At 38.2% G+C, this 72,089-nt stretch overlaps 2 protein-coding genes across 8 annotated transcripts in view; one reads left to right on the plus strand and one right to left on the minus strand.

Moving 5' to 3' along the window:
• Window positions 1-2,471: 2,471 nt before the first annotated feature.
• klf7a (Kruppel like factor 7a) lies at window positions 2,472-38,231 on the plus strand. Its single transcript, XM_056738377.1, has 4 exons — window positions 2,472-2,872; window positions 24,608-25,220; window positions 30,433-30,556; window positions 33,889-38,231. The coding sequence occupies exons 1-4, from the start codon at window positions 2,684-2,686 to the stop codon at window positions 33,938-33,940; spliced, it is 978 nt and encodes a 325-aa protein (XP_056594355.1). The 5' UTR covers window positions 2,472-2,683; the 3' UTR covers window positions 33,941-38,231.
• Window positions 38,232-51,879: 13,648 nt separating this feature from the next.
• Window positions 51,880-72,089, minus strand: part of hecw2b (HECT, C2 and WW domain containing E3 ubiquitin protein ligase 2b) — a 40,861-nt gene continuing 20,651 nt past the window's right edge. For 6 of the 7 annotated variants that reach the window (XM_056771814.1, XM_056771780.1, XM_056771822.1 and 3 more), the window contains 27 exons: window positions 71,528-71,622; window positions 68,930-69,005; window positions 68,107-68,276; window positions 67,537-67,679; window positions 67,192-67,292; window positions 66,443-67,119; window positions 66,065-66,347; window positions 65,883-65,984; window positions 65,577-65,727; window positions 64,764-64,864; window positions 62,819-62,943; window positions 62,415-62,600; window positions 61,046-61,180; window positions 60,326-60,425; window positions 60,066-60,162; window positions 59,894-59,977; window positions 59,112-59,221; window positions 58,493-58,613; window positions 58,305-58,418; window positions 57,281-57,433; window positions 57,086-57,184; window positions 56,794-56,923; window positions 56,493-56,639; window positions 55,550-55,664; window positions 55,255-55,340; window positions 55,067-55,179; window positions 51,880-54,788 (listed from right to left, as the gene is read on the minus strand). In XM_056771814.1, coding sequence (XP_056627792.1) covers window positions 54,677-54,788; window positions 55,067-55,179; window positions 55,255-55,340; window positions 55,550-55,664; window positions 56,493-56,639; window positions 56,794-56,923; window positions 57,086-57,184; window positions 57,281-57,433; window positions 58,305-58,418; window positions 58,493-58,613; window positions 59,112-59,221; window positions 59,894-59,977; window positions 60,066-60,162; window positions 60,326-60,425; window positions 61,046-61,180; window positions 62,415-62,600; window positions 62,819-62,943; window positions 64,764-64,864; window positions 65,577-65,727; window positions 65,883-65,984; window positions 66,065-66,347; window positions 66,443-67,119; window positions 67,192-67,292; window positions 67,537-67,679; window positions 68,107-68,276; window positions 68,930-69,005; window positions 71,528-71,622 — 3,926 coding nt within the window. In that variant the 3' untranslated portion in view covers window positions 51,880-54,676. The remainder of the gene's footprint in view (window positions 54,789-55,066; window positions 55,180-55,254; window positions 55,341-55,549; window positions 55,665-56,492; window positions 56,640-56,793; window positions 56,924-57,085; window positions 57,185-57,280; window positions 57,434-58,304; window positions 58,419-58,492; window positions 58,614-59,111; window positions 59,222-59,893; window positions 59,978-60,065; window positions 60,163-60,325; window positions 60,426-61,045; window positions 61,181-62,414; window positions 62,601-62,818; window positions 62,944-64,763; window positions 64,865-65,576; window positions 65,728-65,882; window positions 65,985-66,064; window positions 66,348-66,442; window positions 67,120-67,191; window positions 67,293-67,536; window positions 67,680-68,106; window positions 68,277-68,929; window positions 69,006-71,527; window positions 71,623-72,089) is intronic. The other variant, XM_056771829.1, reaches the window with a different exon arrangement.

Below are 72,089 nucleotides of genomic sequence, written 5' to 3' on the forward strand. Positions count from 1 at the left end.
AAATATATATAAAGGGGTAGTTTTCCCGGACAGGGATTACCTTAAACCAGGACTAGGCCTTAGTTACATTAGGATGTACACGTCATTTTTAAAAACACAATTTACTAAGAAACATTACTGGTGTACATCTTGAGAATAAACAGTCACAAGGATATATTTTATATATATAACTTTTAAGTTAGTCTGGGACTAGATTTAAGTTCTGTCCGGGAATCCGCCCCCTTATGTCTAAAATATGGTTACAATCTGGAAACTTTTGACGGCCAAATCAAAGTGTTGTACAATGTTGAAGCTTCAAATGTTCTTCTTGTCGAAGCATCTCCAAGATCAAAACTCTATCGAAACTCTATACACAATTTTGCAATATTTTATAAAAACACTGGTCCAGATGCACTTCCACTTGAAGTTTTTTAACACTACAGAGTTAAGAACAAAATACAACAGAAATTTAGAAATGAATCAAAATATCAAACAAAAAGCTTTTTAATTTAAGTATATATGTGAAATAAAGATTAATTAAAAAAACTGAATCAGGAGGGACCAGTGTTTACATCTCCAAAAAGGGTCTTTACAAAAAAATAAATGCTTCTTTGAAAAACCTAATATACTACAAAAAAGCAATGCAGCACATTGTCCTTAGGACATGTTCTTAAAGGTCACATTTTAGCAATACTTTCTCACGTGCTTAAAACTCCAGACCTCACTTCTGATGAAGCGATCCCCCCATCCTCAAGTCCATTGCTTTAATAGTAGGAAAGAAATCCAAGCCTCTCAGATAATCTTGGTTGAAATCTGCTGGAGGAGAGCCGGCACACATCTATTCCGTCTCCAGAGTGTTTTTAAGGTCACTCTTAGGCAGCTTCACCACCGAATTCATGAATTCATTCATACCTCATTCCCTGCATCCACAGCGCAGGTACCAGATGAAAAAAATAACATGCTCACCAGGAGCCAAAGCATCAGCTGGTGAACAACATGAATAATTCAAATCAAACGAGCCATTACAACTACAGCCCGTTCCGCAATTTTGCCACTGTCTCTTCTTTCCAACCGAAGCGGACAGATTTGGTCAAGATTTTCCTTTCGGAGCCTCGCGCAGTTTATGGGTTCCACTTATCAAATTACATGCATGACACTAGGTCAGTGATGTTGTGAGGTGCTCAAACTACAATTTTGTCTGATTTCCATGTAAATAACACAGGAGGTAAACGTCACATAGCAAATTGAAAGTCAGGAGTTCACAAAGATAGACAGATAAGTAGTCAGACAGACGGGTAGATAAGTGGACAGACAGACTGACAGAATTCCAAGTAGAGAGACAGACAGACAGGCAGGCAGATAAGCAGATAGACAGATACATGGACAAACAGTAAAAATAGACAAACATGTACATATAGATAAAAAGACAGACAGACAAGTAGACGTAGACAGACAGACATGTATATGAGTATACATACAGAATACCAGGTAAGGAGACAGACAAACAGGTAGAAAAGCAGGTAGACAGACAGGTAGATGAGATACAGACAGACAGGCAAACAGAAAGATAGACCAGATCACTATGCAGACATACAGACAGACAGGTAGATGAGTATACAGACAAGCAGACAGGTATCAGAGTATACATACAGAATACCAGGTAAGGAGACAGACAAACAGGTAGATAAGCAGACAGACAGACAGACAGGTAGATGAGATACAGACAGACAGGCAGACAGAAAGATAGACCAAATCACTATGCAGACATACAGACAGACAGGTAGATGAGTATACAGACAGAATACCAGGTAAAGAGACAGACAAACAGGTAGATATGCAGACAGACAGGCATGCAGATAAGCAGACAGACAAATAAGTACATATACAGGTACATACAGAGAAACATACAGACGGATAGATAGACAAGACGGACAGACAAGTCAGAAAGATAGACAGGTAAATGAGTATAAAGACAGACAGGCAAGTGAGCAGTCAGACAGGTAAGCAGACAGACAGACAAATAGGCACAGGTGTGATATATACTGTAGAATAGATAAACAGACAGACAGGAAGACATGTAGATAAATTGACAAACAGAAAAACAGATTATTTATAGATGAATTATATTCAGACAGGAATAGAAACTTTGGTGTTCTGCATTCTAAATGTTTATTTTCGCTTTTTGTGTGACAAGTGTTATAAAAGTAGATACTCTATCACTTAAGTTCACTGAACAGACCTCATAGCACTCCGCTGGTCCTCTCTGATGAAAGCTTTCGGTTCAAATGAGCCCCAAATGCTGCTCTTCATTTTATATAGCCTTCTAAAAATAGCTGGGTTGTTCGTTGTGAGTGACACTTCCTAAGAACCAACCAACGGACGCCGTTTACATCGAACTCCTCCCGCTACTCGCATTTAGCCCCGCCCTCTAGAAACGGCACCAAAGTTCTCGGCCCATTTTTCCTTATATGGTTACGCACAAAGTTGATTGACAGACAAACACGCCTCCTCGATTCGCGAGCATCCGCAGACGCCGCTTGGGCTCCACACACTGACTGACACAGTAACCTGTGAGCGCCCGATGCTGCTGCTCACATTTTAAACAATTTACGTGGAAAACCAAAACAGACCCGGACGGATGGATCTTTCACGGAAGACATTTTAAGAGAGTTAACCGAGACGATTCGCATCGCGACCGATCTGAATGTTTCAGTCGCACGAGCAGAAGCGAACGCGGATTCCTCGCGCAGAGAATCAAAGTCACACGAACGCGCCGTATAGCTGCGAAAACATGGATGTTCTGGCCAATTACAGTATTTTTCAAGAACTTCAACTCGTTCACGACACCGGGTACTTCTCGGCGATGCCTTCGCTGGAGGAAAACTGGCAGCAGGTGAACAGCTTTTCTGCCATTTATTTAAACTTTTTGTATCGTACGTTTTCCGCCTGTCAGTGAGCTCGTGCGCGCGCAACTTCCAAAGACGCGCATCAAAAGATGTTTATTGCATTTTCCCTTACTTGCAACTCAATTTGCGTGACGCTTGAATCACTACGGCTTCTTTGCATTAAATATTGTATTGCATTAAATACTCTTATGTTTCCATGTCTCACACCCTGTAACTTCTTTCCAACAAGCGCACTGCAGACTGACAAGCTGGCAAATTAAGATCTGAATAATACAACCAGAGACTGTTTGAATTATAGATCTACATCTGTCCTATCGATGTTTTTTTCAGTTCCTTCGGCATAGCACAGACTCTCGACTCTACTGCATTATATATAAACGCACGCGCTTGATTGAGTTATAATGTGTCTGGAAGTTAAACGCGCGTGACAGGAGTGTACAGCATGCGTGTGCATGGAACTGTGTAGAGCTTTGTGTTTATTATAATAAACACATTTTGGAGAGAATGGCACTTTTTCATGCACGACGAAAACGATGGCATGAGGCGCGGAGAGAAAGCACATTGACATCCACATGGCCAACGGTGTGTGCACCGGCGTGCCTTCATAACCATCTGAGATTTATGAAATCCATTTAGGGAACAGAATTGGTTTGCAGCGTGCACATGTGAGTAATGCCTGTAGTACGGGACTGCGTCGAGAACGCATTGACGACAGCATGCTTTGCGCAGAGTTGCGCTCTCCGCAGTGCTGAAGGGGAAAAGCATGGTCCGATAGTGCCGGTGCATTGCTTTTCAACGTGTTTGCAACGTGCATTGATTTTTTGATTGTTCTGCCATTTTTCTTACGCTATGGGATGTGAGTGCATTCGTATTCGTGCAATGCATTCTTTTGAGTCGTGCAAAATGCTTGCATAGACTAGTGGGTGCATTAGCAGCATGTACTTTTGGCAATTTGGTCATCTAGGGGCCTGTGTTTTTTTAGTGAAAAAATTGCAGGGACTGACATGTCCTGCAGTGTGACAATCTATACTTTATCCAAAAAAGACATCGCCTTGATATAATACACAACCAAACATAAAAAACAATGGTGGAGAGATATTGCGACTAGTTAATTGAACTACGCATACTGATACATTTCTGCCTTAAGTACTTTATGTGAAAAAATGAATGGATATATTATTTGTCATCAACCCATAGGACCTTTGTACATTAAGGGATCCAGGGTTTGGCCTTGCTATTGACTTGCAAGAACTGTATGAATTAGAAATGCTCAAAGACTGACATTTGACCTCAATATATCTCATGTGCCTTAGGTGCTCTATAGTGCTAAGTGAGCCTAAAGGCCAGACTGGAGAATGTTGCTGAATTGCTCACAAACCGCGTAATCCCCAGTAAATGGAGAGAAATAGGCCAGAAAAGAAGAGACTGTCTACTAGGCTTGGATAGGCCCACTTAAGATCTGTTATTTTCTATATCTCATCAGGTATCTGGCTGTGCTCAGAATCCACTGCAGGTTATTGCTTGTGATTGTCTTGATTTTCAGTGAGAAAAGTGCAGTCAACATATTGACACGCTGCACTAATAGGTTTGGGCTTGTTCAACATATTCGATACTTGATCTTACATGACCATTTCAAAATAATTTAAATGTGAGATATCCACCTATATCAGACCAGGAAGTATCAAACTGTTAAGAAGAGATTGTATAGCCATAAGATACAATACAGAACATGAGTTCTATGCCTGAAGCCTTTCCATCAACCATTTTAAGCCCTAGAGCTGACAGAGGATATCAAAAAAAATCTCACCTTGAAAAGACAGTCAGTGTGATTCCCCCAGTCATGTGGAGAAGGGTGACTGCAATATTGGAACAGAATGGCATCCGCTCCCAACTAAACCGTATGACCATTCTGGAACACGTGGGATACAGTAACATCAGACTTTTCTGGAGTGCTTTTTTCTCATAGTATCTATTTTGGGACTTTGGGGAACTTGAAATGTCTTTTGTTCTCTTTGCTTTCAGCGTCTTATATTTTTAGACTATGAAATGCTTGGTATTAAAATCTTGCTTGCAGCTGCAATAACATGCTGTGGCGAGGGATGGGAAAAATAATGTGTTTATGGGATGTTTTAATGCAATAATAAGTAGTAGGAGTGGGTGATATGACCAATACCTTACATAAGAGCAAAGCTAATTGTATAAATGGTTTCATAAGACGCACGTGCCGGGCCCGAAGTTAACTTCCGGTCTGTGTTTGTTTATCGGTCTAACTAGTGGCTGACAGGTAATAACTTAATTTAATAATTTCTTCGATTTATTATAATATTAATTTATATCAATATTTTATTGAATAATAATTGTTTTTAATATAAAGTTTGTTGAATTTTATTGTTTGTTAATTTTATTAAACAAACAATATGTTATACAGGAAGTGTGACTTTGTGTAGCCAAGAACGGTTCTTCTACTAATAACGTAAAATAATACAGGCTAGACATACGTTAAACTTGCTAGCTAATGGAAGAGTTAGCTATGAATTTATATTTTTATAGACTTTATATCATAAACTTATATAATAGAATTAAAAATCACACATCATACTGTCATCCCCCGAGGCTTAACAAGTAGCTCTTTCTTTATAAGACATGAGAAAAATGGTTAATGGTTTCAAGTAAAAAATAGTACTTTTCCCAACAGCATGAGATTTCAATCACTTTACGATGCTAGTTAATGGTCCTTCCCAGCTGTTCCTGCATGATTTGTCATACAGCAGGCAAGAAATGACTAATAGGCATTAGAATTATGACTGACAAGAGCAAACAGAAAACACCATATATTGCTCCAAGCAGTCTCTACTAGATTTAATTGATGTGCTAATACTTCAACAACAGGCGATGTGAAGTTTGACTCCCTTATTATGATTCTGAGATTCCCACATCAGGATGCGGTTGTGAAAATGTTTTTGTACTTTGTGTCTTAGCGAGCTCAGATCCACCACAGACGTTTTTCTCTAACAGCCTCAGGCCAGGGCATACTCTGTAACAGATACTGTAATGACTCTCCGAAGAGCCTAATGCACTGTGCTAAGACAGCACATTGTGTGTTTCACAGTGTCAACTACTTACAGGAATGCTTCTCTAAAGTCATTACGCTGCTTTCTTCACTAAATGCCCCGAGGAAAAGTTGGGAGTAACGTCTAAGAATAAACCAGACTAAGTTTCATACCTCACGTCTAGCCAAACCTCGACAGCTGCATTTGGAAAAACAACGTCTCATTTCCGCACCTAATGATTCACTGCTTCCTTATCACAATTCCTTTTTTTAACCTGGGTCACAACGATGGGCCAAGCTGCAGAACGGCTCCTGCGGTTGCATGCTTATGAGGATTGACAGGCGGCAGGGTGCAAAAGTGCCAAGCGTGCATATTCTGTGCTGCAGTCTCTCGCATCCAAGCCGGTGACATGCTGAAACTCCGCCTGCCCAAAGCTGGAAATGATATTTAGGAAGAAAACCATCAAGTCTTTTCAAATCGCTTCCTTGCTCATAACTGTCTTGGGAACATATCCAAAAACTATCTTCAAGCCATGCTCGGGCCAGTGCAGGCAGGGGCTTCGAGGTCTCGCATATCCACCTCCTTGTTTTGGCCATGGAGTCCAGCGTATTTCCATTACTGTAGGCGATGACTGCTGAAATGTGTGTTATGTAATTCTCCAAGCGCCACAGCTGCCTTCTAAAGAGAGCAAGTCGACCGCCGGGAGAGTCAAACCCAAGCCTCTCTTGAAGGCACATCACCGTGAAATCTAAAAGAGGCTTCTGGATCGCACGGCTCCGTGGCCCAAGTCTTCATGCTGGGAGACAGACCATACGGATCATTTAGTAGAACACACAGATACAGTTTATCTCCTAAGAATAATTTATGGACTTACCAGCTTTGTGTGCAACATCTCGGCTGGCCTCGAGACGTAAATAAGACACGCTGTCCTCTGGCTGACTTTATAGCGATACTGAAATATTATACAAAAGAGACTCTTTAGAGCCCATTAAAAAACCAGCTCAGATCCTTCTAACGTTGAGACATTATCCATATTGCGATTGCTAGTGCATTGCGTCTTAACCAATTATTGCAAACCAAATTTGTCCATTCGCACCCTTTCCAGACTCCATTCACACTCTATGCTTCATTGCACATCCCGAGATTGAGCTCTCTACATCATCAGATGTGCTGGCTCGTATTAACAGCATCACAGTCCTCATTTATCATCCAAACCAGCGACAGATTTTTGGATAACGCACCGTGTAATGGAGCTGAAATTATCTGGTTGCCTGAGATAACATCAGAGCGCTGATCCCGTTGCTACCGACAACCATCAGTAATTGAAAAAGATGCTCTCAATCTCACAAGTCGATTTGGGGAGTTATTAGAATATAGTTGTCACGCAGAATGCATTGCTGATGTTCGAAGACAAGTACAGCCCGTTTCCCAGAAGTGAAACATTTTTCAAATATGCAGAGACATCATTAGTGCCTACACCGAAATATCTCGCTGCACCTTCTGACAGGTTCACTTCCGCAAGTGGACTTCGAGTGTGAAAGCAGAGCGCTCGGCAGCGTTTCGTCAGTAGCTAAGACACTCGTCTTGGCTCCTGCAAAGCAGACATATGGCGCTTTCTCAAGATTACTTAAGAACGTTGTTGCAGTGGCTCTTGCATGACGCACGCAGCAGCTACTGATGTCATAAATAGCATTCGGTAGGCGTCATCGCAGGCTTTTTACGTCAATTTTGTTTTAGCTTTTGGAACCAGCATTTCGATACAAACACAGATAATAGTGTAAAGGAAAAGATGGCACGACAAATTCAAGAAATGACTAAGGTGGATCCAACCAAAACATGGCAACCGTATTCATTAAAAAAATTAATATATATTGCATTACTAAAAAAATATGTAATTGTGTCGCATCAATACTTTCAAAGTTACACAATGGATTGCGTTTTTGTTGGTGAAGTTTGCATGCATTGACATTTACAACAAGTATACAAATTTACAAGCAATATTTTTAAGTTTTTAAAACATTAATCTCAAGGTGCTTCTAAAGACGACTAGATACATACTTCAACAGAGCTACAGTAAATATACCCCCCTATCTCCCAATATGAGTTTATTTTCTGTAAATAAACAAATTAAAAAGTTCTTATTTGATAATAGAAGTAACACGCTACTTTTCAAAACTATGTTATGGCTTCCGACTACCCAATGCTGGTGATAAACCCAGGCCAGACCTTCCACATTACCTGCGCCATTCGTGACAAAACGTCAAATATTTTCACTCACACTCACAAAAACTTGTTCTCCGGTTCAGTTGTCACATGTGACTCTTATCTCGCCAATAACAACAGTCCTGCCACTGCAGAGCTTGTGCGAGAGTGTCAGGGTCACCCTTTAACAATACTCAAACTGACCCCCAGCAATCCAATTAGACTCCTGCACTACAGCAGTGAGTAGGCAACCCACTCTAGGCGCTCAGATCATTAATCTGACTGGGGCCAGATGATTGCCCGTGATGGCTGCCACATTGAAGGGTGATGAAAAGGTTAGCATCTGATGAAAGAGGAGACGGAAGATGCTGCGCTCATTTGTCGAAGGCCTCCAGAGTAAGTGTCAGCACCCAGAGCTGCGGAGCAAAGTGAAGCATCTTTATGTATGAGTCCTGAATCTAGCGCAGACGGGAGACACAGCTTTGGCACTCCAGTCTTTGATTAACAGGCCGAGTAGAACCTTGTGTTTTTTTCCTCACGCTGTCGCACACAGCTTGACAGCGATTTTCCCTCCATTTAAGGCGGAATTTAAAACTTCTACAAAGCGGCGCAGGGTACGGAATGACCGGGCCCGCCGCTAACGTGGAAAAGACATGCAAATGTTCTCACCGCTTTGTGGGAAGTTTTAGAAAGATGATTTGATTGAAGTTGACATGAATTCAAACCCGACCTTTTTACCTCTTATACATTTTATACACTTATACTATTATCCTAGTGCTTTCTTGAGAAAATCATTCTTGCACAAAAAATGAAAAAAAAAATTCTAATAAGAATGCCAAAAAACAGCTTAAAATCAAAACAGTCTCTTTTTTTAAATAGTGGTGCGTTGCTAGGCAACCACTTTTTCACCGCAATTCAATGCACTTTGTTTTGGTGTCATTCCGTTCATCGTTCATTGTAAGCATTGAAGTTTAAAGCCAGCGTCGCCTTCGATACCTCAAAAGAAAGCCTTCCAACAGACCTTGAGAGATACAATGAAGGACAATATTCTCTCTGTAAACAGCCCGTCACTTTTCTTCTCTTTTTTCATCCCAAGCCATCAATCACCGGCAGCAACGATTCGGCCTCAAAATGGGTTGTGAAATTTAAAGCGACAAGAGGCGTTGTTTATCAAGGTTTATGCAAGCTTCAATCAATCACCTTATATCGCTGCGCTGACGAGTCCGCCACTATACTGTAGTTAAGAGAATTCATCTATAGTCTACACTAGAATTGATCAATAGTCCACACAAAACCAACATTTCAAGACTACAGAATGACGTAAAACAGGAAAGATGCTAACTTGCTAATGCTTATTTTCTTTATTCATTTTCGGAAAGCGTGTTTGAAAGATTAGCGCAGCCTATAGCATAGCACACGTTTCTGCATGCGTGTGAAGTGTCAGTTGAGGGATTTCTGCGCGAAACAACGCTGAGCTAAGCACTTCTGCTGCCCCAGCGTCTGTTGCGGATGTGTATGTGTGGACTTACTCAACCATGGCATACATGCAAAGCCAGCTGTATTTCCATATGCTCCAAGTTACCGTTGTCTGAGTTCCACATGACCTGGCTGGCCTCCAGTACAGGCCAGCAATGTAACACCTGGATACAGCAATACCCAGTCTCACCAGCCCATCCCTCATGCTGAAGCAGGCAAACGCTGCGTTTCTCTCTCACCGGTCTGCAGTTGCTGCTCACTGGAGGAAGTGCCGTGCAAATTTGGGTCTCTGTCAGTCAAGCTGAATTTCAGTGTTTTGCATTCTAATTATACGCCTACAAGAATAACTTCAGATAAAATGAAATAAGGCTTTTGTTATTATATCAAACTAGACTTTTGGTTTTACAACATTGAGGTTTTTTTTTATGACTATGTTGTTCTAAGGTGGAGTGTAGATTTTCTATGCGGTTGCTATGGTATTCTAGGGGGCTAGGTGATTGCTCGCTTTCCCAAGTCAAAACAACATATCCTCAGGTGTTTTGGACATTCTGGTCCATTTTAATGCCTTGGGTTTTATTGCCCACCACTTTAAAAACGTATTTCCAATCACATAGTAAACAAATATCACACCTCTCCCAAACAAAGCACTTCATTTGAGATTTCGAACATAGATGGCACAAAGAACACCATGCAAAGTGAAAAATACTTAGAGTTAGCAGTTTGTTGAAATCTGTAAGCCTGTAATAAGCAAAAGTTGCATTTTAAGTCTATTCATATAGAATCTTTCCAAATGTCAATTCACAACCAATCTACAACCAATTACAAACCCATGTGTATCAATCTTTATAAGTAGTATTCATTGGCATTCACTGGGAATGTGTTCATTGTATTTTTATACTTTGTTCACTAATTCATCTTTAGTCAAGGCAATTCAAACTTCCCACCCGTTCCTGCGGCATACGGAGGTTTGTCTTTGTTGTAGCATGGGAAAGCTATTTGGGTCGGAAGTTATTTTGGGACGCTTTGCTAGAAATACCTGTGGGGGTGTGTAATAGTCAAAATGAGACCATCTTTTTGTTCGAAACCGGTGTACTCATTTACATATGTTTAGAACCAACTTTGTTGTTTTTCAGGTCGCATTTGTTCCAGTGTGTGAGCACGTATGCATCTAAATGTCAAAATGTGCCCAATTTCTGTGTACTTACCCTCTTCCCGCTGTTTTAATTTATCATCTATTTCAGATTTAGCCAATTATAAGTCATTTGATTCACAGATATGCGGCGGCAAACTCAAGCAGGTGTGAAAAGATCATCCTCCCACGCTCAAATCCCTAGGTTTCGCTTTCAGTCTTGGCACAGATTCATATGATCACTCCCCCGAGGTCGAAACGTCCCACGTGCCTCGAGAACAATAGGAAAGATATGTCATCCAAACACATGACTCACTATCCCCCATTGGTTGGCATGTTAATTGCAAAACAGGGTTAAACGTGCCTAAAAGACTCCTTTGGTGGGGCGATTTGAAAGCGATGGCAAATCTAGACTCCATCTTACATTCTTAATGGTCGGCCCTTGACTTTTCTGCTTTACAATGCGCACTTAAAGACAATGAACATCCCGTCTGGGGTGATTCAAAATGGCCACAGTAAGTAGGCTGCGCGCTTGTCTTAATGGACTGAACTCGATGAACTTGCCTCAGAAGGGAAGGTGGGGGCCGTCGCGCATCCCTGAGATGGAGGGAACGTGGAAGAGGCAGCTCAAGGTGCACACGCTCAATGGATTTGTGTGTGCACGTATATAAAAGCATGCGACTGCTCTGTAAGATAGAACAGGTTTAGCGCTGGCAAAATTCCCACAGTGTGCCGTAATGTGATAGATCAGAATAATGTTATACTGAGGAAAGAAAAATAAGACGGACGTGTTGCCTTGGCAGTGCAATGGTTGGGGATTTGATTCCCTGGGAACACACATACTGATAAAATCTTTGCCTTTAATCCTGTTGGATAAAAGCATTTGCAAAATGCATAGGCACACTAGATGTTTTAATAAAAACATTGTGTGTTTAAGATGTATTTCTTTGCTTTAATGTTTAAGTTGCATTTATAAAAAAACATTGCAGAACATTCTTAGTCATTAACAGTACAAACCAGGAGAGATTTTTTTATTAACTAGAGTCTTACAACAGACTGTATGAGCCACAAAGAGATCTGATCCGAGTCAGTCTGGGATTATATGAAGAGTCAGACGAAACCGAGACATTAAAGAAACGTGGCAACATCTCCGAGATGCTTCGAACAAGCTACCCGTAAACTACAATACTGTAATTTGTTATTAAAACAGCTTGTCATTGGTACACTTGCACAGTTTTGAAGGTTTGCTTTGTGCAGGTAAGTTGTTTCAAGCATCTTGGGTATGTTGACAGTTCTGAGCATTTAGACTTTTAGTCTTTCATGTAATCCCAGATTGACTTGATGATGATCAGATATTTGTGTGGGTCATACCGTCTGTTATAGGACTCCTGGTTCGTATAAAAATATAAAACCTTGAATTATTACAGTTCGTCAAAGAAGTATATAGATATTATATATAGACACATTAAAGAAAAATATATTGGAAAAAAACGACTTATCAGTGCATATTGTGAACCACTTATCTGACTATTAAGCTACATTTTCATAAAAAAAAATATAAACACATCCAAATAAACCAAGCAAACTTCAGTTTTAGACATAACCGTTTCATTCTACTCGAGTTAATGATAGTTTTAGGACCTGCATGCAACCGAAGAGGTACAAACTCTGTATTTCGGTAAAAAACTGAACCAATCTAAAGGGTGCACCGGTGCATCAGAGGAGCTCTGTGAATCTCCCTGCGCCAGGCCCGTTGCGCTTTGTCGAATGTGCGCTGCATAACAACATAGTGGCCCGCTGTAATGGGATGATCACTGTAAAATACCCAACCTGAACCCTTTGATCCTGGCCTTTGTTATGCAAATCAAAAAGAGTTGATAGGGCACCAGGGACAATTTTCATGATGGAACTACGGTTCCTGTTGACGAAGGGGGTTCTTATTTAAAATTTGGACTACATAGTTTATCAGGAAGGTATTGTGTAGATAATGTGCTTGAGCATAACCTGTTAATTTATATCCTATAATTTTGTCAGGGGGGCAGAAAAGAACAGGGAACAATTATTGGATCCCAATTGCTAATGGCCAATGCCAGAAAGGTCACAAGCCAAAAGAATGCGGTTATAAGCAAATAAAAGGGATATTTCACCCAAAAATATATAGTTTTATGTTCATTTTTTCACCGTCATGTTGTTTAAAACATTTTTTAACTGAGAAACACTGTGGTTTCGTGTCCATACATGTCAATGGGGGCCATTTCTGTTTGGTAACCAACATTCTTAAAAATATTTTTTTGTGTTCTGCAGAAGAAAGTCACACAGGTTTGGACTATAATATAAAGTTACGATTAATCGCGATTAATCACACCCAAAATAAAAGTTTGTGTTTACCTAATACATCTGTGTCTGTGTACTGTGCATATTAATTTTCTATTTAAAAACATACACGTATACATATTAAGAAATTATTTACATGTATTTATTTATATTTACCTATTATTTAATATATATATATATATATATATATATATATATATATATAATGTTATTCATTGTATATGTTATTTTTTCTTGTATGCATGTATGTGTATGTTCTTATACAAAATTAATATGCACATTACACAGACATAATATTATGCAAACACAAACTTTTATTCTGGATACGATTAATCACGAATAATCGCCTAACAGCCCTAGAAATATTAAATGCCACATCAATTAATTTCGCTGTAGCCTGGTGTGTTCCTCAGATTGTCCATATTTTTCCATGTGTTAAATTTTTGTTTTGTATTATGGTTCTCATTATAAGGATTAGGCCCACTGCCTCGTGCCACAACAGGTCGTCCCATCCTCAGGGCATGCCCCCCTATCCTTTTGTATGTTAACAAGCTGTTAACCCTCAGTTAAATATGAGCAACACCCCCTCATCTCCCCCGCCATCAATGGACTCACGCTGGGACCTAATGCTCTCTAAGTTCTTTAATGAAAATTGGTGGATCTTGATAAGATTAAGCATAATTTCCAGACTACGACCAGTAAACCAACCCAGAGACTCATAAACAACCAAATCCTGTTAAAGCTAGATAGTGGATCCTGTACTGAGCTGGCACTGCCAGCCGGCTCTTACAACCCATCCTTAATTTTCATTCAAGAATCATCATTGCCCGTTTAATTTGTTTGAATCAATGGAAAATCTATTGGATTGACATTTACGAGAATCACAGTTTGTACTTCTGTTTAAACAAATGTTTTTCTGTTCAATTCTGATTTGCCCTTCACACAGTTTTTGTGGATTAATACTCCGTGCTGATAGCGAAGCGCCCACTCCCTTTTAGCTTTCTCTCAAATGGTTGGGAGGGAAAATGTCAACATGAATTCATATTCAAATGAACTCCCTCTGAAAATTAAAGTGACAATAGCCTTGACGCATGCAGCGAGCTCTGGCGAGACGCCGGGCCATGGAGTGCACAAAGCCCCGTTGCACGCCTGACATAGTTTTGCTGATGAAGTGTCTGACTGGGGCTCGGTACCCATTCATTGACCTCTAACCCGGGGTTTTAAGCAAACCGCTATATAGCTATCAGTGTATTGTGCTGAATAGGCTGAAACAATGGACGATGGAGTTCAATTGAGGTGACTTGCTGCCATAGTAGTCGGCTTTAGCAATCCGTCAGAGTTAGCTACTGTACTTTTTCTACAGTCAAATAGTAACAACATAAGGTGTGTCTTTTAATTCCTCTCTTTGTAGCCATCAACGGTCTGCTGCTTCCAATGAGACAATGGTGGTTTATTTTGCTTATTTATACGTTGAACTGAAAATGTGCAAATTATCCGAAAGATGCGTTTTCAGATTTATTCTCTTCTATGTAAATATGAGACAATGTCTGTACAATTGAACTTTTCAGATTAAAAAAAATATTTCTAGACCCTTCAAGACCGCCTGGTGGATATATTTCGCATTCCTAAACAGCCAGAAAGGAGGGTCAGCATGCACTCCCTTCTAGCTTCCTTCCTCTGATAGTAAAACTAGCTTCAAATAGTCTTGCGCTGATTGATCCACACACATCAGAGAGCCAGTTTATTGCTAATTACACTGCCTTTTCCCCTAAAGCGCGAGCGTAAGATTAGCGCTAAAGCTCAGGAGAGACACAAACACTTGGACTGCTTTATTTGCCCCCGGCTTGTAAAAATGTGCCAGGGTCTCTGTGCGCAAGTGATTTCTTAATTGCAGTTATGTTATATTGGTTTTACTGTCGCCGCACGGTTATCAGCCTCAAACCGCGTGCCACTCCATATCCCTAGCACCTTTAAACAAGCTGCGGCAAGCATCTACAATAAAACGCATAACTGAACAGATCTTGTACGCAAAGATAGCTTAATAAGCACATGCTTAATAAAACCAATACCCTGTTATAGGTGGTGGTGCTGAACGTTGTCTTTGGAAAAGGACTGGTTCACATATCAACAAGATGATGACAAACGTACCCAGGCAACGTTTACGTCTTTATCTGGCGCTTTTGTTTTGCCACTCGCGGTGTATGCAGTCCTGTCAATGCTTGTATCAACAGGCCTCTACTGGATCTGTTTCACGAAGGCCAGCTTTGCCTTAACGGTTACTTAAAGACGTCAGGAGACATTAGCCCACATTCACCCAACAGCAGCGCAAAGATAATGCGAATGTTCTTACACTTAGATGTCAATCCAATGAAATTTCAGACAGGATGCCAAGTAGAAACCCTATTTAAAGTCAAAATGTCAAGTAAAACAGTTAGTATTTAACTACTGTATTTTAACTGACCCACATTGTGAAGGCATACAGCAAATAAAATTAGTTTTAGCAGCAAAAAAACTAAAACAATTTTTTTTAAACAAAATATCTTCTTTATGTCTTACTCTACTTATATTAAGATAAAAGTTTAAATAACTTTAACTTTGAACTTAAAATGTTACAAAATGAGTCACTTCAATTCAATGTAAACATGGAACACTCAAGGCAAACTTTGAGGTAGATCAACAACAGCATCTGTAATAAGTAATACCAACAAACCTTTATAACAGTAAACAAAAGCCTGACTTCTCCACCATGCTGAACGGCAGCATTTCTTTTGCAATGAAGTACGCTATTGCATGGGTTATGTCATTATATCGCTGTAGCAAAGTTCGATCGTAAGGAAGGAAGACGGGAACCGGCAAACATTTAAACATTTAATCAAAAAAATAACAAAGTAAAAAGACAGCCGGCAGCCCCTCACGGACGACTGCCAGTGAATAAAACATAAATACAAACATAAACATGTTCGGGGCGGGTCCTCTCTCATCGATGGTCCGGTCGGTTGTTCTCTTATATGCTCCCGACGATCTCCTATGTGATAAGAGATCTGTGCGCGCACAGCTGGCGCTCATTAACAGTTACTCACCAATCTCGAACCACAGTCTCTTAGTTCACAGTTTCCTCGCTGACGGCAGGCACGGCACTCATCTTGCACGTGTTCTAATGTCAACATGGCGATGACGCAACCAAACTGAGACTAACGCAACCCGGCAAATTAGATCTTATTGGTTGTTTGATTGTCAATTGTAGCACGCTCATGTAACAAAACATCTTATAGGCTGTTTAAGATCTTAGGACGTCACGGGCGTGCACATTTTAAGGAAATTATCTAGTTGTACCGTCGATAAATATCGATATCGTTTTGTCGCCCAGCCCTAGTAGAAACTGTAAGCGAAACATGAATTTTAAAGATATATTGTAAGATTTCCATTTTTGTTGATCGGCTTGCATGGAAACTACACTGTATAGTCAACACTTACACTTAAAACAAACAACTTCACTTTTACTTCTACCATGATTCTATAAACTTGCACTATTGCCTCATCATCCCCAAACAGAAAACGCATTAATTAGATTTTCCTCTATTCTTCTTTGCTTTTTCTCTGCAATACTGGAGCATGATATCTCGGTTGTCTCACTCTGCGTTTGCCTAAGACTATGTGTGAATGTGCATGTGCAAGCTTACCACAGATGAGATGTGGGTTATTTTTAGGCGCCGCCTGGCGAGGCTGTAAATGGAAGGCAGGGCGAGTTGCGAGGGCCAGTGTTGATGAGATCACGCACGGCCCCATCATTCCCCGTCCTATCGATCTGCCACGGCCCGAAGGGGGATTGTGTCTCTGGGTGCCGCCAGCTGGCCGGTCCCCTCCTGAATCAAAGCACCGGCAGGTGGTCATTTGTGTTGCCCCCTCTCCCTTCAGCCAAGTCTTACATTACAGATCAATGGCCGATCAGAGAACAGGCTGGATGAGTTTCACTTCTGTGCCTATCCGTCAGGGGGGTGTCATTGGAGTAAGTGGATATCTGGAGTCAGTCTGTGGATATCTAAGAGTACACAGTGTTTGAAATAGCTTTTGTTCAGACTTCTTTGTTATCTACTATGTTTTTCAACTAGCTATTTAGTCGCAGGTATGTCAGGAATGGCATGCTACAATGTATCACTTACTATGCAGATTTATTCAAAAAAGAAGTGTTGCAAAATAGTTTCGAAAACTGAGCTTGAACTATGTTTGTTGTATGCATTTTTAATGTGCGATAAACAACCAGAGAATGCTGTGAAAGAGACGGTTTATGACAAAGCACTGCATGCAACTTGACCTTCTATTATGCCAAACACATTATTGCAGGGATGCAAATAAATCACCCTCAACGCTGAAGCTAATTTGCCCAAATTGTTTGGTATAATTTACTATTTAAATGACCATTAAAATCACTTGAAAGGGGTACTTTAAGGTTAAATGCCTTTTGGCATTTAAAAAGCTTTCATTTAAAAAGGGCTGCGTATCATCAAAAGCTTCACAATTTGACTTATTGCAGTGCCAAGACCAAGATATGTGTGCTTGATTTTGAATTGAATTTCTTTAGATCAGAATTTAGCAACAGTATTATCTAGGGATGCCGATCTGTCAATTTTGGGCCGATAACGATAACCAATAATTCTTTAACTTTGGGAGCTGATAACCGATATACAGTATCTAAATATTAATATAAAATTGAGACTGAAACAAAGGCAAATAGTGGATACCTACTTTTATTGGAAAACATTCACTGCAGATAACAAGTTATTAATTAGTTCTCTTTTTTTACCCCTGAAAATCATGTGCCATGCCTACTTTACACTAGTTAACGATTATTTAACTTTCAAACTTTTCTGGTAAATTTTTTATTTATAGAACAAATGACAGATGTTTTTCCAGAGCAACCAAGAAAAATGTTCTTAATAGCCACATGTCTAACAGGTCTCAAGACAGAAGCATTCAGACAGTAGTCTGATTCAAATGATATACTTTTGTTCCTATATTTTATACATTCATAAATACTGTATCTACGTCCTGTACCTACAACAATGTTATGCTAATAGCAGAAATAAATGAACATGACAGAAGGACAGTTCTGTACTGGGTCTTAACTGTGAGCAGAGTGCAGTTGAAGAAGTTTAACCAGAGGAAATTTATTGGTTATAATATATCGGCCAATATTTTATTATCATCCGATAATGAAAACATATAAAATGACCAATTATCCCCCGATACCGAAATGGCCGATAATTTATTGTCCATCCCTTGTACACAGAATAGCTAGTGTTAGCTAAATTACCGAATAGCAAATAAATAATAAGTTAGATATACATTTATTTGTTATTTTGTATTTTAATCTAGCCAATCAGATGACATTGCTACTGCAGATTCAAATTAGATCAAAATATTCTATCGAACCTTAAAGTGATTGTAAACCCCAAAATAAAAATGATGTCATAACATACTCACTCACTTGCATTTCAAACTTTCTTTCTTAAACATAACACAAAAGAAGATATTTTGAAGAATGTTTGTAAGCGAACAATGGCGGTACCCATTCGTATTGTACGGACACGAAAGTCAATGTCTATCGTCGTTGTTCAGTACCAACATTCTTTAGAATATCTATTTTGGTGTTCTGCAGAACAAAGAAAGTCACAAAAGTTTGAAATTACAAGAGGGTGAGTAAATGATAATAGTTGTATTTATTTTGGGGTGAACTGTCTCTTTAAATGTGTCTGCCAAATAAATAACTCTAAATTGGATTCAGTGTAGTGAGGTCATGTGACAACAATGTAGCATACTACGTTTAAAATGTCTGATGTGCATACGCATTCACACACTCGAGAATAATGAGCAGTACTGTGCAGTATGCAGTATACAAGCACTTCATCTTGAGCACAGACAGTGTCTCTTTAAATGCACATGGTCCTGAATGGATGTCGATAGGGAGACATCACATGCCCCAGCAAAAAATTCTCCCATTCTTGAAATTGGAAACCCATTGTGCTCAGGTACCTGCCGCAGAGAAACAGGCCAGCACATTTTCCACTTTCTGAACTTTTGACAAATGTACCGGCATGGCGATCAACTACCTGACCTGACAAATAACCCTCTTCAACGGTTTTCAGAGAGCTTGTTGCCTTTCCCCTGCCAGCGGCCTTTAGCTCGGAGCGGGCGATGCTAAATCATCTCCCAAAAATTAATAGAGCATTTCTCTGTCAACCCGCTTAACATCTGTTTGCATTTGATCTGGATGGCTGTGCTGCATTTCTTCTAGGGCCCCTCATTCATTTTTATAACCAGCTTGTTTTATTAGCTTTGCTCTCTGTCAGCTGCGGGGAAGTTGCATTTCGATGCTAATTGGCGCGCCGCGTGACGGTATCCCCGCTGAGCCCTGTAGCACGCGGTGAGATGGAATAGGGGTATCTTCAGCTCGTTTCTCAAATCAGATTATCCTATATTAAACTTAATATAGTGGGACCCATAGACCGTCTCACATTACGTGCACCCATTGCTCGGTTTATGGTGGTCGTAAAACGTTGGGGCGCTGCCGTTCCATGTTATGATGGCTAGAGGGTGTGCTGGGACGGTAGAGGAAGTAACATGTTGTCACAGGTGCACAGATGCAGAAAAGATAATTGCGCACCGGGTTCGACTATAGGAGACAGATGTGTCAACGTCGCTGTCATAACAACTGATCCCGAGCCAGTTTTGTCACTTTACAGATGATAGATCGACGTCAAACTCACAGCGAGGAACAGGTCACAAATCAGCAGCGATGGACGGGCGTCGAAAAAAATGCCACCTACGTGACTGACAGTTAAGGGCCTTGTGTTTCTGGCTCTCATATTCTCAGCTGCGCTCGCTGCAGGGCACGTCACAGATGACTCACTTTATCAGTTTAAACCTCACAATGTTTGACAGTCGCTCATTCCACGACGTGGTGTGAGATGCCGGCAGGGGGTCTTCACTCGCTCGGTGGCGGCGCCCAGTGACATCAGATACTGTTGTATTTTCATGCTGTGCCAGGTTGAGCTGAAATAGATTTGTTCTCGATTTGACTGAAATATATTTCTTTTTTTACTTACTATTCTTAGAAGCTGTTTTAAAATTATTTGTTCCAAAAAGTGACTTGAGCTGTTTTTTCACTAAGATTTCCAGGCTCAAGCGTAAAGTGCTATACACAGCATTTGTGGCATAAGGTTGATACCCAAACAAAATAATTAGCTCAGTGCTATTATTTTAATAAAGGCTGTGTAAAATCTCAATTGATGGTTGAGATTATACCATAATTTTTTTGGCAATTTTTTTGCATTTATTAGTACAGAGGATGGGAAGCGAAGTGGATGAGAGAGAAGGGGTGAGGTCGGGAAAGGAGGACGAGCCGGGATTCGAACTCGGGTCGCCCGGGACACACTCGGCGCCATATGTCAGAGCACGAACCACTCGACCATAGGCTCGATTTTTTTGTAGTTACTAATATTATTTGACAAAATTTTGTCAGGGTGTGCATTATTTTCAAAGAATTCAACATACTCTCATAAAATCTTTCGTGCTTATACAAAGGGTTTGCAGAGATTTGTACTTGGACCTATGTGGCTTTCTGATTGCCACTGAAGACGGTCGAATGACCTTGAGTTAAATTTGCGGTTTGTTTTATACCGTAGCCTCTCGCAGATCAGGTGCGACCCGCACAGGGAATACAACATGAAATGTAAGCCATCTGTTGCCCAACCGAATGACACTCTTGTCTTTTTATTGCCCCGTTTTATGGCAAAACCGGGACGTTGAGTTTGGATTAAACATTCAAATTACAGAAGATTCGCTAAACATTCAAATTACAGAAATTTCGCAAATCTACAGAGAATCCTTTATTGCCGTTTTGTGATTGATTGGCATCAGACTGTTCAATGCGACCCAAGCTCTGCCGCAGATGCATTGAATTTGCCATTTTAAGTAGTAATCTCCCCGAATGTCACCACCTCAGGGCCTATTGGGTGAGCGGTATGAGAAAACGAGAATGAGAAAGGAAAGAAAAGAAAACATGGCCGTCGGTGGCTTTCTTTCACATTTTCCAAACGCATCACCTTCAAGAAAATATCTACCCCATTCATGACACGCGCATGCACCTCTCTGTCGGTTACATCCTGCCTGCCCGCTCGGACCCTGTCTGCCTTGGTTTCTGTCATATGTGTGACAGTTCAACACGGCCGGGCATGACACACTGGACTGCTGAAGCCCCGCGGCACGGTACAAAATCGATCCCTATCGTGTTGACGTGTGTACATGGGGCCCATACGGCTGCCGCCGTGCTGACATGTCATAGATATCATTATATGTCATAGATTGCGCTTTATTTCAGAAACACGCACGGATACACACACACCATCAGTGCTTCATTGCTTCATTTAAGTGACTAATCGCCCGTCAGATTAGGACACGGAGAGAAACTGCTTGCGTTTCTATCAAAGAGAAAACAACAGATTCTGCAAATACAAATATTGGTTTTGAACTGTGTGTTGTGAAAGAATGGTGTGTGTCGAATTTCTCTACCATATGGCTCCGAGTTGTACTGATGCTCTAAGATCAATACAGTCATGCACCAATCTGTAATTTCGAGCCTCTGCGTTTCTGTCAGTGGTTATTTGAGGCATTTAGATATTTGTAGGACTAAATGCTGAGTGACGTCTCGGGTAATATGAATTCTGCTATGCTCTGTTTACCTGTCTCTCCCGAAACCTTGAGTTCACTGCTGACATTAAAATGCTTTTAACGCCGAGAAGACGACACACGCTCTATTCATAAAATGACAAGCAAACAATATTGCCTAGCAACAGAAGCGCCGACGATCTGCCGTCATGATTCAAACCTGAGACGTTTATAGCCAGCGGCCAGTTTGTCTGAGATGAGATAGGTGACTGTTTTTATCATTTGCAAAAGGTTTGGGTCATGTAATGAAAAACATATGGGAGGATATAAAACATGGCATAATATTTGATCTAGGTGTTATTGCTTTTGCGCAAATAGGTGTGTGAAAAAGTGTATTAAAGAGACAGTCCACACAGTTGTATAGTAGCACTTAAATGCTAATCTGTTTAATACCTGTAATTTAATTTAACATGACATTTTTAAACCACTTTACAATTAATCTGGCTGGTCACTGTTTGACTGTATTGTCTAACCTTCACATGTGTGTCATGTAAATGTACGTTTTTCAAGCCTTTTGAAACCGGACAATTTGGTATGATTGGCTTAGGAAAGCATCATTTTTTGGATAGCAATGTGACATTCTTACCAGTGACAGATCAATTTCCCATTACGATGCCTCTGGAGGTTTGGCAGCATCAGAGAATTTGGTTTCCACTCTTGCATTGTGACTGCAGTACTGTTTAAAAACAGGAGTAGGAGTTAAGGATGTTAAGGATATCATACCATGATGAAGACATATTATAACATGAATCAAAATAACAACAAGTTAAACTGAAGAATGTGCAGCCCTTGTCATTTCTCAGCCAGTTTTATGGCACCAAAAACAATATGGATATATAGTCAAATCAAAATAAATTTTGATAGCACTTTTTGCATTTCATCAAAGCAGCATGAGAAAAAATACAAATAAAAACATGCTCAACACTCATAGAAAAGAAATGACCTTAAAAGTAATATGAAATAAAGAAAAAAAAAAAAAATAGACACATATACATACACACATGAAATGCATAATATATTATATGTTATATTATATATTACAATACCCATGGTAATATTGCAAGTCTTACAAAAGATGAGCTAGAGATACTTTAAATATATTATCAACACGGGAAAATAGAATTTAAAAACAATGTCATCGATTGCGCGATAAGCTTTCCAGGGAAAAAAGTTAGATGCCTATACGATTTGATAAAGTAACTATATTCAATACCTTTGTAAGTTGAAGTTTTCTAAAAATCATTCTAAATCTATTGAGAAATGCAGTATTCACACTAGAACTAGAACGTTAAAACCGAAACAAAATTAGGGATCACCCTACAGGATTTTTTTGGCGGATACCGATTTTAACAAACATCTATCGTCCGATATAGGTCAATTGTATAGTACTTTACAATACTAGGCAGCTTTTTCTGCATTCAAATAATTTTACCGAACATGAATTGGATCCAACATTTTAATAGAAGAACAAATTTAGATAAAAATAAATGAAGACAAAGTGACAATCTTCAAAGGGGATTTTTCCTTTCCAATATTTATTTTATTAACAACATTAACTCATTAAAATTTGACTTAACAACAACATTAACATTTGACTTAACATTGGACTTTTCTTTAATAAACTTATATAAAGTCTATTTCATTATTTTGCTCAGAGAAAAATGTTGGATTATTCAGACGTGTTACTATTGCCTACATGCAGTTAATTAATAAACCATTTGTGTATCCCTTTTCATGCTATTGCCGATATACCTATGGTGTTAAATTAATCCAATATCGTCCGATTAATATCGGTGGCCGATACATCGGTGCATCCCTAATAAAAATTGAATTGGCTAGTTCATTTATAATGTGAAACTGCGTAAATTAAACATAATATTATCTCAATTGGTGTGGATGCTAACATTGTTTTCGTTATAAATTATAATTCTTGGTGTGAACAGGCCTTTACTCTTGTCAAGACTTGACAAGAGTACATTTGAAGCATAGTACACTGAAAATGTTCATTTCAAACCCACCAAAAAAAACTTGTTTTACATGACATTACCGTTGAAACATCTTAATGCTGGAATCACAGCTTCTAAAACATTGATGCATAATCGTATTAAGTCGATGCTGTTGTTCTTTAGTCTGAAACATAAGAACCATCAAAAATGGAATAATCCAAGTGTAATGGCTAACTCTCTCTCCTTCTGTTTGTAGAGACCGTATTGCTCCACATAAAGCACTCTAACAAGCAATTCAGGGCAGGACTGTTTCTTCAGCTCTAGAGAGCTCCGGTCTAGCTTGTGCAATCAATCACAGTGCAAGCATCTATTTCTGAAGACCTGCTGAAGCAAATGATATGCAGTCTCGCTCTCAGTAGCCAGTTAACTGTCCAGAAAGAAGTTACAGCGATAACAAAATACATGTAGCGCTAACAAGGCAGATTGGGAATGATGATTTTATCTTTCTATTTAATTGCTTTCTAATTAAAACACTGACTGCATAATTTTATAAAACAACTTTGTTTTTTATTTCATTGTATACTATTCGAATACATGTTGATTTTCAACTCCTCATACATGAAACAAGCAGAACAAATTTCTGTTTAAGTCCTTCACAAAGTCCAGAACAAATTCACGCGATAGTTCGCCTAAAAATGGAACACAGAACTTCTGTTTGGGTTGTGCCCTTTAGAAATGATGTATGTTAAGTGCAATGTGTGGTACATTCTTATATTTAAAATTGTTTATGTTTATTGTGGAGAAAAGTAACGCATTTAGACAATTAGGACAATAAAAACTAATCTGTATCTTTTTCCATAGACGTGCTTGGAGTTGGAGCGCTATCTTCAGACGGAACCCAAGAGGCTCTCGGATCTTTTTGACGAGGAACTAGACGACATCCTGACCCCGTCCTACATGAAGGAAGACCCAGAGGAAGATCCATTAGACCCCGTCCTTCCCAACCTGAGCGAGCCCCCTAGCCCACCACCACCTCATCTTACCCCACGCAAAGAACCCCTCTCTTCCTCCTCCTCCACTCTTCCCTCCCCAGACATCACCTTAGGGGTCAACGCTGCCCAGCTGAACGCCGTCACCTCTCTAACACCTCCCTCGTCGCCGGAACTGGGGCGGCACTTAATCAAACCCATGCACACGCTCAGTGCCTCGCCCGACGGGACCCTCACGCTCAAGCTAGTGGCCCGAAAGGTGGGCTTGAGCACCGCCAAGCTGGTGGCGGCCCATCCCGTGCCGCTGTCTCCGCAGCATAGCAACAGCGGGACACAAAGCGATGGGGAACAGGGCGGGACCTGCTCTGTGGGAGCTGGCGAGTTGGCAGAGAACAAGAAGAGGGTCCATCGGTGCCAGTTCAATGGCTGTCGGAAGGTCTACACCAAAAGCTCACACCTGAAGGCACATCAGAGGACACACACAGGTGAGCACGTACATGGGGCCGTATATCGTGAATTCACAAGTTAATATTGTTGTTTGTTGGTATATTTAAAAGAAAATTATTACATTTGAAATGTTGAGTTCAGGACGGTCAGGAGAATGTGATGGTTCTTATGATTTAAGTTTTTTTTTATGATGCCTGCTACACATCTTGCATCTGAGATCAGTTTTATTTGTTACGCTTGTGACACATTTTCGTCTCAGGAGCCTGATTTACAGAAGAACAGGACACATTTCGGAAGTGTTTTGGTGTGACAGCCTGAAGAACAACAGACTGTAGATTTACCAAAAGTGAAGAAAACACTAATTGGAGGTGTTTGAAAGGAAAACATCACTTGTGTTGGGTTAGGGATTTAAACAAAACCTTTTCACAAAAGGCACGTTACTTATCATGCACCATTTGTGCCACGGATATGATTGATACCTCAAATTATATGGCTGCTTGAGGAGAGGTGTGCTTTTATTTTTCTAAATGATTAGATTTATGATTTATGGGTAGCGGAATAGAAAATAGACAAAAGGTGGAATTACATAGACTTGGGTTGATAGGGGAAGCGATGAGGTATGTGATGTGCCAACACTTGTCGGGCTGAAAATATGAAAACATGCAATACAGGGTTTTCCTGGCTCAAAATGAGATGGAGGTGGTGCGACGTATGTGTTGGCCTTCCGTCCCTTTAAGTGGCTAAACAAAACACTTTTTAACAAAGATTTTATGAAAATTACAACTAATAAGTCACTAATAAATAACTCATTTACATTTAGTCATTTAGAAGATGCTTTTATCCAAAGCCACTTACAAGCAGTGTTGGATGTAACTAGTTACTAAGTAATTAGTTACTGTAATTTAATTACTTTTCCCTTGAAGAAGTAAAGTAAGGGACTCATATGTTTTCTGTAATTTAATTACAGTTACTTTTGATGTAATTAAACTAAATACTTTGTGAAATATATGCCATGCAATAGTGTAATTGACATCACAATTCAAAGTCTCAATTTAAAATCTGTGCTTTAATGTATAATTCTCACATTTGTAATACTATGATCAGTTAATAATATTATTTATTTGAATGAATTAAATAAGCCGTTTCATGTCTATCCTTGAATCACTGAACTAATCAAGGTTGACGTAGGACATAGAAAGTAATAAGTAATGAGTAACTAAATACTTTTTGGACAGAGTAATTTGTACAGTAATCTAATTACACTATTGAATATGTAATGAGTAACTAGTAATTAATTACTTTTTCAGAGTAACTTACCCAACAATGCTTACAAGACAGTTCAGTGAGCAACAAAACATTACATTTATTCACCCGAACAGAAAATTTTAATGCAACCTTTTTATCGTTTTCAACTAACTCTTCAGCCCATAATTAACTAAATGAGCAAAGTTCATTCACATCCTACATTCTCTTGTGGTTCACAGAGCTTTGAATGAATCGCTGATCTATTACATTCTGTTTAAACGTTCTGTTTAAAATTTGTCTGCGAGTCGTTCAGATCACAATATGTATTCATACTTGCAAACTTGCTGTGTACAGTATAACACTGATTCAACGAGCCAACTTCAAAGCTAAAAACATTAAAATGATGTACAGCATGCTAATTTAAGAAACCTTTTCAATAAATTGTACGTAATACACAGGAACAGCCAATATAGCTCCTCAGCTCTTCTACTAAGCTCTTCTACTGAACTCTTCAGCGCTTCACTGTGCTGATAACGAAACAGCGCCTCCATCGTGACGTAATGCCGCAACTGCAGTTACAAAAGACAGTTTTTTTAATGCCTGCAGTGTTTTTTTGTGAAGATACTCGACATAATTTAGCAGGGAGTCGGAGGTGGCACGAAATATGACTGGGGCGGCCGCCTCCAATTATTTATGCAGGAAAAACCCTGCAATAGTATGATAATAATTGACTTTGCATATTCCGCAGGTACACGATGAAGTATTTTAACGAAAAAAATTAAGCACTCCAGCTATTAAGCAATGACATGAAGTGTGTTCAGAAACACATTTCCTCAATGCTATTTCACACAATAACCAAAAAGCTAAAGTAATTAATGCCAGCCCATGCCATCCTGTCTGTTCCACCACCTTGGTCACAAGCGTTTTCTCAAGGTTGCAACAGTACTTCCTCAGCAAATCTGAACGGTGCAGGAAACGGCCATAATTCTCTGTCTCTTCGATCTCAATCCAAAAGCACTCAGACTGCTGTCTCGAAGCTGTCCGCCGAGTGAATAACTGCAGCGTGATGGATAGACTGGCCGGAATGAGACGTATTCGCCCGTATATTTTCCTACGTCTGCTCTACGACAGTTCACGCACCGAAGCGGTTCCCTGGCGCTCAGAACTTGAACACACAACGCAGCAACGGCTCCCTTATGAAGCATTAGAAAATATTCGAGACGTATTTATTATGACATGAGGATTAGATAAGCAGGACTCTGGGAAAATGATACAGGTGGAAACCATGTGAATCCCCCAAAATGCTTGTGAGATGACAAGAAACAAAACTGACTGAGGTTTATACAAATATACACTATTTAGCAATGCACGGTGTGTCAAAATATAATAACTTTTCGTTTCTGACTTCACCAAGCATTCTTATTTCTCAACCCATCCAACAACCTGTCTTTTAGAAACCATGTTGGAGCAAATCCCTTCCAACATGTTCCCAATAAATAACCTATTTCACTAAAATATGAAATTACGGGAAAAGTGAGTTTGGTCGTGAATACCATTGTGATATTATTATAGTGTTTAATTGCAGACTTTGATACTGTGTTTACTCTTTAATGTTTGCTACTAAAAAGGATATTGCTTCAGCAATATTAGGGACATTCTTCCCCAGTGATTACTGTGTCGCGCCTGTCAACAAATAAAGGAAGCACTGTAATTCCTGATGGCGAAAAGATTCGGCAATTCATTTGCAATTAGCGAAATCCTATTTCTGAGGCATTATTACCCCGACAAATTCCACGATTGAGATTTGTAAAGAAAATGAAGGAGTGAATGGAAATGACATTGCCCTCTGGAGCGTTTTATGAATGGCGAATGAGATAAGACAGGTTTCGAGGGAATCGGCAGAGATGTGAGGGGGCTGAGGAGAGGAAAGTTGTGGCACTCATTTCCACTTTGTTCCTCGCTCTAAGATCCATTATTACAAAGACTGATTTGGAAAACTCTGAGAGCGGAGATGGGCAGAAAATGGCTTTTTGCCGGGTGCGGGCAACAGTTCCCGAGCTCATAACGACTCTCCCTGTCTCCAGTTTAACTGAGAAAATTTAATTAACTGAGACTCAGGCACCTGTAAGGCTGCTCGGAGAGAGAAAGTCTAGGCGAGTGCGTGTATGTGTGATGGGGGTGGGGAGTTGCCAGGCAACTGGTGTGTCTCCGAATGGGACTCTATAATTGGGAACGATTCTTTGGTATCGCCGCTGGTTTCGGCTTACAGCGCTAGCCCTGTCCGTGCGCTTTCATTCCCACGAGCGGATGCACATGCACCTATATCTACCAGTACATACATGTATCATGTAACATCCTGGTTGCCAGGCAACTGCATCCTCCCCTGCCAGTATGAGCTGTAATTGGCTGGTGGCACAGAGGGACAGACGATGCCAGATCGAGCCGGCTCCACTGCTGCCTCCTACAGTACGCTCCTGCCCGGTTGCTAAGCGACAAACATGCATCCGTGCATCCCTGACATATAATTGGTTGGTGCTGCGGTCGTAGCACGCACAGGTCTTAACCTGTCCTGTTTAATGTGGCTAACTGAAAGTGCGTATTAGCACTCGGAAAACGATCTATATGTTGCTGTTTTTTTTATTTAAAAAAACGGTGAACATCATGTAAAAATGCATGGTCTTAATGCTAAACTTGCCTGGAGCCAAATGCGTACACAGGTTTGTCAATAGGAAAGTGGTTTCAGAGGCAGCCTATAGGAAGGAATAAACAAAATAATCAGATCTCTTTAATATTTAAGTTGTTTCTCCTGCAGGCCAATATAAAAATAAATGGGAAAATATTCTTAAAGGGACAGTTCACCCAAAAATAAAAATTCCCACCAAAAGTGAGCTGTACCGCGCCATACCGTGCAGTACTATGTAGTGGAAAAGCGCCAAAAGAGAAACCACTAACCAATACAGTATTATATTGCTAAGAAAAGATCTGAATACAAACCATTTCTTTCGTAAAATGGTACAACCTGGAACGTGTATTTAAATGTGTAATTTTGGGGGGGATCTATTTGACAGAAATGAAATATAATATACATAAGAATGTCTTCAGAGGTGTATAAAGACCTCACACAATGAAGGGTTATATTTGTATTGCCTTCGTGTTGTTTCAACAGTAGTCGTAAACGAAGAAACTGCTCTGCAGAGCGCGTTTCGTAACCACATTATCTCCTTCGGCAAAGAAGCGACATCTTAGTCCTGTGACAGCCACCGTAATGCTTTCGAAAGGGAGATGTGAGCGGTTGGTTCCGTTTCGCAACCTCACCACTATATGCCACTACATTTCATACACTGGACCTTTAAAAAAGTATATTTAAAGAATTGTATTTATTGTTTTAAATATCAATCATTTGAGCACACAGCAAAATCATACAGTTTTGTGAGAGTACCTCTGTTAAGTGAATATAAAATCTGTCTTATTTTACACTCAAATAAAGGCGCACTCTTGTTTTGGGAGATTTGTGGCTATCAGGAGCAGTGTAGACAGGGCCAGCTGGTTGACAGTAAATATGAGGTTCCTCTCCATTACCCATCATTACTACTCCAATTATCACCTCACTCAGAGATCCAAATAAACTCTGCCTGCCCCTCATTCATACTGTACACCAAGTGCCGCTAATGAACAAGCCAACAGATTCCTACGCATCACAACGCTCCTGCAAGGCGGCACCCATCCCCAACACAAAATACACAACATGGAAAATGGGAACGCGTTCATTTCCATCTGTTAAACCCAGTAAGTTCTTACTGGAAACTCGGGTAGTGCACACATCTGTGTGCCCTGATGACGATCATGTATTTCATAAACTCCAATTGTGTCAACGCTTTTCCGATAGGCTAATCAACTTAAAACAAATGAATTAGACGGCTGGCTGGACCAAGTCGTTGATTTCAGGGTCCCTTGGGAGAAAACGTGTTTTAATCAGGTGTGTGTCTGTTTTTGTGTCTGCGTCAGGGGAGAAGCCGTACAAGTGCTCATGGGAAGGCTGCGAGTGGCGTTTCGCGAGGAGCGACGAGTTGACGCGGCATTACCGCAAACACACCGGGGCGAAGCCTTTCAAGTGCAATCACTGCGACAGGTGAGGTTCAAAATACCACACGTTTACCTTTCTGATTTATTTCTAGTGTCCTGCAGTATGAATGCAATCCTTACAACTGTATACTGAATGTCTCAGATAGTTGTTTGTGCAGTTTTTGAATTAATTTAGATACTACGTAATGTATTTAAATATTACAAAGTATATATGTCACCCTGGAAGATTATTTAGGTCCTCAGAAACATATTTGGACACTTAAGATTAAACATAAAAAACAAATTGCTTTATAAAATATAAAATATAAACCAAGTGACATTTAATATGTTTTCAAGAAAAGCATTTCAAAAGTTTTGATAGGTGTCAAATGATAAAACAGTAGATATATTGTTACCATTGATGACAAAAAGTGTTTTGTTACTTTCTGGTTGTCTAACACTGTGGAACAAAGGTAATATAGCAAACTCCACCAGTGCTGGGACACCTGTGTGAACTTAAAGGGAACAGACTTCCAACCACGAAAACATCAGTTTAACATCATTGTGTTTAATGTAAATTTAGAAACGGCTCAGACATTTTGTTCTGAATAAAAGGCCGTAGTATCACTGGTTTAAAGATGCTGCTTCGTTTTGCCCACTGTAAATATATATATTAAAACAAATTGTTTTCACAAATTTGTTTTTAATTACCGTTTCATAATAGAAAGATGATTTTTATTGATGGAAACATATCAGCGGCTGCTCAAAAACAACAAATATATCAGCCTCATTTAGGTCATGTAACATCTTTTAGGGATTTGGAGAATTCTCTTCTGCAATCTGATTTATAAAGTAAACATAACAAAATCTAACACAGGTGTCCTTGGGTCTAAAAACTGGATGAATACTCTCAAAGTTTCATAAATTTGTAATCTCTAAGATCATCCACCTGTCACCTGTGCCTGGTGGACCTAGGATAAAAAACATCTGCTATTTCAACAATGGATGACTTATATTAGCTAGGGTCTCATAAATAAGCTTCCAAATTATAAGTGATGAGTGATAGTTACTGTTTCAGGTCTCAAGTAACTGTTCCAAACTTTGGGTATCATTTTTTAATAACCTTCCAGTGCTGTGCTGGTCCTATAAGCAGTCTGACGTCTCTCATCCAATCAGATTACAGGATCGGAACTAACTAAAAAGAAGGTGTACCCTACCTGCCACAGAAATGTTTTTATAGGACGACAGCAAATACACACAATTTTACATTCAAACATTTATATAATGGTGTAAAAACAACTATTGAAATTTCAACCCAAAAACAAATGAATGGATTACTTAATTCTAATGGTCCCATTTACTAACTAAAATGATTAGATGTTCTAATGCTACATATGAGAGAGAGAGAGAGAGAGAGAGAGAGAGAGAGAGATAACAAAATAGGAGACTGTTTATTGTAGATTTGCCAGGTGATCTTCAATATGATGTGACTAAAAGTAATGGTCCAGTTTTGGAAAAATCACTTTTTACTGAAAAAGTTTCACTTAAAATATCATTCAAGCAGTGTATGGTAAGTTCCTCTGAAAAAGTAATTAATAACCAGTGTCTAATTACATGTTTAATCTCTCCAAAAAGTATTTAATTACTTATTATTACTAATTACTTTCTATAGCCTACATCAACCTTGATAAGAATAGATTCAAGGACAGACATGAAACAGCTTATTTAATTAATTCAAATAAATAATAAATAACTACATAAATTATTCTTATTAACTGACCAAAGTATTACAAATGTGAAAAGGATAAAATAAAACATAAATTTTAAAGTTAGATTTATAATTTTGATGTAATTTCCACTTTAGAATATATTACACAGAATTTAGTTCAATTACACCAGAAGTAACTGTGATTAAATAACAGAAAAAATAAGAGTAATCCCTTACTTTACTTTTTCAAGAGAAAAGTAATTAAAATACAATAACTAATTACTTAATTATGTGTTACACCCAACACTGCAAGCAAGCTACTGTCATGCTACTAAAAATTTGCTTCTACTTTTAGTTTGTTACCCCCTAACACCGGCCCACAAAATATCGACATTAGGCTGTGTAGCAGATGACCTTTAAAAGTCCCAATTGTACCGCCAACTAAAAATCATGTCTTTGGGTTTCGCAACCGTAGCTTCTAGTTGAATTATTACTTAACCTAAATATTCAGGCTAGTTCTAACAAAAATGAATGCAAGTGAATCCTTATACACTCCACACATGCTCCTACATGCTAAAATAACACCAATTTATGCACCACAAGACTTTTATTACATGAACCGTCAATCCACACCTCCATTCAGGCCCAAAGCTTATCATGTTTCCAAGAGAACTAGACTTATAAAACATTTTCAATTTTGCCGTAATGCCTGCAAGACGCTTGCCTTCTGGTATTGACCGAGAGCGTCAACCTCTGGAGCGAATCTTAGCTCGTCTTAGCTTTGATGTATAAACAGGTCCTTCATGCTTGTTAGACCTGCGTATCTCACTTAAGCTCAGCCCCTCCCACCCCTGTCATCCTGGCGGCTCGAACACCTTGGGGATTCCATCTTGCTGTTGTCAGGGGAGCCCCGGATTACCATAACAATGACAGAGTTGACGGTAACATTGGAGAGTAGCATGCGGCGGTGCACCCTTCCTCGACCGAACAGTAAATACAGTAGAGAGAGATGCTAGACCCGTACTCTCGACCCTCAGGCCTCTTCTTAATCCGTCCCGACCGTGTCCGGACCCCCTGTCGGGACAGAGGGTGGGGGTGTCGAAGAGGGTGGAGGTACACCAGCTGGTTTGGTGCCTCCTGGCAGTGACTTGATCTACCATCTGTCCGATCCTGCCAAAAAATACACCCCTTGATTTCCCTATTGGTGTCCATCCCAATTCCACCAACAAACCTTATAATTCCAGGACAGGTGAGAGATTGCGTGAAAACATATGTCTCAGGGATGGGTCAAGGAGTCTGACAATTGGCTAGTCTAGTCTAGTTAGGGATGTCAACTTTACTTAATCTTTTAGATGAAATATGTGAGGATTAAGGTGGTTTTAATAAATGCAATTAATAGCAATAGTCCTATTCTGTCAGGATAATAGATCCCTTTCAGAGACTGTAACGAAAAACAAGTGCAGTAGTGAAAAATGCCTTTATTCATTAGGCAGATGCTTTTATTCAAAGTGACTTGCAAATAAGAAAGCATTCAACATTTTGCATTAAATTTAAGCAAGAAAAACGGTATTCCAAGGTATATAATGTATACGCTGGTGCGCATACCATGTAAAATATACCGCGGTATATATTAAACTACCTTGATATAACCTTACCATGCACCATCTGAATCTTGTTTCTTTCACCCGCAGGTGTTTCTCTCGATCTGACCACTTGGCGTTGCACATGAAGAGGCACATCTGAGGAGGAAGAGGACGAGACAAAAGGCGAGGTGGAGGATGAGACAGAGAGGAGGTAGAGAAAGAGAGGGATTGCGGGAAAGAGCTGGATAAACCTCAGGCTGTTTACCTGGCCCAGCAGAGCGGGCCCCTGTGAGAGACCGATAGAGGGCCGTTATCGATGGACCGTCATTGGATGTGCTTAAACAGGTCTTGAGGTTTGGTTGGCAAGATCCAAGTCACGTCTGGGATCGGACTTTGCTAACTGTGTGGACATTTTATCTGATCAACTGTGCGGACTATACTTTAATAGGTATTTGCTTAATAATCAAAGCATCTGTTTCTACTTCTAAGGCTTTCCTACATCTCCAAGATACGATTCATTTTTGTCTATTTAAAGTGCATCGTATGCATTATTGTGACAAATTGACGGAGGTCAGTACAGTTTGGACATCAAGTTGAGAAGCGAATCCATTGGAGAATGCTTTGGAGATGTTCCGTAAATGGATTTCTGAGGCACATTTATTTGTTTTTCCATTTCGAGCAAGGATTATGTTTCCGTCATGATCCCGCCAAGATCTAAAGGGGAACGGGGAAAATGGATTTAAATGGCGACAACGTGGAGTTTTGTTTTTCTGCTCAAATGTGAATCTGATTGGACGCAGCGGAGGAATCAGTCTCACCTTCTACATACGTGGACAAACCTCTCTCTTTCGAGTCCCGCCCTGCCAACCAATAGCTGCGCAGCGACACTTTGAGACTTTTTTAAAGGAAAAATTAAGGAAGAGATCTTTTTGATTGGTGACTGGGTTATATAATTCGTAAGGCTTTTTTGCGTTTCTCCTGTGGATGTGTACAAAATAGAAAAAAAAGAAATGAAATGGACCAAAAACTGCCATATGCACAAGCAAAGAACAGAGGATTCCACACTGGCACAGACGGCAATTGTGGGACTTCATTTCTAATAAACGCAAACTTTTAGTCGCTATAAAAGAAAAGCAGTTATGTTGTTGCACACGTTTTGAGCATTCCTCAACTTTATTTATGACCCTTGAAACTTTCTCTCATACCCTGGAATTTTAGCATGAAAAGCGAAGTGGTTTCGTTACAAACTTGGCAACCGAATACGGACCATTTTAATCAAGATGGCAGAGGTTTGCGATTAAAGTTTCAATTTGTAAACGAATCAAAATATGTCCATACAAACCATCTAGACAGATATTTTCCATGATTTTAGTTTGGATGAATGAAAGCGTTTTACTGTAAGAAAGGTGTCCGTTGTGTATTTAAGAGTGAACATAGTTTTGCTGGTTCAACAATTGAGATTTCACAATTACGACGCATCTGCTCTTGTAGACTTTTAGTGGGGTTACCGGTTTTTTATTTTTTAAATTACCGTATGCCTTTTTTTGCAGGTTAAAAATGGCTGTACAGAAAAAATTGTAAAGCAAAACGAGGCTTAAAATACGTACAATCAATTGCGGGATCGAGCACTTTTCAAGAAAAGTGTTATTGAATGTAAGGTTGTGTCATTCTGGACGGCCCTGCAGCTATGCAATCATCCAGGCAGCTGTAAGGCTCAATCTGCCCGAGACAGATCCTGCAAACATGTGAATTTAAAGGGACAGTTCACCCAAAATATCTGTCATTATTTACCCTCCCATCATTCCAAACCTAGAACACAAAGGAAAATCCAAAGTGCTGTTTACCCTACGATGAAAATAAGAGGGTTCAAAGATGTCAAAAAAGCACCATAAAATAAGTCTAAACCATTTGTAAGCTATATTCCAACTCTTCCACAGCCAAACAATAGCTTTGTGTTAGAAAAGAAAAATTTACACCATGTGTGCTACAAATATGGCACTTCACAGCAGGCCTTCACTAGACACAAGACACTTAAGGACCAATGGCGTCAAAACTCTCATGTCTTAACTTTTATGGTGCTTTTTTGGGACGCAATTTTTAAGTTCCCTATTACTTTGACAACATCAATGTTTCTTCATAGTGATTTGGAGTGTAAGGACAGAACTTCATTTTTAGTTGAACTATCCCTTTAAGGGAGATCTGTGGCGGAAGCCAATTGGTACATCCGTGAGAAGACAGTAGGTGTTGAATGAGGCCCATATATGAAAATGTATAAAATAAGCACAACAAACTCATATTAATTTTTTTTAACCATTGCATACAACGCATTGTATATTAACATCAACGTTGATCATATTGACGCTTCTAGGGTTCAAGGGAAATGCAACAACAGAATCAAATTTAACGTTTTTTTTTTAAACAGCGTAAGCTTGACATATTTCGATGAACCGAAGAACGGTTGTTTAAAAATGAATATTCAAAAAAAAAAATCAGACATTTGTAAGCATATCTATCAATATAATAACACCATTAGGTGTTATAAAATGGGGGATATCCGTGTCTCAAACCGCGCAGTCATCTCTAACATTTCACACTCGTCTTACATGGACCAACGGGAGAAAAATTTGACAGAAAGGCAGTATGGGAAATGAGGATCGAATTGGGCTCCCCCAGCAGCGGCCACCCTGGCCGCCCCCTCAATGGGGTGGAACGGAGTGGCACCACACCGGAGTCGCATGCCGCGCTTGTGCTGACCACGAGATCTTATCACAACTGCCCGACACAGTCAATTTCACCCGTGTAGTCAGGTGTCAGCTTACCTCCTTCTCCGTCTGCATTTGCTCCACGAGAAACAGAGACCCGAGGTGGACGAGACCCGGGGCAGCAGAGTCACGCATATCCAAATAACTTGGTTTTCCTGTGGGATTTTATTGAAATATTTACATTTTGTAGTCGAAAGCTTTTCAAATGTTGTTTGTTAAAAGCAAGCGAAACATGAAACATGACAAGCAAGACGTCATTTAATCACACATATTTGGTGTCACCTAATTACGGAGATGATGCGAGATTTTCACATGCTTGACGGTTTAATTTACTTAGTCAAAACAGGAAAATAAACAGGAACAGAATCGTGGCATAAATCATCCGTGAACCCATCCAGGTCATATTTCAGTAAAACGTTACTTTTGCTATAAGAAAACGAAGTCGATTTTTTTGCATTGCGACACTTTACTATTATATAAAAAACTACTAATACAGAATGTAATTTTTATCACATTGAGAAAAGTAAGATAAAAAAAATCTAAAGTAAATGACCTAAAAGCATTAAAATCTGAAATGTGATCTGGACGTGTGTCCCCCCCAAAAAAGATTAATGTTATAAACCAGTATTCATACTACAAATCGAGCTCTTCATATATACTGTATGTATATGCTGCTGTGTATGTATATATGCCATTTCACTTGGTCAACAACCCTCGACGTTCGCTTGTACTTTACCTGATGGATTTCTGACCATTTGTTCACTCTTAAGTGCATCTTTCTTTTCTGCTAAATTCAGTCTTTAAAATCCTCCGGAAGGACCAATTTTGGACGTTACCTGGCAAAAAGCGGCTAATGAGTTTGTCTTAATGGTCCTGTTAAACCCCGCAGAGAGCTTGTTCTCTGCTCTTTTGGACTTGTTTTATGTGCACTGTCTTTAGTTTCTCTCGAGTGTGTACGAACCTTCTGCCTTTCGCCCACTTAAACAGCAGCGACAACTTGCTGACCTCTTCGCTCGTGGGATCTTGCAATTATTTGTAATTACCGACGCACTCTTGCAGGTACATTTTTACACAGTAAAATTGCAAACTTACACCTTAACGACAAGCTGAGATGCTAACGACAATGCAGGGAACATTAAATTAGGAGTTCACCGCGATTCCATGTTTCATATCTCGTGACGGTACGTTTAGTCAGTTTTACAGGTTTGTGCGTTATTTTCGGATTGAAGCATTAGTTCGTACGTTCACATTAGCAGCTTCTCACTGTGCGCTCACTATTAAAGCGTTGTGTTTTCGTCCCGTTCCACTGCTCAAAACGCTGTGCTAATAGCTTTCAAATAAATGGTACGACGACGATAAACAGAGTGATTTCCGATGTTCGTTGCACTTGTAGTGTAGTTTTCCGGTTAAAGCCTTTCTACCGCATTTCCCGCTGTAAATTAACTCTGATCCGTAGGCTTTCTGCAGGCATTTCACGCTTTCCACTTTGCTCCGATATTTATGCTCTTCTTTTTGGTTTTGTTTTGTTTGCTGTAAAAAGTGTTTGCATATATTATTTGTATTATATGATGTTAGTACGACAATGTTCTTTATTAAGGAAAAAGGAAAAAGAGTTTATTTTTGTTACTGGTTTGTTTCATAATTCTTTTTTAAATTGGTATTGTAATATATCTATGCAAGAACTGTTAAGTGAAGCATTTTTATTTAAGAATGTCATTATGTGTAATAAATGGTAGAAACGTATTGATCTTGTGCTTGTTATTTCGAAGTTTAAGCGAAGACGGCTTTTGGTGAGCGTACATTGCATTCAACTGCAAAGATCTACTAGAACATCCTACAGGAACGTACTGATGGATTGCATAAAGCACCTTAAGTGTTATTTTCTCTTAAGTGTGCCCTTAAATATACCTTAAGATTAACTTAAGTTATTCTCCTATTGTTTTTGGTAAATGGAAATCACCCCTTAAGTGTTACACTTAAGGGAAGAACTTAAGGTGCTTTATGCAACCGGGCACTACCTTAGAGATGAAGTATTTTTTAAGCAAACCCGTAGGTGAGTTAGCATTTTAAGATTCCGGTTCCATCGCTCCAAACTCGTGGTTTTGGGTTTTTAGTAAATCACCTGAAATGAGGTCTTTGGTAAATAGCCTGAAACGAGATTTGTGGCAAACAAAGCCTCTAAATATTTTCACGTTATCTATGACATAAAACACGCCAGTTGCATCGCACTTGTGATTTTTAAACCTTTATTGTGTCTTTAATACGCCGGTTCCTAACAAGTTGCTTAAAGCAACTACTTCCTTTGGCGAGGACTTTAGAAATCATTCCGAATATAAATCTCACAAATATTGCGGCATGGGCACAAATGTCTAGAATCATTGTTGGGGATTCATTAACGGAGCAATAAATTGACAGGGTACACTTTTTTAATAAAGGAAAGGAAAATGGCGGAGGATTGGTGTTGGTGACGTTGATATCGAGCGGCTGTTGTGTAGTCTGTTTATAGCTTCATGTTAGCTTTTTACTTCTGGTGATTGTATTTAGGCTTCTGGAATTGCAAATATTGTGTAAATCTGTAAAGTTTATCCTGATAGACGAATGTAAACATCAAGAACATTGGTTAATCACAGATCTTCTTGTTTGGATCTTCCAAAGCCTATGGGGAAAAAGCACAGGGAACCAGCGCAGCACTTACTTCCGGGTTAGCCATAAAAATACCTCATCCCTGATCCACTCCATTTAGGTTAAACGGATTTAAAAAATGTCACGTGATTAAGGGAACTATTGCTGCGTCCGAAATCGCCTACTTGCTTACTATATAGTAGGCGAAAAATACCTGGATGGTCTACTACTTCTGCCGAGATTGGTGAGTGGTGATCGTATGGACATGTATCCCATGATGCCACAGGAGCTGAGCAACTGTCAAAGTAAATCAAATAAATATGGCGGAAACCTGAAGGCGTACGTCCGTTTTTAATGTTAGTGCCAATAAATTAATTACTAGTGACTAAATTATGTTTTTATAAACGCTCACGTATAGTCTGTTGTTAAAACATCATAGGTCAAAGAGCATACAGGTCACATGACCATAAAACATGGCAGACGCAGTTTATAGAATGTATACTGTTTTAACAACCGATAGGTTGGTACTTATTTAAATTCAGTACATACTGTCACAGTATGCGATTTCGGACGCAGCGATGCTCTCTAACTTTTGTGTTGCATTGTGGGAATTTTTGGGGAACAAATGGAATCAGTGCACTGGAAGAATTTTGCGAATGAAACAGCCCTTAAAATTGTCGACTCCCTGATCAGTACCATTACCACTGAACAAGGGAGCTGATTGAGACCCACCCATAGTTCCAGGAAATGCCAATGGTCATCTGGTATTCTATCACTGTTCGTCAAACCTTTTTAGGTTTTTTCTTGATAAGAAAGTAGGTTACATTTGTAATGATGATGTTTGACGAGTGTTGCTTTTTCAAATGCATGTCATAAACGATTCAACCTCATAGTGATTTTAGGTCGAACAGTACATCCTACTTATCAAATGCCCACAGTTCACAGAAAAGCTGTGCATAAAACCCAGAATCGAAGCCTTCGCGATTTCAGAATCGACCTAGAGAGGTTTAATTAGTGTGAATCGCAATATATATCGTCACAGCCCTGAAGTACTTACAAAATTCGTAAATCTAACAATTAGCCACCTCGTAAAGTAGTTATGATTACGAATTGCCATGAGATTGCGTCGGATAAACCAAAACCTCTCTTTCAGTCACAGAATGTAGTCGATCTAATCTTGATCTTAACCCTTTACGATTTACAACACAGTAGAGAAAATATAAATTAATTAAATTATTAAACAAATATTCCTATTTGAAGTCAAAATAATGTGCGTTTCCTCCACATTCTCTTTCTTTGATAACTAATGGCTTCCTTGTAGCTATTTGATTCTTAATTACAACTTTAAGATGCTCATGATGCATAAATGCATGTCTCTCTCTATCTCTCTCTCTCTCTCTCTCTCTCTCTCTCTCTATTAGCATGATAAAATGAACATTCGAGCTGGGCTGCGTACAAATAGTGCACGTATGTATACAAACGAAAAGAAAGATAATTATAGTATTTAAATTAAATTAAATTAAGTTTAATGTATGTAGTGATTTATAAAGGGTTTAATAATAAATGTCAATATTTACACATGTAAATATAGTTTAAACAAAGCAAAATAAACATATAAGTAGCAGAATAAAGGGATATAATAAAATAATGTTATGAACATATATTGGACACATCAGGTCAGGGCAGATTCATTGTTTTCTCTATTGTTGTGACAGGCAGGCACATATTGTGCTGTTAACACACAGCAGTCCTTGCGTTAGGAAGATGAGTTCTGTCTCAATTTTCTCTCTCTCTCTAAATCTTTTTCTGCATCTTCTAATGTATCTGAATCTGGTCTCTTTGAGCTTCCTCACCGTCCTGCAATTTACAGCGTAGATAAGCGAGTTGATGATTTCTCTGCCATTTATTAAGCTTCTGCCCGTGACAAACAGATAAAGGGGTAATTCAATAACTAATGGATAATTAGGGTGCAATTACGTACAAGAAAATGGCCTTGCACAGTTTATTAATTCTGCAAATGTATTCGGTACGGGTTATTCCCAAAAGGTTCTTCATCTATAACTAATGTACATAATTGAAACGGGCACCCTCATCTTACGATTCATTCACTTGTATCTGTCGGCCTCATTGCCTATCATTTTAAAATTATACTGACATGATGCTTCGCGTCTAGTGCACTTTGGGGAACAGAGAAGCCATCTGCAGTAGAGTGAAATCTCTATATGGGACGTTTATTTTTCTTAAAAGTTGATTTGTACAAAAACAGTCGTAATTCAATGTGCTTCTGAGGAGGATTATTGACATCCATTTCATGTCATTTCAAACTTGTTGGACTTCCTTTCTTCTGCGGAACTCAAAAGAAGATATTTTGAAGAACTTCGTTAACCAAACAACATTGAACCCCCCCATTGACTTTTATGGACACAAAACCACTGAGACATTTCTGAAAATATCTTCATAAACAGGTTTAAAATGACAAGAGAGTGAACAAATGATGACGGCATTTTTGTTTTTTCACTCTTCTTGTTTTGGAGGTTTAACATGACCCGTACACATTGTTGCGAGATGCAACCACAAAGACATCTTTCTATTCATGAATGGCAAAGTACGATACATACGATTATGTAAAATGGGTGTGAACTGAACAATAGTCTTTTTATTCTTGCTTTCGAATGGCACCAGGTTGACACTATAAGATTTACTCAGCATTTTCCGGGCTTAGTCAGCTCTTGGCATCGGAAGAGAGATTAGTATGTGCATATGAATGGAAGCTCTCACATTTAGCCTCGGCTGGGATTCTGCCTATTTGCTTTAAACAAAGAGAGTCCCGGGAGAAATGTCCCTCGGCGGAGGGGGCATGCGAGGGGAAAATGACGGCGCAGAGATGCTCTGGGGCTGTACTGCCTGGAAACGGGGGTGTTGGAGGGTGGGCTTCGGGGATGCGCTGATCAAAGTCTCAGACTGCAGAGATGATACAGGAAAATTCAGTTGTTCGGTGTAATTGTGCTTTGAAGATGATTGCATCGAGTCCTATGGGCCAATTTCGTCCATTTCGCTCTATTGTAACGTGCGCTGTATATTTTGAATCTGATATAATAAGAACTTCAGAGAGAAATGGTATTGTTTGATAAACCAGTTTATGAGTACGCTGGGGTCTGCTAACTAAATAAGTAATATAACATTATAGTAAAACCTGAATGGGGGAACTGCCAATGGCCCTCACGAGTAAAGACGGCTTAATAAAAGGAATAAACATGCTTTTAAAATCTAACGGAAAGGGTCAGGGCACAGAAAACTAATAAGAGCCAATTCAAAAGACCCAGATGTGATATAAAAACATAGATAATTTTTAATAACGTAGTCTCTTACGTCCACAAAACTACCCCATAAGAGCACATGGGGTATTCACCTTTGTCCAATGGTGTGAAAGGCATATTTATAGTGTGAAATTTTAATAGCATGCTGGCTGGCTTTTGTACTGAACGCTGGATTGTAATCACAATATGACATTATGCTCGCGGCTGGGGGCATTCTGTCCCGGCTGAGGGGGGGGCAGGGTTTCATATAAACCACCGCTTTGATCACACACACATACATACTGAATGTTAACATACCCTTCCATATATGAACTCAATGCTGTCCAACCCCAAAGTCTCTGATCCCGCAGCTCTACACACATGTATAATACACCCCAGTCCTCGTAAACTCACCCAAGACCATCACTACACCCTCTGATCCTGACTTTAAATTCAACACACACCATAAAATAAGCTATACATCGCCTTATATCTGCACAGGCCTGTTCTCCAATTTCATTTTACCAGGACAGTCTTATAAAGTGATGTCATGCTTTCCGAGCGCATAAGAAATCTGACCTACCAATGAAATAAACATCACGAGATCACCGTATGACATCATACTCTCTCACAAAACGAATTACTCTCAACGTATAAAACAATAGTGGCAACTACAGTAGAAGAGAAAGCATTACATTCATGACATATAAATGTATGTCATATATACAAACGATACAGGAACATTTTTTATGTATTTTTTAAATATTTAAAATGTATGTTATAAAACACTAGTGTTCAAAAAGAAATCTATTCAACCATACATGAACACATACATTCGTTTTTCTTATAAAAGTGGACCACTGTCCACTGTGTACAATATCGATATTGACCGATATTGGAATTTTTCACACTCTCGGCTCTCATCTATCAGTTTGGTGTTCGATGGTAAGTAAGCAAGTTACATTTTATTTTTACAGCACTTTCAAGCTACAACGCACAAAGTGCTTTACATAACATACATTACAGACATTTACATTCAAGAAGCGCTACGCAATAGACATCACACAATCCTAATAGCACATCTATACATGTACGTTTTCAGTCGACATATAAAAACAGACACACAATCAGATGCTCTGATATCCTCAGGCAAACTATTCCTTATGAGCCCTCACTGCAAATGCTCTATCCCCCATAGTTTTATATCTAGTTCTTAGAACAACTAGCAATTGTTTAAAACAAGATCTCAGACATCTCGCTGTTTGATATGTTCTCAAAAGCTAGTACAAAGGTCCGTTAAACGCTTTATATGTAAATTATAAAATCGGTAACGCTTTACTTTAAGGCACCCTTTACGAAGCATTTATAAATGTGTTCCTTAATGATTAATAAGTCATTCAGTTATAACTGCATGAATAAAAAGGGGGATTCTAACAAGTACTAGCCAAATAGTGAGCCTGTATAAGAAAAACAACATAACACCCTGCAGTCTGACAGCTTATATTGCAAACAACATCAAGATAGTAATGACTCTGCTTTCATGTAAAATAAATAATGAATAAATGCATTTATTAAGCATTTATAACATGTGAGTTAAAAATGGCTCACTATTTGGCAGGTATTCGTTAGAATCCCTCTTTATTAATCATTCAGTTATAACCGCTCATAATGCATTTGTAAATGACTTATTAATCATTAATGAACACATTTATAAATGCTTTATAAAGGGTTCCTTAATGTTAAGTCTTACCATTAAATCTTATAATCAATCCTACAATAAACAGGTAACCAAAATGCTAGAACAGGTGTAATACGATGAATTAACTTAGTTTTTGTCAGAAGTCTGGCTGCGGTATTCTGTACTTATTGTAAATGCTATAAAAAATTATGTTGATTCAAAGAAGAAAGTAAGGCATTACAATAGTCAAGACTGGAAGAAATAAAAGCATGAATGAAGTTCTCTGTGTCCATAAATGCCAAAAAACGTTTGAATTGCCATTATATGCATTAATAACATAAATAAATATTCATCAATCTTCAGAATTTAGTTAATGCGAGTGAATATAACCACCAAACTATCTGTATCGGGAGATATAACCTGGAATAGTCGGATGTATCGGTGCATCTCTAATATCCATATATATGAATTCTACATACTGTGTCTGCTTGAAATACACAATAGCCTATTCTAAAAGTATCGGTACAGCCAAAAAACACAAAAAGTTTTATACTTATACAATATGTATATCCACTGTTCCCATTTAGAGAAATATGTTGTTTCTTTATTATTTATCTATAAGAAAACAATACATTTTTAAGTGTTTTGTTGCATAAATTTACAAGTATGTCACATTTTTATGACAAAGCAATATACATAAACATATATATTATGTATGTCTTTGACATTTATTCCCATTTATCAGATATCATATATTCGTTTTTTCTTTCAGTTGCCAGTCACAAGTATTTCTAATTCATTTTGGTGAGAAAGTATGACGTCATGCAATGACTTTAAATATTCATTTTCTTAAATAATGCATTTCAGTTGTGTTTTTTAGAGTCCGACCTCGAAAACGAATTGAAGTAGGCAAATTTGTCACACGCTTCTCATCGCCCGCATCATTTCAGATTTGGAAAGCTGCTAGAGCAGGAACTGACACGATGCGGAAGAAAAGAGTAACATCAATCAAACCGTAAACCCGAGTCTCTCTCTCTCATGCAAAATGCCTACACGTTTGACCTTCACTTTCACTGGCTGTGTTTGCTGCACGCTGACAGCATATAATCAGTGGAGCGTTTTTGTCTCGGCAGCCGTACGAGTAGAGTCAATGTTTAATTTATACCAGCGGTCTGAATAACGCCGGCACCGATGCCTTTGTGTCGCGGCTCTCTCTCTCTTTGCCTCTCTTTTTGTCAGATCGGTGTTTTCTAATGAAGTCTGACAGTCTGTATCAAGTCTATTTAAACCTTAATTCATCCCGGCACCAAAACAAAGAGGTGAATTCTTCTCCGGGCCTAATTGAATTAGTCCTTTAACTGAGAAGCTTTGTGTGATTAGAATTAAACGTCTTCTTCTAATGCATTCTGTTCTTCGGATGACTGCAACGTGGACAATCATACTTTCGGCGAGTTTGAATATACTCAATTTTGGCCTATTCTAAACTATCAAAATCTTGTTTTAAAGCTTAAAAATGCCCCTGAGAGGGGCGAAACCCGGGCAGAGCGAACCAAAAGCTCTCCAAGAATCTACAGGCCTCAGAGTTCTTAATGCATTGGGACAGCCCTTACAAACCCTATTGGCGGCGAAACAGGAGAATCATTGAGATCTGTCAGGTATGTGGCAGGCAGCTGGCAGTGGTTACAGGACATTATTGTCACATTTGGCAGTGTTTACAAGCCTGCCAAGTTAGAAATAGAGTTCAGCGTCTCGGCTTATCTCGCCACTCACAACAGCTTTATTATAAACAACGCTGCCGTGCCGTGTTACTCTATTTAGTCGTACGCCTGTAGGATCTCATTCGTAACCCGTCCCCTCGATTCGGTCTCCCAAGAGCTGTTGAGAATCCAGTTCAGTCAATTTTCATGGTTGTCACATGATCGGATGATAGCAGAACTTAAGACATTCGAAGCAAGAGATATCAGTGTGCCATCACTTGTCAAAGATCTCTCATATAGAAAATGTATTTAGGAGATGCATTATCCAAAGTAACTCACTATTTCATAATTTTATCTTTTGTAAAAGTATTGATCTTTGTGCTGCTAACACACGCCAAACAAACAGAAACGACAATAGACCGGCATTGAAAAAAATATGACATGCAGTCATTTTTTTAAATATGCAACACAATTATGCTTAATTCTTTTTAAATATAGGCTATGTATAAAAATTAAAACTATATTTACAGGTTTCACATTTTATCTGACATTCTGGGAACATAACTTCCTAAAGTAGTCAAATCTACAGTAAAACCAGTGTATGTTTTGATAAGGGCCTTGTTGTCATTTCACAAATAATGTTCGTAGATAAACACATCTCATTGAATCTTGCATCTACTTGTAACTCTCAACAATCCTTGAAGGAGACATGGGAAAGTCAAGTGGGTCATGCGCAATCTAAATAGACATCTCATTAGGAACCCTAATGCATTCTTTTGTGTTGTGCTGCAAATCAGAAAGCCCCAAATATTTCCAATTATTGGAAATGTGTCAAGTTGACCTGTTGCAATTAACACTTAATCATCACGGCTGGATTCAGAAAAGGCTCCTCATTAGTCAGCACCTGTCTCCAGAGATCCAAACCCTCGGCTGCTTATGGACACGCACACTTCACTCACAGTTTTTTTATTTAAATCAGCCTTCATTTACTAAAATCAAATATGCATCCTTCACTTTCCATGAAGCTGTGCTTTTATCACAGGAAGTCCCTTCCTTCCTCGGATCAATGATGGCATTTCTCGAACCAAGAGTGGTTCTTGGTTCTTTCTAAAGCAAGATTACGTCATATATTATGTGTTGTCTATGTGTGTCTTAAGTAGCACAAGTAGAGTAGTGTCATTTTTTTTGGGTGGAATACCAAAATACATTGTATGGGTCAAAATGATTGATTTTTCTTTTATGCCAAAAATCATTAGGATATCAAGTAAAGATCATGTTCCATGAAGATATTTTGTAAATTTCCTAACTTAAATATATACAAACTATTTTTGTGATGGATGGCCTGCCACTGTGCCCCTGTGATTAACAACTTCAAAGGCAATTTTCTCAATATTTAGATTTTTTTGCACTCTCAGATTTAAACGGTTGTATCTCAGCCAGATATTGTCATATTACAACAACTCATACATCAATCGAAATCTTATTTATTCAGCTTTCATGTTACGAAAAATTGACCCATAAGACTTTGTTGTCCAGGGTCACGTATATATTTTGGCGTTTCCAGCACTGTGTATGCCATTACCTTTTTGGGAGATCAGACATACACTTAAAGTGATACTACAGCCAAAAATTACAATTCTGTCATCATTTAGTTTTTCCAAATGTGTATACATTTGTATACATCCAAGATATTTGGAATGATGCTTGTAACCATCTCAACACACATTGACACCCATAGTAGGAAAAATTACATTATTATTAGTCCAGTCTTGACAGAGCAAGAGCCCGGACTAGGACCTGTGTAGCATGCTCGGATAGGAAATGTCTGATTTTCCTGATATTGTAGAGGATGAATCTACGGGACCGAGTGGTGCTGGCAACCTAATCTGTGAAGTTGAGCTGATCTTCGATCAACACTCCCAGGTTTCTGGCCTTTCTCTAAGATGTGATGGTTGATGAAAATTACTTGATCATTTTTTTTGTTTTGTTACAAAAGGTATTTTGAAGAATGTAGGACAGCAAACAGTTCTGGGGCACTTTTGACAACCATTGTTTTATTCCTTCTATGGGGTTCAGTAACCTGCCTTCACGTGCTCTTGTACATTTTATAATTCCCACTTTCAACCCGGAAATAATTTATGGAACGACGCTCTTTTAATGTTAGCAGACACTTTTAATTTTACTAAATCCAAACGTTACTTCTGGGTTGAAGTTTCCGAGAGCACGTGAAGGCAGCATAACTTGTGTCATTTTCTCAAGCGCTTGTACAATCATTAATCAATTTTTTATGTAAATCATAATTTACAAGATACAAAACTTCAGTGATGTTTGTTTTGGATCACGTTTTCTCTTGCTTCTGCCTAGAAGCCTAACGCTAGCAACCACCTATAACCACCTCAACACTTTTCCATAGGTGTAAAAATACAGTTTGTAAATACTGTATTTGTTTCTTTCTACTCAGCTCATTTTATATATGCATTCAAGTACAAATCCTAAAATGCGTAAGCCAAGAAATGCTTATCATAAACAATATTTATTTCTGCAGCTCCACCGCATAAAGTGGTGTTTTTGTGTGTCCTATACTCGTGTTCTCTAGACGCATGCATAATGCAATACACCGTTGCTTTTCCATTCCGCTTCCCCCATGCCATGCCCGTAAAAATAGACCCATGGAAGTCCACATCATTCCTGCTTCATTATTTTATCATGTGTATTTCTCTTCTCCTCGATGCTGGCGTAACGTCTGCGCCACGTCTCAAGTGATCCCATCAGAGCCATCCATCAACTTTAGGACAGATGTGTTTTTGTAAACGTGTTAAGATAAGGCGTCTGGTGAGCTGTGGGTGTCCGAGTGTGCGGGGAAATATCTATCGGTCTTTGTGTTTCCATTGTTTATGTTCAGTGTAGACTTTTCAGATAGATGATTGCTATCCATGTCAAGATAAATCGCTAGATTAAATAGATCAACGTGGACTTATTTAAGATTGAATGCAGTTATTGTCACTCCGAGAATAAAGTACTGCTGTATCACGTTGGTTATATAGTGATGGTAGAACTGATCGATCACCGTGGTATACGGTACACCGGGACACTTTTAAGAATACATGGCAAAAATCATGTTTTTTTGATCATTTGCATTTTACAGATACATGAGGTTAAGCAAAAATATATTTATTAGCTCATGTAGAGAAGTGAAGGTGGATAATACCACATCTAGAGTCTAATAACATCATGTTGATGAGGAGAAAATCCCAGAAGACAATTTCAAAAGTCGTTTTTCCAAAGGGGGTAAAGGGTACCATATGCACATTATTTTGAGCAAAAAGCAAGAATGTGTCTTCGCTTTCTCAAGGTCAATAATTGAATATAGTTGTCAGTGTGGGGGTTTGTATCTGTGTTTGCGCTTATAAGATTTGATTGAAAAGTCCAAATCATTTTCAAGGGTTATTAATGGGCATGCACACACTTTTACACTAATATAAGTAAAAAATAACAGTAACCTCTTTGATTTACTCTTATATATCCAATGAGTTTATCATGTCCCATGGGCCCCTACACACCAGCTGCTATGGCTCAGGGTCACCCCTGCTTTCTACACACACACACAAACACGCACGCACATATTGAGCACGGTCCATGTCACACTAAAAGCACAAGGGTTTATGGGTAGTGTCAGTAAAGCGCTACTCGACAGATAAAACAGCTCAAATAGGTTTCTAAGGGGCCCTGAAAATACTGCCTCATTGAAGCACAGACGCCCGGACCCAATTTCCACACAACAGTCCATCGTATGACGAAAACTCGTATAACACCCCACGTCAACAAGATCCTTCATGCGGCAAAGCAGAGTGTCTCTCCCAATGGAAGATCTGACTGTTTTTGGAGTCAAGGTGCTAATAAGAATCTATTTAATTCATCATGCGGACAGCGTTGTTGTACTGAATGAAATCTGACATCACTGTGCAATGTTTCATGAATGTATAGTAAAGTTTTGAGGTGTTTGTATGAGGTTGGTGAACATTTCATATGAACGCACATTTTAAGAAGTCTGTAATGGGATTTGGTTTCAGGCAGGCGACACTGTGAATATATAGAGTTGGTTTGCCATCTGCTGTTCACAGATGATAACGCCTGCAGATGAATTTCACAAGCAAATTTGCAGTGGCCCCAAAAATATTTGAAGAGATAAAATGTCTTTAAAGTCATTACATTATAAAATATTAAACGAAGAGCGTGTACATAAAAATACTAAGCACTTTTTCCTCAAAACTAAATTGTCTTTTCTAAGAAATTTTGCAATTCATTCAATGCAAGGTTATTTTAGTTTACTAAAATTAAAACTTGATAATCTTTCTGTTTATTAAAATCAAATCAAATATATTGGCCTTAAATTATTGGGGAAACTTGAACTAAATGAAAAGTTGAAATGTTGCCTCAGAAATAAACTGAAATAAGTTGTAGGCACTAAAAATTATAATCATAAACAAAAACAAAAATAAAAATTAATACATTTTATAAAGCAACATTTAAAAAAAACAAATAAATGTTTTAAAATGAAAAAGGATTTAACAAATTTGCTAAAACTTAAAACTAAAAATGTAAAAAGTATAGCTAATTAAAAATATAAATAAAACTATTTTTTAAAGCTAAGCAAATTAATTTTTTATTAACTGTTTTGCTTAATTTTTTTTTTCAAAAATATTAATAGAAATGTACTAACAAATTGATTAATTAAAATAAAATAAATATATTAATAGGTTAATATATTTTTTGAATAAATCATTTTAATTTATTTTGTGCTATTTCACTTAAAAAAATAAATATGGTAACAACCACAAATATACCTTGGTTTTGTAACCCAAATTTACCCAGTTATTTGTACTAAAACTGATCATAATGTTTACAACCCGTTTACAATGGTAAAAAATTGTTAATTTGCCTAAAACAAACACACAATCGTAATGTATTTTGTTTGATATTAGAGTAAAATATGATCCGGACAATGCTTCATTATATTTCTCTTTAACAAACAACGATTAAATACACAATAATATTAACATTACAACAGTCAAGATCACCTCCAAAACCCCTGTTAAACTTTCAGACACTGTTCAATTAACTTCTGTTTCTCAGTTATAAACAGAGGAATGAAGGATTCGAGAGGCATTTTCCGTGAGATAAACAGCTTTATACAATCGTCTGTTGTGAAAAAATGAGCATTGAAAGCTGTTAACCAATCAACAGTCACAAGCAAGTGGTAGAGCGTGTGATTGGTGGAAAATAAAAGTGACAAGGTCTAGAGCAGAAACTGTCCAGTAATGAATATCAGCATGAGCGTGTAACATAAACAAAGTTTGATCCCAGTTTCCCAGCATCCGTTAACACTCCTTCACTAAAGTTCAAGAATAAGTAAATATAATTTCATCATTTACTCACTTTCATGTTCCAAACACCATTTTACATTCTCCGTTCGATAGAATAAAAACGAAATAATTTAAGGCCTGTGCACTCCAAGATAAACAACTATATAAGCGTTGACACCACAAGTTTTTTATGAGATTTAAAAAATTAAAGGAGTAGTTCATTTTCAAAATAAATGTTCATGATAATTTACTCACCCCCTGTCATCCAAGATATTTATGTATTTGTTTCTTTAGTTCAAAAAAGAAATTAAGGTTTTTGATGAAAACACTCCATATATATACATATATAGCTTTCCTGTAGCTCAGTGGTAAGAGCATTGGGTTAACAACGCAAGGTTGTGGGTTCTATCCCAGGGGATTGCAAATACCTATGTATAAATGTATAGGATAATGCAATGTAAGTCGCTTTGGATAAAAGCGTCTGCCAAATGCATTAATGTAAATGTAAATATAATGGTTGAAGGTCAAAATGACAGTTTCAGTGCAGCTACAAAGGGCTTTAAATGATACCAGACGATGACTAAGAGTCTTATCTAGTGAAACTATCGGTCATTTTCAAAAAATATAAAAAATGTACATGCTTTATTAACACAAATGCTCGCCTTGCTCTGTTTTGCGATGCGCGTTCATGACTTCACTTAATACGTAATTACGTTGAAATGGTCACGCTAGACGTAGGCGGAAGTACCGATTCAGTGATTACAAATGTGGAGAAGGAGGACCGTTCAAAACTTGTTGAATGTTCAATGACACATATATATATATACATTTTTGTGTCTTTATGTCAGTTTATTGTTTAAAATGGTCATTTCGTGTACGTATCCTGGATGTTGTAATATTCAAAAAGCGTGACCTTTTCAACATAACTGCCTATTACGTGAAGTCATGAACACGCATCGCAGAACAAAGCAAGGCAAGCATTTGTGTTTATAAGATATACACTCTAAAAAAAATTGTGCTTTATAGCACTGGAAGTGGTTCTTGGCTCGTAATCATAAGGGAACCACTTTAAGTGCTGTATAGAACCATATCTTGGTGCTTCAACCACACATGCCTCAACAGGTTCTTTATACGGAAACGGTGCTATAGGGCACCTCGGTCACTCCAAAGAACCTCTGAAGAACCACTCAAGCACCAAGATATAGTGCTATACAGCACTAAAAGTGGTTCCCCTATGATTACGAACCACTTTTTAGTGTTTTTAGAGTGTTCACATTTTTTTATTTTTAGAAATTGACCGATCGTTTCGCTAGATAGGACCCTTATTCATCATCTGGTATCATTTAAAGCCCTTTGAAGCTGATCTGAAACTGTAATTTTGACCTTCAACCATTTGGAGTCCATTGAAGTCCACTATATGGAGAAAAATCATGGAATGTTTTCATCAAAAAAACTTAAATTCTTTTCCACTGAAGAAACAAATACATAAACATCTTGGATGACAGGGGGGTGAGTAAATTATCACGAAAATGATGAACTACTCCTTTAAGGACTGTCCAATGATATCCATCCTCGGTATAGTTATCATTATAGTGTCATTGCGGTACATTATAATCCACTTTTCTCTTAAGTTTAAAATGAATTTTTATACTTTTTTATAGTTCTCAAACAACTTTGGTGTGAACGGGCCTTTACAGCATCTCTGAGATTTTTGCATACAATAAGGAAGGGTCAATGAAAGTACCCATCTGATATCTCATATTTAACATCATCTTTGTGAAGTTATCATACATCGACGATATACCATGCTCCTGTCCTCTTGAATCTCATTCACGCTTCCGCATAATCAAACTTGGCACTGGAACGACAAAAACCATGGCGTTTGGCATTGATGTTAAATCTAAGTAAAATATATATTTTTAAGAACTTTCCCTTTAGATAAACTGCACTCAATAGTCGCAACATTTTTACGTACTTTTATGTTTACTTCTTCAAATTTTCTTTGTACTTCAAACGTACTTCTTCAAGTGCACATTTATATGTACTTCTTTACATTTTTGTTTTAGATCAGTGGGAAACAGCATTGTGAGCAAACCCACAAAACTGAAGAATGCTCCAAAAAAGACTCCTTTTGTAATCTAGAGGACTAAATATGGATTTGGACAGTCTATGCCGGTCCTAAACTTTGGTACATTCTGCACAAATTTCAGCACCGCAATGCGAAAGCGTTAATGCAAAAATAATCAACATGATCCAACAGTAATTGAACCGGCTAAAACGTGATATGCTCAAGTTTTTTTCTGTTGCTTTTCTAACATGTGATGGACCTTACAAAGCCCCATGGCAGTTTAAACTATGCCAGTTTTTACTGGAAGCGATACTAAGTTTGATAAAACTGACCAGAATACAAAACATTCAGAACAAGTGTCCATATCCAGCGCCCCGCAGACATGGCAGTGTATCGTAAAAGGCTAAACGAATTTAACCTCAATGGAAAAGTCTGGAATGTACTGATATGGTTTTCTCTGGGATTGACAGTCGTCGACTGACTCAAGAAAACATGTTTGTGTTCAGGGCAAGTCGTCAAGAATGAAAAACATTTAGAAAAATGTCTCACTAAAGCTCAGGTTATGATATAAAACCATTAAAGTCAACGTAAAACTTTTTTACTCCTATAATGTGATTTATTAAAAAAATGTAATTCGGGGAAAAAAAGAGATCCATATTCATAAATGAAAAAGTATTCAGACATGAATGTTAGTTTGTAAGATCTTGATTTTTTTTGCACAATTACACCAAAAATGTATTGTATTTAAGTATGTAAATACTATAAATAATAATTTCATGTTGACTTTAAGGCTTTCGATAGCTTTGTGAACATTCCAGTAGAAAAGTCTTTAATCGGAAATCAAACCCCGGTTTCTCAGGAAGGCCAAAGTTGGAAACATTCCTAGATGTTTACTGCTTGTTAGTTTTTAAGATTATTTGCACATAGTGGTCACATTCATATTGAAGTGCTAGTAAGAGTGCACTTTTGTGTAACATGCCCTTTTTTAAACGTGTTTGTGTGCGAGCATACGCACACCAAACGTGTGAGACAAACAAATATACAAACGTGACGATCCATACAATGCAAAATTTAGCGGCGAATGAAGACGACGACGCAGTCAAGCGATCAGAACCAGAAGAAATCTAAATGACACAAAACCCGTCCACTCGCGCTGTAGTTCGATGGTCCATAAAAAAGTATTTTGTACAGATAAAAAGAGCGTCAAAATATCAAAGTCCTTTGGAATATCAACTTCTTCTTATTTTCACCACTTGCGTGACGGATCTAGAGCGAGTCTGACATCCAAATACATCGGGTGTTCATCCGGAAAACTCTTTTTTTCCGAGTATGACTCGTCTGTTCGAGTAATTTGTGAAGAGGTTGAAAAAAGAGAATATGTTCAATCGACCAAAGTGCAAAAATGAACATTCACTCCAAGCCGAAAGTGCTGGTCTCCTCTACTGCGGTCAGCATCTTCTCATACAGCATTGAGAACGAGGGATATGGGGGAAGATCCAGGCGATTGAAACACGTGTGAGCTCTGCAGGAAAAATTAAAGACAGAATAGTCTGTATTAATGACAGAGAGAGATAAGAGGACACACATTTTTTTAGCAACTACATTAAAAACAGACAGTTTGCGCCATCTTGTGAAACAAATCTGCAATGCAGTCTGTTTATTCTGATAATAAAATTGCTTCAAATAATGCATAACTGCAGATAAATGCACTCGAGATCTAGAGATCTCAGAAAGTTATAAAGTTTTTTTATTTTTATTTTAGTCACACAGATTTGAACGTAAACTACAGATGACGCTTACCTGGGTAGAGAAGTGATCTTCCCCCATTTCTCTACGCAGAAGCGACGCGGTCCGTTGCTGCCCCGGAGCGATGCGAAGCCCTCGTATGGGATGCTAGACGTCCCTGTCACAAACTGAGACAGCAGAGACATTTCAACCATGACTGGAGAACACAGACTCATAAAGAGAGCTGCGTGATCAACACTCACTTGAAGCAGTCGGAGTCTCTGCTCATTGTTGAATCGCTCCACTGCCGCCCAGAACCACCGAATCACGAGGTGGTTGTCATGGTAACCTGCATGGACAAAATACAGACCAAAGTCAGTTCCGATACATCCACAATGTGTCAACTATAAGTTTATTGGGCAGGTTTTCTTTTTTTTCATTTTTTACCATATGGAATATATGAAAATATCATGACTAATATTTAATGCCATCACTGTACCATGGTAACACTGCAGTAGTTGTTTATAGGTAAACAGTGTGATTGTTGTGTGTGTTTACCTCCCCTGTACTCGGTGTTGTTTCTCCAATCTGACAGATCGATCTCGGCAGTTCCGGCTATCACCAGCTCCAGCTCACGTGCATCAAACACAGACACCAGCCGCGCATCCACAACCTACAGGTCAGATGTCACTGCATTTAAAACTTTCTCTGTGGTGTCAATTAATAATAAATCAAATATTATTAGAAGGATAAATTAATAAAACCTGACAGTTCAGACGGTGACCAGCAAGAAATTTTATGTTGAGATTGTTATTATACATTTGTTTTTATTATAGATTTATTCAGATTTTATTTTATATATTTAATTTTTTTGTTAATTTTAGTTTTATAATTAGTTATATTTAATTATATTTAGTTTTACTACATGTTTAGCATTTGGTTATGTCTGTCATCATATCATTAATTATTTGTTTATTTTTTATATTTATTTGTTTATTAATACGTTTAAGTTTTGGTAAAATATATTAACCTCGTCTCCCTAACAGAAGGTTTACTAATCATTTTTTGTAATTTAAATAAACAGCACAATACCGTTGACATTTTATAAAGCGTCTTAAAAAATGTGTAAATGGGGTTTCATAGAAGTTATGAAAGACCTTGTTTTGATTTATATGGTCCTGATACACTACTAACACTACAGAAATTATTTTTAAATGATACAATGTTATAGTTTTAATGGAAAAATAATCACATTTAACACAGTAACATAATTCTATAGATGCCTTATATTTTACCAAAGGTGTATTTTCATTATTTTACAAAACAAGAACCTATATTTTTGTTTGCATTTGGATGCAAACCAAACAATGTATAAAAATTCGATATTCAGAAATCTTCTTGATTTATTTAAATATATATATTATATTTTTATATATTTGTCAGAAGTAGCAAAAATGCAGGCTGAAATGTTGAGTGTTGAGCGTTGATACGATTTTAATACCTCATAAAAGCCTCGGACGAGACTGTCGGTCTGCTGAACGACGCCCCTCTCTATACGCCACTTCACCATCCTCTCAATGTATTCCTTCTTATTCTTCTCAGACACGGGGATATTCGCACCGCCGGGCTTCAGCTCGCGCTCTGTGATCTAACACACACACAGTAAACATACTTATTATAAGCAACAGAAGGGTTGTGACATCACATCCATGCATATACTGTATGCATATCATTGCCGATAACAATATAGAAACTATGTAAAAATATATGTCGTATGTCCAGATGTTCAGACACACACTGACCTGTCCAAAGACCTCTTCATTGACGGTGAAGGTGAGGTCCAGCATATCCTCAATATCATTATCCTTCATCCACTGCAAACTCTGATGAAACTCTTCATCCAGATACTCCAGATCGCTCAGCTCACACGGACTACACAGACAGAGAAACATCCACAACAAATTTATATAAACACACAAAATAAACATGAGCAATCCAAGCACGTGCAACAACCAATAAGCCAATCCTTTGATGTAAAAAATCTTATGAAAATATGATCAAAACATGGTTTGCGCCAGCGTCACTTTAACTTACATCCGCAGCAGACCTTTGTAGAAGGGTCGTGTGAAAAAGGCATCCAGCAGATATTGATGGATGAGAGCCAGACCCAGAATACGCCCGCTAAACCGAAACCTGAAAGGAGAGAATGATCAGAAACCACAAAAAATAGGCTTTAATCTTGGTAGAAACGAGAAGTCCACCATCTTGCAGACACAGATCAGCACTCACCACTCGTGATGGTTGTCCACAAAGGCAGACATGGGGCTGATCTGAACGGTGTAGGTGTCATTGGCCGAATACTCGAACAGACCGTAGTACGGGTTAAAAAGCTCCCGCGACACCAGAAAGAAAAACTCTCGTGACGGGCCGCTGTAGTCCAGTCTTAACATAACCCAAAATAGACAAATGGTGTTCAATCAACATATCAGTTCTGATTGAATAAGCCTGTCCTGTCGGAAAGCTCAGATTAGTCCAGCGCACTGAATTTCAAACCAAACTGGTTTGGCACTTGTCAGGTTGGTGGGCCAAACATGTCTTTTCAAAGAGGCAACGATGTTTGTGACACATCGCTTATAAAAAGAAAGGTCTGCTATACAGAAAGTGCAGGTGTAGTATTTTTATGTCATTAAATATACTTAAAATGACACTTAAGTAAATCTTTACGAATCTTTACTCAATCTCTGGATACATACTTATCGTACTCTAAGAACACTTGGCTTTTAGTTGCATTTACTCTTTTAGTTAAGTAAAAAGTCAAATCATTTTTATATCGTTTTAAATACTGTCTTATAAAAACTACCGTGTTTAAGTTTATTGTGTAATGATAAAATATTTGTAAATATAAAACTATACGTACAATGTTATGTTCACGGAAAGAAAAGTTATATAAACTTACACTTCGGTTTTAAAAATGAGAGTATCCTTCACAAACTAAAAAAGAAGTGCTCCACGTATTATAACTAATAACTTTATCTAAGTTCACTTGTAGTTGCACTGCAACCAAAAAACACTTGTAAGCTAGTTAAGTTTACTTGACTTAAAAGTATACTTTTATAACTAAAAAGTGGACCAATTTAGTCCATAGTGGTAGTAGTGATAAAATAGTACACTTACAATAATGCAACTACATTGATATTAGTACACAAACTACATAAATAAGTTTCACATACATTTGAAGTATTGTATATTTAATCAAATAATCCATATATGTTTATCTATATAAATGTGACGTGGTTTATAGTTGAAAACGAACCCTTCCTCTCCAACGAAGCTGACGTAAAGTTTACTTCTTTGTAGATCCTTGCGTGAGTAGCACATGATCTGGTTGAAGGCGTCCTCTAGTAGGTGGTCTCTGCGGATTATCAACCTAACACAGAAAACATGAGTCTGTGAGAATCTGTGCTTGCGTATTACACCACGGGACTCAGTACGACTGCTTACTTGACTTTGCCCGGTCCCTGTCCATAACCTTTGGTCTCCAGTTTGCGATAGAAATTTCGAAGTTTGGCTTCGAAGTCTCGTTTGTACGGTGCGGGGGCTCGTGCATTCGCCCGTTGTGTTCCTGAGAAGTGGAGAGAAAAGGAACACGCTGTTCATCAAAATACAGCCACTTCTTCACATTTTAACGAAATTAGATGCGATTCCATCACACCACACAACCAAACATTATTACATAATTTAGAAATACTCATGCTTTATTATGTCAAATCATTAAACTTGGTTTCGCGGGAAAAATTTTTGGTTTTGAGGAAAAATGATAATCATCACAAAGCACATTTCTATATCAATTTCAATAGAAAGCAAAATTCTCCTGATTTTTATCCATCCTGAACTTTAAGAGAAACATCCAGAATATTTTCTAGAGTATGTTTGCATATCTTTAGAATGATGTGAAGTATAGATCAAGTGAAACTAGTTTCAAAAATCATGTTTTTTTATTGTGCATTTCAATTGATATCAATAACTAACACAGTAAAACACAATAAAACATCATAACATCTGTACACCCAAACACGTAAAGAACAGGGGCTAATAGAAGAAAAATGGATGAATAACCAACCTGGAGAGTTCTGAGGGGAGGAGACTGGAGACCCTCGAGGTGATTGACAGTAGCTGGGGTGTAGTAAGGCATGAGGCGGAATGTATGACATCACATCCTCTTCAAACAAACTAGAGAGAGAAAATACCATGAATACAGTGCATATATGTGTTGAAAATGTATTAAAACGGAAAGACGTATTCTTAAATCAGCATTTTTTAGAATTTTCCAAAAACAGATGAAGCCGCGGAAAAAATGAAGAGACCATTCCAAACTTTCATTTTATCATAGTTTTTTGATGTATCGTGGCCATTCCAGTCGAATGTTTGTTGAATTTCAACAAAATCCAAACTCAGGAGTGACATAAAGTCATCCAATAGCAATGCGAATGACTAGACACATGAAAACTTTGACCAACATTTTTTGGTTAAACATTTCCAAAATATATGTCGAAATATTATTGTTGTGTTGATCAAAAGTGAATCAGAACTTGTTTTCTTTGCAGTGTTGAGATATGAAAAAACACAGAGCATCTTTTCTGTTATTTTCTGAAAATAAATGCGAATAGAAACAAAATTGTGCTAGTAGTTCACAGAATCAAATATAAAATTCTCATTTTACCTAAACCATACCTGTATAAATAGTTAATTCGGAAGAAATGGATAAAGCTCTTTGGTCTCTTCATTTTTTCTGTGGTTGTAAGTCAACTTGTTGTTTCAGAGAACGTGATAAATTTGGTCCCATTTTCTAATACTTTACATTAGCCATGTATTCACAGAAAAACTCACAGATGTAAAGGTTACCTGAGTAAAATCACTAAGTCGGCATCACTGGAGAGTCGAGCTAAACCAGACACGCCTTCATTACGAATGAACTGAACTTTCTCCCTGCACACACATCAAAATTCACATGATGTTTCTCATTAATGATTATAATAAACAGCTATAAAGCAAATGTGTTTTTGTGTGTTCTCACCTGAGGGAATGATTTCTAATGAGCTCAGGCTGTCTCTCCTGCAGGATCTCGAAAATGTTCGGCTGCCGCAAAAACACTACTATTTTATCATTATAGGCTTTGGAGAAAGAGGGAAACAAACACGGTGCTCATTGGCCAAACATAAAAAAACACAATGAATCCTTGTCATTTTATTCCAATAAATTTGAATACGATAAAGCATTTTACTTCAAAATGTGATTCCGTATCATAAACAATAAAAATGTTACGAAACGACTCACCGACAGGAACTACATCTTGACACAGGTTACGATTGGCTGTGAAGTTGTTGGAGGGGCGTGGCAGAACAGAGGCTCCTGCATGTCGAGGGGCATCACCCACCTGCATCACATATCATTAATATCATAAAATATTAAGTTTAAATGTTATAACAATACAGTTCTCGGCTCTCTTTGCGTAATTCAGACAATATTTAATCCCTTGTGGATCTACTTTAAGATGAAGTTTGTTTTATCACAAGTGACAGTTAATGGTGGTTATTTCCAGGTCTTTATTTACTTAATATTTTCACGAGCAATTAGACCTTTTAAATAATCTAAGAATCATTTTCATGTTACTAAGAGGATTTAAAGATTACTGGAATGATATTTCGACTCAGTATTCATTCAAAGGTGGCCACAGACAAACACAGACGACTGTGGGTGGACTGATGTGAAAATGACAGCAGTGCATGCTGGGACACGGCAGAGATCGGCGGTGTGAAATTAATCAGCACGTGTAAAGACCCCTGAGAGGGCGATCTGTTCTTAACACTGTCGTAATGTGAGATTTACCTAATAAAAATCCTGCTGAGCCAATTTTATGAATTTTACGATACCCTGATAATAAATGTCAGAAAAATTCATTATAATCTTCTGTTCTCTTTCCCATGCTTGGCTTTCCATAATTGGTTCATTGAAGGTTTTAACTGTGATGTACAGTATGTGATGCGGGCTGCTCACCTCTCCTGCGCTGTGGCTGCGCTGGCGGCTCAGGTGCTGGCGGTGGACCAGAAGGCTGCTGGGTCGAGCGCTCTGAACCGGCAGACGGGGGTCTATGAAGGTGGTGGCCCTGCAGTTATGGTCCACGAAGAAAGACTGAGGGTCAAGAGAAACAAACAAGACGTTCAGAGACCACACACTGATGTGTGAAATACTTTGGGCTTTTACATTTAACAAATAAATAAACTAGTGTAATAAATAAATAAGAAATTCAGACACCAAGATATTCAGATAACAAACACTGATGTGTGAAATATTTTGGGTTATTACATTTAACAAATTAATACATTTGTGTATTAAATAAAAAATCGAATTGTAATAAAAGAACTAATAGGATAATTTGCCCTACTAAATAAGAAATTAAATAAGTGTAATAAATACATAAATGAAATAATTTAGACTAAGAAATATAAAAGAATTACATTTGTGTGACAAATAAATAAGACATTTTAGCGGTCATAAAAATAACTAACAGAAATTTTATAAGTGTAAAATATAATAAAGTGAGCATTATAAATAAATAGGAAGTTAATGTAAATAAAAATGTAAAATCTGTGAAATAAATAATAAATGAAACTGTAAGGAAAATAAATAAGAAGAAGTTCTATAAGTGTAATAAATAATAGATTGAGTATAATAAATAAATAAGAAATTAAAAAATATATAAAATAATTATATTTGTATGACATTAAACAGTAAAAAAATTAAAATATATAGAATAATTTGCCCAACTAAACAGAAAATGTAATAAGTGTAATAAATAATCAAGTGAGCATTATAAATAAATAGGAAAGTAAATGTAAATAAAAATATTAAATTTGTGAAATAAATAAGAAACTGTAATGAAAATAAATATTGAAAAGAATTTACCCAACTAAAAAAGAAGTTCTATAAGTATAATAAATAAAATTTTAATAACAAAATTAATTAACTGTTGTAATTTTCAAAAAAAAATGTATGAATGTAATTAATTCATAAAAATTAATGAATAAATAACAAAACAGGAAATTACATGAGTTTAATACATAAATAGCAACTATTACATGTAATAGATAAGAAATTGTATTACTGTATTAAATAATTAATTTAGAAATAAGAAAAAATTGTATAATGAATAACGTAAATAAGTGTTTTATATATAAGAAATTGAGTGTAATAATCATTAATTAATACATTCATTAAATGTGTAATAAAAACAAGAAATTAAATAAGGGTAGTAAATAATAAATAAGTGTTAAAAATAAAAGAGAAATTGAATGAGTGTGATGAGTATAGTTAAACAAAACACTTATACTAAACTGCAGTATGTGAAGAATGAGTGATTTGAGACCTTGCCCACATGATCGTGTTTCATTTCCCAGCCCCGCGGCAGATCCAGCTGTTTGTTGGCAAACATGTTGAGGAAGGCCACCAGATCTCGGTTGTGCTGGTAGCGTTCGAAGTGATGCGTGTCCCGTCGCACTTTACTGATCATGTGCTTCAGACACGTGTTACTTGTAAACATGCGGTAGGCACTCTGACAAAACAGGCAACATATTTCATAACAATTTGTTACTTTTACGAAAAGTATGGCCACAAAATAATCTCACAATTCTCATTTATGAAAAAAACACCTTTCGAATTAGTCCGGAACTGCTACTTTTTATTGCACGAGACATCACAAATCTCTTCAAAGAAACAGGAAAAAGGCTCGTGGGTAAAACCTCCATATGGTGTAAATAATTGATGACTTACAGGGTTGGAATGCAGTACGGTGAAGAAATCAGGGCTGGTGAGAAACTTGGCGGTGGGAGACTGAAGTAGCAGAGACAGACGAGATCGAGAACTTGTGGGTACGACCACACCATCACGACGGTATTCTAAAAAACAGAAAGTATGTATGATGACTGTTGCTTACGTTATTGCTAAGTACAAAAATATAAAATAATATATAATACTAATATAATAATAAGGCGCAATGTGTCACATTAAGGAGGTTCTATTGACAGTAATGCAATATAATTAGTGGTGGGCATAGATTAATTTTTTTAATCTAGATTAATTCCAAAATTAATCTAGATTAATCTAGATTAAAATGGTTCATTTGAATTCTGCCGAAGGCATTTAGAATATGTGTGCTACCCAAATAATGACTAAAAGTAAGTCTTTGAGAACGGGTTTCTTAAGCCAGGTGGCGCATTAGACCAGGGGCTCATCTCCTGTTTCCAAAATGCATCACAAACTGCTTGAGAAAGCTGTTCTACTATGATAATTGGTGATGAAAATTAAATTATGTTCAATAAGATGAACTTGTGTTTACTTCCGCATTAGCTAAGGGATGATTTGCGTTTAGGTGGTACTTGAGACTGGAAGAGCTCCTACAGTACATTTACATTTAGTCATTTAACAGACGCTTTTATCCAAAGCGACTTACAAAGAGTGAGGGAGCAACAAGCGATATGTCATACAGGAGCCATAATACATTAGATCTCAATACAAAGTTACTGGTTTCAACTAAAGCTAGACCACTACCTGTTGAGAGAAAGTGTTTTTTTTTAAACCAATTCCGCATTGCACAAGGTGCAAACAACCTTACTCTGGTCGATGTTTCCATTGGGAAGCCTCTTAAAAATGTAATATTCCCTGAAGCAAACCTGGCGGCTTCATAGCTGCATCCATGTTAGCACGTCACGTTTGATGCGGTAATTTCACAGTAACGTTATGTTGTGTTCAGACCAAACGCGAATGGCGCGTCAAGCGCGAGTGATTTATATGTTAATGCAAAGAGCCAATAGACCTACTTGCGGCACGAATCGCGCGAATGAAGCCCTGGTTATGAGATGATGAGGCGGCTTCTGCTTCCGCGAATGACGCGAATCACGCGAGTTGAAAAATCTCGTTCTCGCCCCGTACAGTGCAGTTAAGCTGGTATACATCCGCGCTAAAATATCAAGGTGAAAGTCATCATAGCTTGCGTAGTATAGACCCAGCTCCCAACCCAACTTTGAGAATAGATTAACGGCGACATTTTTTTTATCGCGCGATAAGAGTCTCACTAACGCCGTTAACGGCACACCACTAAATATAATATACATAATTATGTCTTAAGAGGTGTATAAAGGCCTGACATTATGAGGCGTTATGTTTTTATTACATTACAATGAGCTATTTCTATCTACATACCGCGCGAATTCACCATCTATACTGCTCAACAGAACGCGTTTTGTAAATACATTAACTCCTTCGGCAAAGAAGCGAAAACGCGACAACATCTTAGTTCTATGTCAGCAACCGTAGTGCTTCGAAAGGGAGGGGGAAGAGTGGAGTGAGCCGTTGGTTGCAATTCACAACCTCCCCACTAGAAGCCACTAAAATCTCCACATCACTTCTTCAAACATATCTTATGTTTCTACTGAGTCTGTTGCAATGCATTCAGGGAAGGCCAAAAGACACATGCACATTTTGAACATTTTTGATTAAATATGAGCCGTTTTTCAATTTTGCAGTCCGCTATTTGGTAAAGGCTGCTTGTTTGATGCCTAAATATAATGCTGTCGAGGAAGTCAGCTAACTAGGGTCATATTCCCTAAATTTCAGGGCTAAATTCTAATTAAGTTAACATATAAATACCGTGACCCAGGCAGTTTTTGAAATAATTTCGAGTACCACAGTAGTTCAGAATGACATGGCATGTGTGTACCAGGTATGGAGTTATGCAATGAGTCAGTTTCATCTGACGGCATCTCTGCAGCCTGCTCATCTGTCCTCTCATTGGTTATTGTCCTCCGAATACTCTGATACCTTAAAAAAACAACAGTAAAGAGAGAACGGACGAGAGAGAGAGTCAACGTCTGAATCATCGTACAATTTACAGACCTTCCGTGTAAATCAAACACATGATTTCTGCCTTGTTAATTTAACACCGACATCTATGAGTTGAGTTGATTCAATTCATCCAACCACAAATTAAACAGTATAATTGAACAGAGAGAGAGAGAGTTCTGAGTCCTTAAAGGGACAGTTCACCCAAAAATAAATGTCTTTGTTCTGCTAAACACAAAGGAAGATATTTGGAAGAATGTCAGTAAGCAAACAAAACTCATCCCCCATTGACTCCCACAGTTGGGGAAAATAAATACTATGGGAGTCAATGGGGGATGAGATCTGTCTTGTTACTGACATTTTTCCGTATATTTCCCTTTGTGTTTAGCAGAACAAAGAAATGTATACAGCTTTGGAACAATCTGAGGGTGAGTAAATGAAGACAGAATTTTCATCTTTGGGTGAACTGTCCCTTTAAGACACAAAATTGTGGGACAGATCAGGTTGTTGTGGAGACTAGTGCGTGACATTTTAAAAGAGCTGTTTTCCATACGAGAGAGGATTAACAAATGCCAATCTGGACTCTCATAAATCCCAAGATATAGCATTTTAAGGTCACAGGATGCTCATAACTCCCTCCAATCCGATCTCCTGGTTTCACGGCATTGTGTGACGTGTGTGTGGGACTGACCTGCGGTTGAGCTGCTCCATCTGTTGAATAGAGTTGGATCTCTGAAGGACCTGAGGCGCAGGTGGCGCTGTGGGACGCTGCCAGGTGGTCGTTCTGTTGACGTGATCCACGTAGAAAATCCTGCCGTGACTGTCGATACGAGCTTCCCAATCTAAAACGTTCATCGTAATGCCAAATTTAAAGAAGCCGTCTTATATATCTCACAGAAATGTATGGCAAACCATCTTGTTTGGTAATAAAACATTGAAACTGTTACTACTGAGAACACACACACAACCAGACCATCACAAATAAATGCTTTCTTACTTGGTGGGAGAGGCTCATCCACTCTCTGATAGCGACCGATGTCGTGACGCACTGAAGGAAGTGACCTCACTGCCTGATGGCCGTTCAATTGAGCACTTGTGCCTGACAATGACAAAACAAAAAAGTGATTAATTCATTCACAAACGTTTCTACTCTACGTTCTAAAAAAAAACGGAAGTCACCTGTCTCTGCATCTGTTGCTGTGGCAACATGTGCAGACTCAGCCTCCGCCCTCGCTTCATTACTTGATTCCACCCCTTCGGCCTGTGATGCGCTACCCGATGCCCGTAGGTTCCGCCTCCTCCAGACGTCTCCATCTTCCTCCCCCTCATTGGCCGCCTCGTTAGAGCACCCCTGCTCTGATTGCTTGGCGGCAGTGGCTCCGCCCACTTCGCTAGCTGAGGCCTCTGATGCTGTAGCCTCGGATGATGCAACATCATCCCTGGTACCCAATCCATCCCCATCCTTTGTGATGCATATTAAGTTTCAAAAACACACAAAAGACAAGTTTTTATTTTAGTTTTATTACATTTCTGTTTCATATGAACTTCACGTCAGACCTGTGTAACGGCAGCTGGCTGCTGCGTGTCGTCAGTGGTTTGTGTCGGGTCGTGACCTCCCTCCGCCCCTCCGTTTTGGCTCGTCGTGTTGGTGCTGCTCGAACCCGATGCGGTAGCCTCCGTGTCCGTGGCACCACTCGCCGTTTCTGACCCAACATTCCCCCGGTCTTTCACAGGACCCTTCCCCTTGTCCTGTTCAGAGGAGGCATGTCCTTGTGCCCCATTGGTCAACGTTGCATCCCGAGAGGCGTGTCCTTCCTCGTCTTCATCCGAGTCTATATGAAGCATGGCATTGAGCCGGGTGTCGGTGGGGAAACTGGAGCGTAGTTTAGGGGACGCAGCTCCCAGGGGTCTGTCCCCGGGGCCTTTAGGAGCCTCGATGGCATCCAGGTAATCATTTAGCGAGGATTGTCTGTGAGTATGACCCGGGATTGCTTCACCAGGGTCTGGGATCCCCTCTCGTAGGAGCCGATCTTCATCGGGCTCCACGGAGAACTCATCGGGTCTGAAGGCATCGCCGTGCAAAGAACCTTCGGAGCCGGTGGGTGAGGGGCCTCTGGTAACGCGAGGGGTGGGATGCAACACGTCCTCATCGTCCGATGGGCTGCCGGGGTCTCCGTTCACAGAGGAGGCTCCCAGCAGGGACCCCATAGCATCTAATAAAGCGTGAGAAATCCCTATTGAACCCCATGAAACTTCACTTTTGAGTTTACTGTAATATAATCATAAACACGTAAACTAAAATGTACCTTCTTGTCCGTTAGATGTGATCTCCACCCTTAAGTGAAGTTGTCCACTCACATATTCAGTCGGCAGACGCTGGCAAAGGGTGTAACTCACATACTGATCCCTGTAAACCACAGACAATCGCACAAGAACAATTTATTACGCAAGGCAATTTGATTCATTCAAATTAAATAGATTTTGCCTTTTTATAAATGTAATTTCTAAAAAAGAGATTTTTCCAGCTTGTGTGAAGTAAATTTCCATACAAACCATTACAAAATGTGGGCTCCTAAAAATAATACGCAGCTATTAATAGAGGTTCATGCATAAAGATGCTCAGTGTAAAATCTGAAAAGTGAAACGCTGACCCCGCAGCATGTCTCTCTAGCAGTCTTTGAACCGGGATCGTGAGCTGACCCAAAAAGCGCTTAATGATCGGGCGACTTTTGGCAAATTTGTCCTTGACCTCAATTTCCAGAATGTCCGTCATCAACGCAACAAAGGTGTACTTCTGTAAGGGAACATGATAGAATTATAAGAGTAACGATATTTTGTGCACCCCCCTAAAAAGTACAAATATATATATATATTAAGAAAATGTCTAATATATATTGTGGAGCAATGGTGGTTAACCTTTCTCATTGCTTTATTATTTTAATATTATGCTGAAATTCATTTTTTACCCAATGACAGATTTTAAATCTTAAATAATTTACTTGCAAAAGGTTAAATGAACCCTTTAACATTGTATGTTCCAAAAAATATATAATTTCAGTTTTATTTTTAAAATGATTTAATTGTGTTCATAAAAAAATATTAAATAAAAAAAATGTAATACTATTGTATTGTGTATTGAACAGGAATCATGATAGCATCGTTGCAGTCTTAAAAAGTATTACAGGTTAAAATAGATTTGATCGTGTAACAGTGTTATTTACCTCTCCGTGCCACACCGGGTTGGTGGTGTTGGATATGATGGATGTTCGTCTCTCTTGGCCATGGTGGGTGAATGTCGGGTAGCCGTTTCTCTTGCCTGGGTGGATGCTCATCTTCAGATAGGGGTCCGGGTTAAAAAACATGCCTCTCTTCAAACCCTGAGCCCTGATATCTGCAAAACATCGAAGAATAAAATAACCAAGAAGGGGTTATACAAAATATGAAATCTCAGCTGCACTGGCAGGTGTTCACCACAAGAGGGCAGAAACATGGCAATGTTTTAATTAAATAACTCATCATAGCAGTGCTGTGATAACTGAAAATGTGAGATGATAGGCAGATTAAAATAAATAGATTTAATACATCATTATAGATAAAAGGCACCAACATAGAATTGACTTGTACAATAAATTAACTGACTTTATTAATATTTATTTGTGATACATATGTCCATTATGCATCAGTTTACAAAAGCGTTCAGCCTACCGAACTGCTCATGTAGATTCATAAACTAAAAAGCAAAAGTCTGTTTCATTTAATTGAAATAAAGACTAACGCAATCGGAGATGTTAAAATATAGAAAAAATAAGGAACACAAAAAGCTTTTTGTTGTACACAAATAAAATTGTATAATTATGAAATATTAAGATTTATATAATATATCATTCTTGCTACAGTACACTACAATTAAATACAATTTTATTCTATATTCAGTCTACAAACTGTGTCTACAGTATTAAATATACTTCTATTCATGAACTATATTTCTGAATGAACTGAAATACTTTATAATGTTACACATTTCTTTAATTTTTATGCACATACCCGATACGGTGAAGCTGACCAATTTCCTGCAATGTTCTGTTACAGACTGACCATCCAGCTGCCCTTCTGCCCCGACCTATAGAGGGCACCATAACACACAATTACACACTTAAGTCCATAAAACTCCATTTTTTGTTTAGTCTGAGTTGGATGATGGACAATAAGATGGAAAAATCAAAACCTGTTGAAAATTATGCTTGACTTTGAAAGTAAAATAATGCAACATAACTATTTCTAAGCTATATTGAAACAACAAGTGATGAGAATAAACTTTGATATAATGCAAAAGCATTAGCAGGACTGGTTAGGTGTTTTAGCAGAAACGGTAGATACGTTTTTGTGAGAGGGTTCAGAGAGGACTGTAGGTTCATGTCATGAATAATTGAAGCCCATTATAATGTTCCTGCTCATTAATGTGGCAGTATGTGTGATTTATGATTATGGACTCTCGGTCAGAGAACTAACATGAATATTATGATCCATAATCCCTTACACATCATGTCAAGCCCATGTTTAATTCACATTCAGATTAATCCTTTTTTGGTGTGCTATATACAGCCTGATACAGGCGACTTCAAACTTTTATAAACTAACTGAACCTGAACACTTTGATGGATAAAGAGATGGAGCAAATGCCCGCTGGCTATATTTTATATGAGCTTTTATCCAAAGGTACTTACAAATGAGGAAAACAATAGAAGTAATATTATGTTTGTATTATTATCTTTAACGTTTTAGCTTTTACATTTCGTTTAAGACTGTCAAACAATTAATCGCGATTAATCGCATTCAGAATAAAAGTTTGTGTTTACGTAATATATGTCTGTGTACTGTGCACATTCATTTGATATTTATAAACATACACGCATTCATATTTAGACAATATTTACATATATTACAATAATATATGTAAATATTGTCTAAATATGAATGCGTGGATGTTTTTAAATTATATATAAATGTTTATTAATGTTTATATTTTTCTTAAATGCATGCATATATGTGTTTATAAAAACAAAATTAAATTGCACAGTAAATAGACATATTTTATGTAAACACAAACCTTTATTCTGGATGCGATTAATCGCAATTAATCACTTTCCTTACAGAAAATACACACCAAATGTACATCACGTGTGTGAAATATGTTTTTGGTACATTTTGGTGTGAATCCTATGTAAAACCCATGGGATAACATGTAAAAACCACATGTGCGACAAGTGGTGATATGTCTCCACACATGATCACATGTTCTTCACGTGTCCCCCCATGTTATCCTATGTGTTTCATATGGGATTCACACAAAAATGTTCCAAAAGCACACATTTCACATGTGTTTATTGCACATGTTAAACACATGTCGTAAACGTGTGATCACATGCAAAAAACATGTTAAAAAAAAGTTAAATTCACGTCTTTTCTGTAAAACCCCTTATATATTTTTTAATGAAACATAGTTTGAGATCAATCAATAACTAACTGAATCAGATTCAATGGCACACAAAAGTATCTACAGAACGCCAAAAAAAATGAAAGATAATGAAACAATTTGATGTATTAAGGAGAAATAAAAGAATTGAAGTAAACTACATTAAGATAGTAAGCAGGAGATTTATGTGCATTACACATCAGGTGTAAGATCAACCATTAGATAAACTAAATACCACGAAATGCCACAAACATCTGATCCAAAATCTCTCCCCTCCTTATACTTGCCGTCTTCCTAACGTTACAAATCAAAATGATCATTTTTATATTTGGAAAATGCAATAGTTATTTTCTATGCAAAAGTTGATGCGACACTTTTAGTGGACTGCACGCAGACTCAAGTCTCTGTGAACATCTGGCCCCAGATACGACTCTCATCCATCTCTCAATATAACTCATTCTACATCTGAGGTATCACTTGTTCAAATCTCTTACCCTAAGTTCAAGCATTACTCATTTTCTCCTGCACCAACACTTGAATCACTAACAATTCAATCAGTGCTTTCACATCAAGTGGAGATGCGCTGTAGTTTACACTCATGTTACAGTATATGTGGAATGTGCCTTTTGCTCTGGAAGCATATCAAAGAGCTCTCTCTCTCTCTCTCTCTCTCTCTCTCTCTCTTCCTGTGCATTCCCTGCATGTCTGTGACACATGATACGCCTCTATAGAGCTCAGTCAAACTCCAGTGCATGATAATGGACCCTACGGGCAGATGGACAGAGACAGACCGAGAAATACAGACACACATACAGATGATGATGTGAAAATGAGTAATCCCTCCCGCATGTGCTGCATTTTTCGAGACACTGATGCTGTTATCAATCATTGCATGCTGATGTTTATAAAACAAATACAGTAAATAATACACACGCATTAACTGTGCTTGGCAAATGTGAACATCCTAAAGAGCCGAAGGAAAATGAACAACAGAAGTGATGTCAAACTGTGAAAAATGTATGTCTTTATGCAAATATATTATTAAGGATTTGTTGAAAATAATGTTCAGTGTGTGTTGTGTTGTCTTTTTTACACATTAGCTACCCATCTGAAGCTGACCACCACTGAAGACCGCACACAGACACGGGCGCTCGTGCACACACACTTACCGTGACTCCTGGGTTTTTGACTGTAATGCAGGGGGTTGTAGCCCTCAGTGCTCCGCTCACTCCATGATAATATTTAAAACAGATTTTGGTCTCAGCTGAGGAAAGACAAACAGAAAAACAAACATGATCTTTGGTTTCTGGAAACACACATTTCTTATACATCGATCATTATCATAGGTTGACAGAAACAGTCTTTTGTCATTTGTCGCGTACACATACTGTACGCAACGTTCTTTACCTTAAAGAAAAAACATAATTAATATTAATAATAAATCAATATAAATATAAATTTCCCCAAAGACAAAAATTACAATAAACAAGTAAAAATTAAATACATGAAAGGATTGAACATACAAAATGCATATTATATATTGCTGTCTGAATCTGCGTTCTAACAGCGGGGTGAAAAATATACTTTTTTACTGAATTTACTATTTATCGGTGTTTAGGTAAAATTATCATTTTTGTTTCATTCTGTGAACTACTGATTGAACCATTTCTCCCAAATTTTAAATAAAAATGTTGTTTCTATTTCCATTTATTTGGAGAAAACGAAAATCAG

The sequence above is a fragment of the Triplophysa dalaica genome, chromosome 2 (assembly GCF_015846415.1).
Source record: "Triplophysa dalaica isolate WHDGS20190420 chromosome 2, ASM1584641v1, whole genome shotgun sequence".
Lineage (NCBI taxonomy): Eukaryota > Metazoa > Chordata > Actinopteri > Cypriniformes > Nemacheilidae > Triplophysa > Triplophysa dalaica.

Coding starts and splice junctions, on each gene's coding strand:
- klf7a (XM_056738377.1), top strand. CDS start 2,684: ATGTTTCAGTCGCACGAGCAGAAGCGAACGCGGATTCCTCGCGCAGAG. Junction 2,873..24,607: donor TGGAGGAAAACTGGCAGCAG/GTGAACAGCTTT, acceptor CTTTTTCCATAG/ACGTGCTTGGAGTTGGAGCG. Junction 25,221..30,432: donor ACATCAGAGGACACACACAG/GTGAGCACGTAC, acceptor TGTCTGCGTCAG/GGGAGAAGCCGTACAAGTGC.